The sequence below is a fragment of the Lactuca sativa genome, chromosome 2, assembly GCF_002870075.4.
Source record: "Lactuca sativa cultivar Salinas chromosome 2, Lsat_Salinas_v11, whole genome shotgun sequence".
Taxonomy (NCBI): domain Eukaryota; kingdom Viridiplantae; phylum Streptophyta; class Magnoliopsida; order Asterales; family Asteraceae; genus Lactuca; species Lactuca sativa.
Genome location: NC_056624.2, coordinates 101,684,408 through 101,756,496, shown reverse-complemented (window position 1 = coordinate 101,756,496; position 72,089 = coordinate 101,684,408). Strand labels below are relative to the sequence as shown.

Here is a 72,089-nt window from a genome sequence, read left to right as displayed (position 1 = left end):
AACAGTGTAAAGTGGTAAAATCTTGTGCATGCGGGTTATCAATCACATGCGATTGATATGATAACTGGCATGTTTAACTTGTATTCCCCCCTATAAAACATGTTAAAACATTTAAAAGGTTCATTCAGGGGTATGAACTCACCTGGTGTATGTAGGTCCGACGAAAGTGCCGTTTGGGCGTTCGGTGTCACACAAGGACTTGAACACACACAATGACCTATTTAACATATGATAACATATGTTCACATACAATTACTATATTTAATACTAATTAAACAAATATACGCGCTCAAAGGAGCGGAAAACACTTTGGCTAAGTGTTTGGGTGTCCCGGGTAGCGTTTAAGGGTGTGAATGGATAAGGAATGGAGTTTACTAACCAAGAATACCCCCTTAATACATAGTTTATGGCCCAGGGACTTCTCACCATGAGTTTACGGCCGTAAACTCATGGTGATGAGTTCTAGTGTGTTTAAGGCTTCTACTTGCATCATGGAATTATTCTAAGCACTTTTCCTCAAAGGCATGAGTGGTTTTAAGGCCTTTAAGGGCACTTTATAGGAGTTTACGGCCTAGGGACACTCCTATGGGAGTTTACGGCCGTAAACTCTCATTCTTTGAGTTTAGTGAAGTTTTGAGCCCCTATTACCTTTCTAGCAATTTCTAATGGAGTATGATGCTATTTTGGGGGATTAAAACTATCATTTGGATGTGTTTTGGGGAGTTTACGGCCTAGGTACTTGCTTGGGCCGTAAACTCCAAGTCACCCCATATTTCCTTGTGTTTAAGTCCTTGTGTCCATCCTAGTATTTTATAGAAATAGTCTAAGGCCATTTGGGGGGCAAAACCACATTTTTGGCACATTTAGGGGTGTTTACGGCCTTGGTATATACCTGGGCCGTAAACTCCCGTTTCCCCTTCATTTCATTGTGTTTAAACGGTCTAAACCCAAAATACCAAGTCCCTAATTTATGTGTGAAGCCTAAGGGTGGTTTGGGAGTGTTTTGGAGGCATTTTAACATGTTTAAGAGGGGTTTACGGCCTAAGCTTGTGCTTGGGCCGTAAACTCTCTTTTATGCCCTAAATCCATGAGTTTTAATGTTTAAACACTCCTAGGCAAATACCTCAATTTATTTCCAAGCCATTAGGGACAAGTTTGGGTCATTTTGGCCTCATTTTGGGTGTTTACAGCCTAAGGAGGAGCTTAGGCCATAAACTCCTTTTCCTTTGCTTCTAGGTCTGATTTTTGGGCTATAATCACAAATCATAATGTTTAGAATAAGCTAGGGTAAGCGGACTTACAATTTGGAAGCGTTTGGTTGCGGATTCGGGGCGAAAACGGGTCTAGAGAGAGAGAGTATAGAGAGAGAGTGTAAAAAGTCTCCAATGGACTCCACTCACCCTTATATAGGGTTTTGAGTCGGGGCTTAGTGGAATTCTACCCAATACTGCCATTAAACGGGGCTTTTGGTCGCACCCGATTTAGTGGTCGTAATAATAAAACTTAACATTTCCAATTAAATGGAAATATGTGTTATGTGTTTTATTTCCTTTTATCACGACTTAACGGCATTTTAAATGTAAACAATTGGGATGTCTATTAAATTGACGAATTCTAATTAACGGAACTTTTATACAGTGGAATATTCCGTTAACGGTAATAGGGAAATGTAACGGAACAACTTGGGTTGTCACAATGTGAATATATGTTTTTGCAAATAGATGACATTTTGTCTTAGTATATAGTCACACATCAGAAAACAAATGCATTTTCACCTACAAAAGTATGGTAATTAATTAGTTGTTATATTGCATGTTGCTTCACTTTAGTAAAAGGTATATATACATATCGGTAAACAAAAGGGTTTTTACCTTCACAAATACAGTAGTTAACCATAATAAACAAAGTTATAACTATTACATTTAAACGTTTTCATAAACTATAATAGGTATGGTTTATGTTTCCATTAACACAAGAAACACATTTCGGAAGGTTTTATTCCCACAGAAAAGGTTTTACACTCATGCACACCACACGTAAACTTGTTAACTTAAATTGTGAGATATTCTTCTTAGTACTACTAGAGTACGGGTTAAAATTCCTGGTAGTGATAACCTGATTCTCTTGTAGGGAGAACGTGATAGTTGTGTATAGATCTATATTGGGGTTGACACCCCACACCTTGTTGCTAGCTATAGTAGGACCTACAGGTCTACGGGTGCAAGTGTCATATCAGTTTTCGACGCTTGAGAAACGTCGTGGCAGGTTCATTCAGTCATAGTATGGTTATAGCGACTCACATAGGAAGTTAACAACTCAGAAAGTTTACGGGAATTTTTATAAATCAAAAGGGGTTTTATGTCAATTTAAAATCACTTTCTATATCAATAAGTACAGATATTACTGCACACTTTCGGTCTTGGTATTTAAGACTACACATTATTCATTATGGGATTTTTCCTCAAATCTAAAAGGGATTTATGCCGATTTAAAACCACGGTTATATCATTAAGTATGGAAAATACTTGTTTATTCTTGGTCCTGGGATTTAGGACCACATAACTTTTATAAGCAAAAATATTGGATTTTTCTTGGTGACACACAACACATTACAAAGAACGGTTTCCAAACTCTTTATCTCAAAAACTTATAAACTCACCAACTTAATTGTTGAGACTTTTTCAAAACTACTTGTATTCTCAGGAAATCAACGAAATCAAGTAACCACAAGCTTTTGAGGATGGAACGCTACGACATTGAACAACTATTTTTATATCATGTCGTGATCAATCATTGAAATATGTAATACTTGAAACCATGTAATTCTTTTCTGATTATATTTATGATTGGTTGTATTTACTTTGAGCACTATTATACTTGTTGTGATACTATACATGAAGTCCTCCACCCCCGGACGTTTCCGCCATCCTTGGTTTGGGGGTGTGACAGATTGGTATCAGAGCATTGTTTATAGTGAACTAAGTATATCGAACCACATAAGATATACAACCTATAAAAACATTGGGACTAAGGTCTCTGATTTAACACTTTCCAAATAACTATAATTTTAGAAATAAATAGTTTCTTGTTAAAAGTATACATGCATGCATACATACTAAGGTCAACATCATTCTAGAACAAAACAAAAGTAATGATTGTTGAATGGAACAAGTAGGCTTGGGGATGTATAGTCAGGTCTGGGAAGGACATAGCCTGATCAACTATGTCTAACCCAGAAGTGATTAGCATATGCCCGAGAATGGTTTTGGCGTTGCAACAAGTCTAAAAACTTATCAACTCTATCTACAAACAAGCATTAAAAAGCATAATTCAAACATTAAAATACTACAAAACTATTTTGTAATACTATAACCAACTTATGTGAAAACTAAAGACCCCTATTAGTAGGTCCTTAACGACTGAGTGCGTACGCTAAGGTTATACATAACTGAAGATATTATAGACTCAGAATCTATGACTATTGCTCAACTTCATGTTCCTTGTTTGGTTGTGGATTTAGAGTAGAGTCGTTTATTCGAAGGTCTATTCTATCTCAGATTATGTGTAACTGGTATGCACTAAGTGATTATAGACATGACTGATAAGGATCACCCCTATAAGTAATTAATTATAGAGTTAGACGCCTAGTAATGATCTCCTCCACTCCTAGTCTCGCACGTACAACATAGTAAGATCCTACTTACCGGGCGACCCCTACTTTCCCAATGTGAACCCGAGAAATGGTGAATGGTTATGAGAATAATCAGAACCGGAACCGGAGGTAATCAATCCTCCATGCATAGCAAGGGTTCCCGCGAACCATTTCGACTACATCGAACCTGTGCCCCGTTGGGTAACCGTGATCGAGGGTTGAAGTCGACAACAATGACAGTAACCACCATGTGGAGATCAACGAGGGTGCTATGACCTCAACCACGGGGGACCGACTGACAGAGCCTTCCCGGAGAAGACCCGGCGGATTGCGAATATCGGGGATTAACACAGGGAGACTGCAAACCGAGTTCGAAAATTAAGCACTACTACAGACCCCGCCGTCTCACGTACCCGAGACTCGGAAAGAGACTACTATTTCAGAGACCAACTCTCTTTTTAGGACATTATCGCCGCTCGGACATAGGCAAGAGAGTAACAGGGTAGACACACAACATTCAAAGAGAGGATGATTGTAGCGAAGCGTCGATTGGAAAAGCTTCATGGTGCATCGACTTTGTCTTAGGCATCACAAGGGACGGATCGTCGTGAGTAAGTTCATACCGCTCACAAGACCTTGTAAATTAAGTTCATGAGTATGCGTTGGTGCTACTATATTCTAGGTGAAAGCATGACACTGTGATTTAAGCGGTCATACTAATCAAGAGATTTAGTTGCTATCAAAACTTTTCCTTACAATAATCTGGTGTAGGCCTACATCTAGGTCAAAACTTTCTCTGAAACCAAAATTTCTAGAATCATATTAACAAAATGGGTTTACGGCAGATCCATCAGACTCAAGGGTCTATTAAGTCTTAATCATACCACTAAGCATACATCAATTGGTCATAATAGGGACCTAGCTTGGGTCAAATTACAAGATTTCACTTGGATACAGAACTACTAAAACACATGAGTTTACCATATAAAGACCCTCATTATGAACTGTTTACAGAACACCCTTAACAACCGAAATACGTTACAAATTGAACTAAGATCGATAAACTTAGTTAGAAAACTCGCAACGTATAGCCATTCTAAAGACTCGTTACCGTCTCTCCCCTTAAACCTTATGATTGAGGGGATGCTTTCTTCGTAGACCTATAGGGTGCAATCATACCAGCACTAATGCATCGGATCCCATCAAAACTCCTTAGCTAAGTATGTTTCGACAAACATGATCCTAAGATGAGTAAATCTTAACGCCTGTACAAAACCTACTTCAACCCACTACCATAACTCTGTCTCAGGAACATTAGCAGAAACACTAAGAATAGTACAACAATGTGAAAAAATTTATATATGTGAATATAAATCGTAAGAATGCACTTGAAATAATTGTTCCCACTCACGAAGTCGCTTTTCATTGTGAAACAGAGTTATGTCTTCACCAAGAGGCAACCAACCGACTAGCAAGGCGCCAACCCTGCAGATAGACTCTGCTACTTTTCAAGTTGCAGTCACGGCAGCTGTGATAGTCGTCGTGGCGCAACTCAATGCTAACAACACCAGCAGAGATGGAAGCGGTACCAACAATACATATTGTGGTAACAATCAGGAACACCAACAGGTGTCTACCAACGAAGGCGCCTCAGGCCACAAACCTACGAACAAGAAGCGAAAGTTTTGGGACGAAAATAAGTGTAACCTACCTCAAAAATTTGTTGGAAGAAAGCAATCCGTAGCTGCACCTGCCATTACAACACCAGTCACGACACATGCCTCGACACTAGCCACAAGGTCTGTCACCCAAATGCCGGCCAAACCATATAAGGGATCACTCCCAAAGTGTATCAAGTGTGGCTTCCATCATAATGGGTTTGCCGGGAGATGCACTGTAAAAACTGCAACAAGAACGGGCATACCGTCTGTTTCTGTAAGGCCCCGACTCAACACATCAGTTCCACCACCAATACCAATGTAAGTCCAGTGTGCTTCCTATGTGGTAAAACATGACACTTCAAAAGAGACTGTCCAACTGAGAGGAATGACGGGGGAGCCGGAGGAGTGTGACAAACAAACCAACAAGGGTAATAGGGAACCATATTAGGACTTTTGTAATGTTTCCAACGACAAAAACGTTTAAGTACCATATGTTTGTAATGAATTTAGTATGCTTGATAAAATCACCGTCTTTCTAAAAGTAGTTAAAAAACTCTCTCGTTCAAATCAAACCAAAGACACTCATATATGACCTTGGGATCATTACCTGTAAGTTGTGATGACTTTCTACATACATCAGGGTTAATTATAATCAAAATACTAAAGTCTTGAAACAAATAATTCCATCCTGACTTCTATTCCATGTTTAGTAGTAGAAATTGAGTGGGGCCACCCACTCAACGATTTCACCAACATCAAATTACATACGACGTTCATATACCGCTCGATCATGGAGTGACCGTCAGGGGTCATGATATCAAGTGTCATTACTAGCTATCGGAACACACCCACTACCAGTGCTAGGCACTATGGTATGAATCATCTACAATAATAATAATAATATCGAACAAAACGGAACACACTGAAAAGAAACACAAGATACTCTATCACTCTAATGAGCACTTCTTACGAATACAACTTAACACATGTTTTACCTAAAGAGATATTGTTGTCACCATTCAATTTCGATTGGTATAGTCCTCATCTTCCCGGTTTAACGACTACGAAAGGACCCTTCACATGACCCACCGAATATCAAAACCTTCGCCTCCTATAAACACATCCAGCATGGACCTTCAGGTTATCTCTCACTGTGAAAACCCCAAAACACTCACCAGAGGAGTGTTATACCTTCCGAAACCTTATCACAAGTATTTCTAGGAGACCCTTCGGGAATGTCACGCATACAGCAGACAAGGTTCAAGCACAGAAGCTTGGGACGGATACGGTTATTCTACCACTACTATGTGTATACGAAAGGATAATGTATAATTAAGATTCTACGGACATTGGATGTGTGCTTCTGCCCTATTTCCTGTTCCTTGTCTGGTTGTGGACTTGGGGCAGAGTTGCCCATCCAACTGTCTTGCCAACCTTAAGTACATACGACCTATATGCTCAAGTTAATGATAGATGGACCAGATACGAGGCTTGCCATGAACTTCGGGTCAAGGTTGCCCGGGAGGACGAGTGAACGTCCTACCATCCGAACAAGTCTAGTCGCGTAAACCAACCCCTCATGCTTCCTACGAACTAAGCAATCGAGGAACACTACAGCAGGCCCTATGCAACGCTCCGAGGAGAAGTTATTACTTATGACTTGAGACAGCTAAAGATGTACGAGGTCAACTAGGTAACGCATGACCTCGAACTAGGAGCGGTAGTGTTCGCCCTAAAGGTCTAAAGGCACCATCCCTACGACACGAAGCATAAAATCTTCACCGATCATAAGAACCTAGAAGGCACGGATGGCGAGGCATGTTATCCCATGAACCGGATCTGGACACCAAGGTTGATGGATTCAGAAATAATGTCACGAACGAAGCAAACAAAAACTCGCTACTCCCTTCATCCAGGCTCGGGCAAGATGTGTCTGGACCTCAAAAAGTAACATCAGTGGACGAATAGGAAAGATGACATCGCTACATATACGGGCAAGTATTTGACTTGTGCCAATGTCAAGGTAGAATAAAGGAAGTCTTCGCGTCTCCTACAACAACTAGTGATACCTGAAAGGAAGTGGGAACGGCTAACCGTGGGCTTCATAACCAAGTTACCCAAGTCAATGGATGGTCTCGATACCATTTAGGTAACCGTCCGCAGACTGGCCAAATCCTCACACTCCCTACTAATCAAAGAAACCGATAGGATGGAGGAATCGACTAAAACGTACATCAAAGAGATTATGCGACCGCAGGGTCTGTTAATATATGTTATCTCTGACAGAGATAGTAGGTTCGTTTCGCGACTCTAGCAAACCTTACAGGGAACTAGGCTAGACTTAAGTATGGCCTACCACCAGCAAGCTGACGGGCAGAACAGAAAAGATTGTTCAAACCTTGGTCGACATGATAATAGCTTGGGCAACTGACTCCGATAAAGCGTAGGAAGCTAAACCCAAGGTACATCAGACCATTTGAAATCCTTGCCAGGATTAGCCCAGTAGCGTACAAACTCTGATTAACACAAGAACTAAATCAAGTACACCATACCTTTCACATACCGAACCTAAAAAAGTCCCTGTCCAGCGAGACTCTTGTGATACCTCTCGTGATACCACTCGACAAAAAAAATTGAAGTTAACGAGAGTCTCCACTTCGTGGAAGAACCATTTAAAATCACGGATCGGGAGATCAAAAGAACCAAGCAAATTCGTATCCCCATTATGAAGGTCCGTTGGAATGCTAAACGAGGACCTGAGTTCACCTGGGTACGCGAAGACCAAATGAAGCAAAAATACCCGCATATTTTCCCAAACTCTTGAAGTCCTAGTCAGAATGTAAATTTCGGGACGAAATTCCCACTAACGGGGGGATGATGTAACAACCGTCAAATTCTGGTCAAGTCAAAGTCAACTAAAGTCAACAAGTCAAACTCGTCGACTCAACTAACCCTTGGGTACTAGGGCTTACGTTAGGTAATTACTATACAAGCTATTCCAATGAGAAATCATCAATGGAAAAGTTCGTATATCTAGATTTCATTAACCTAAAACTGCGTTAAGTAATGAACCAAACCGATAAAACAATGTTACATACTCATCGGGAGTGTGTAAGATTCTTAAACATGGCTTAACGGGGTTTACAGACCTTTCGTTGCAAAGCCGGACACTCACAAATGTTACACACGAAACCTCTCTCAATCGTTTTCGCTCTATCTCTCTCTATTTAGAATCTCTCCCAAATCTCTCTAAGTATGTTAAATCTCTCCCAAATCTCTCTAAGTATGTGAAATCTCTCCCAAATCTCTCTAAGTATGTGAAATCTCTCATAAATTTCTCTCTGTATGAGAAATCTCTCCAAGAATGTGAAATCTCTCCCAAATCTCTCTTTGTATGAGAAATCTCTCCAAGTATGTGAAATCTCTCCCAAATCTCTCTCTGTATGAGAAATCTCTCCAAGTATGTGAAATCTCTCCCAAATCTCTCTCAACTTCTTAAAATCGCTCGGGGCATCCCGGCTCTTAATTTAGTCGAAAACTGCTCGAAAATGGAAGTTTACGCGAAAAACGGCCTTAAGGATTCGAAACCCCTCTTAGGAGCCGAAACTCCTCTTAGGACCCGAACCTCTTAGGAACCGAACCTCTTAGAGCCGAACCTCCTGAGAACCGAAACCCTCTCAACCAAAATGGACCGAGCACTCGGTCTATTTCGGTCCCCTGATCATTTTGAACCGAGACTCTGCCCTTCCCACCTTCAGCCCTAGAAGGCTTCATCTTCGGTCCGAGAACCTGACTCTCGGTCCCTTCTGATGAGCATGTCTGCGAGACCTCTCGGTTCCCATGCATCCGAGCCTCACCTTCGATCCAAGAGGCGACCCGCGCAGCCGAACCCTCCTCTCTCGGTTTCTTCTCCTGCTCTCGGTTCCAAGCTCCTAAGAAGCCGAACCTTCGCATCCTCGGCCCAAATTTCGGAATTTGGCAGTTTTTGCCCGGTTTTCAATATTTTTAGTGTTTTGAGCCCGTTTTTCGAGATTTTAACGCAGAATTTTCACCCAAACTCGTATTTTAACATAATAAACCCCAAATATTCATATTTTAATTATATTTTGAGGGAAAATGCTTGCCTAAGAATAAATCTAGTATGTAAGATTTATGGGTGAAGTGTTGAGTTTGCCTTAGTGTATGACACAAGCAACCTTCCCATACCTTCATAATACAACCCCTAGTCACTATTCACCCATACCTAGTCAATCATTGTCCTTTTCCCACTCTTTTTCAGCCATAATGTTGAAAAAAATTTGGAAACCCCTCCTCTCTCCTCACATTACTCCAGTTTTCCACCATGTGACAACTTCATTTTCTCTCACTCCCTCTCTCTAAGATTTCGAGATTCAAGGCTTGTTTCCAAGCTTTTCTTCTACATTTGGTAAGTATCTTCCTCCTACACTTAGATATTCTACTATCTTTCATCTAACTCATAGATTGCTTACACAAACATCGTCATATTTGTGTTAGATCTTCAAATCTTCAAGCTGATGGGTTTAAGCCATAAAAACATCCTATGTGCTCATGCAAACCCTAATGCTTGGATCTAGGTTTCTCTATTGTACATGCAATTCATCCAAGACTTTAAACCCTAGTTCTAGCATACAATTAATCATATTAACATAAGAATGGGGTTTAGATCTTACCTTGATTGTTATGTAGCAATAACAATCTCAAATCCTCCTTGTAATGGCTTTAGAAAGCTTAGAGTCATAAGTGTCACTCCTCTAATGGCTCACAAACACCAAGAGCAAGAGGATGAAGAATAAGGAGAGAGGAGGCTGCCCAAAAACGTCCAGAAACCCTAGTGGAACTCTTCTCCACGTTTTTGGTGCTTAAGGGTGCTATATATACATGTAGGCTATTAGGGTTTTCAACTAGGAAACCCTAATCTGACTGCTTAAGCCCTAAGCAGCCCATGGACCCTTTTAGAATATCCCTCGGACGATTTCTAATGGGTTTCCCTATAGAATTCGTCCAACCTATTATTCCAAGGTGATCCATAGCCCAAATGTAATTATCTTATAATTACAGTTCCATTCCCTTAAGTTTAATTAATCTCTTTTAGCCACAAAATTAATTATCAATTAATTCTTCACTAATATTAATTAAACAATATGATTTCTCCTTTAATATATTATTCTCATAATATACTAATAAATCATAATTAATCCTTTCTCTCCATAATTCATCCTATCAAGTTGCTTTGGTGAAGGCAACCCAAAAGGACCATGCACCATCAGGTCAAGTACATACCAAAATAGTTATGGACTTAAACACTAATCCAACAGTCTCCCACTTGGATAAGTCTAATAACTATTCTGCGTATCACTTCAGATCCTGATTTGCAATCATAGCTTTCAAAAGCCGCTGTCATGTAACATCCGGAAATTTCAGGTATTATATTTATTCTTTTTATTTTGAGTTTTGAGGAAGAACTCGGCGAGTTGGTGCGCAGACTCGCCGAGTAGAGACGCGATTTCTCATCCGGATTAATGACTTGACTCGATGAGTCGCAATGGTGAACTCGGCGAGTCAGCGTTGTTTAATGAAACCCTAATTTCTCGGGTTTGGGGCCTATTTAAAGGGCCTTATGGCCGTCATTTGTGCTCACCAGCCCCCAGAGCGAAACCCTAGTGCATATTGAGCGTGTGGAGTGAGAGAAGGAGCCATTATCAACCATTGGAGGTGTTGTTTAGCAACGGAAGGGGAGTTTTAGCCAAGAGGAAGCAATAGGATCCACTTCCTGAAGATCTAAGGTCCAGAACATCACGTTTGAGGTACTATTTTCGATCCCTTTTCTATTAAGGTGATGTTCATGTTGATTTAGGGCTTATTGAGCCCCTTTGTGGCTAGATCTAATGCTCCCTTGGTCCCTTAAGCGAGTTAGGTTATGGATCTAGACCCTTGGAGGTCCAGAGTGTCCCTTTGTCCAAGCTTTTTATGAATCCATGGAGGTTTTGGTTTGGGATCTTTGTGCTTGAGGTCAAAACACCATTTATGAGTCATTAGGTGTGTTATGAGAGCCAAGACATGAACTTTACGTGATAAATAAGCTTGGAAGGACTGGATCTATGAGTTAGTGGAACAGATCTGACCTCAGAAGGTCGTTTGGGGTTATGCATGGAACGCACTCGCCGAGTCCATTGCCAGACTCGACGAGTTGGTGCGGGTTGTTCAGTGATTTCGAACCAAGGGTTGAGTAACCGAGTCGGGTGAGTAACTAAGTGAGTCGGAAGGGACGCAGAGGAATCGGGTCCCCGTAGAGACTCGGCGAGTCCACGCCAGACTCGGCGAGTTGAGTTGACCGTTGACCAGAGTTGACCGATGTTGACTTGATAGGGTTAGTCAACCTTAGTTAGGAAAGTGTTAATTAGAGATGTATTATGTTATAGGAGGTCTATAGCTCGGGAGATCGAGCACTAGTGATTTCAGGGATTTACGAGTTACCGAGATACGCGAGGTGAGTCTTGTCACTATACATTACCTGGAGTAGGTAAATAGAGTTATGTGGTGCAGTGTTTGTATGCTATATATATGTGTTATGTGTTGCACTGCATTCTTCTATGTGATTTATGTTGTGCATGTTTATTAGAGTTAGAACCTGAGGGTTCATAGAGTTTGGGTGCACGGACCCACAGAGTTATAGCCTCAAGTGGCTAATATGTGTTATATGTGGTATTTTGGGGAACTCACTAAGCTTCGTGCTTACAGTGTTTTGTGTTATGTGTTTCAGGTACTAGTGAGGATCGCGGGAAGGCGCCGACTTGATTAGTACACACACGGGATTTTATGATACGAGATCTTGGGATATTGTTATATGTTATACATTGAGTTTCAAACAATGATGTTTTTATGGTTTACAAATGAATTATGTTTTTATAAATGCGAAAAATTGTTTTGGAAATTTTACGGTGTTACAAGTTGGTATCAGAGCCTTGTTTTGAGGGATTCGAGTACACCTTCGGGCGTATTTGAACTTAAACTAAGGATTTGAGAAATATTTTCAAAAAGAGTAAAAGATTTTTGGAAAACGCAGAGCAGAGTCGTGTGTACGATCAGTCAACGCCCGAACGGTGATTTCCCAAGATACCCTTATATTATATGTTATGATATTGATATGATGTATTCTTATGCTAGAGTAGGCTAGGTACTCCTATTAGGACTTGAGTGCCCTGATTGTGATGCCTTAGCCTAGGGAGAGGTGAGCTGCTATGTGATGCTTGAGAGTGAATAGGTAGCAGCGAGGAGCTTATGAGAGATCTGTTAGAGAGCGGATTATGTATAGTAGAGTACTTGAGATTTGGGATCCGAAGAGGAGGACTTGGGGTGTATACTGATACGGTGCGGACAGTAGTATTGGGCCCGTACTACTGAAAACACCGGGTCGGTGTACAAACCAAGTAAGAATCTTTGGGATGCCAGAGATCAAGGAGGGATGAGTATCGAGTGCGAGTATACTCGAGTGAATTTCTAATATATCGTATGTTGTATTTCAGAGGTAGATCATGGTGAGGACGCGTCTTACGCCAGAGAGCAGTGGGGCTAGTGATGAGGAGATCCGCCGGATCATCCATGAGGAGGTGGCTGCGGCCATCAGGGCATAGATACCAGAGATGTTCGGGTCTATTAAGACCACTTTGATTGAGACTTTTGACGAGCGTTATGCTGCTCTTTCTGAGGCTGCTGTTGCAGCGGCTACCGCAACCGTTGCTGCTGCAAGGCTGCAAGGTGGTGATGTGTTGTTGTTCTGAGAGTTCAGCAACACGAAGCCACCAGAGTTTGATGGGACACAGGATCCAATTGCAGCGATGAGATGGGTGTCTGATATTGAGGGTTGTTTCTACACATGCTCGTGCCCGGAGCACTTGAGGGTTCGATTTGCGCTGAACCAGCTTCGCCTAGGGGCGAAGGACTGGTGGAAGTTCACGACAGCACACTATTCTACAGCAGAGCTTGCTGCGATGAACTGGGAGAGGTTCACCACCATGTTTCGTGATGAGTACGTCCCTCCGGTGGAACGGGATCGGTTGGCACAAGAGTTTTTGACCCTCAAGCAGGGTACAGAGTCTGTTACGGTTATCACCAGGATGTTTCATGAGAGGGCGACGTTCTGCCCTGAGCACGTGTCATCTGAGCAGGCACGTATGAGCTGTTATTTGAGCATTTTGCGGAGGGATATTCGGGATTTAGTGGCGAACTCCTCGTACCGGACATTTGCCGAGCTTCAGGAAAATGCACGGAAAACGGAGATCGAGCTAGAGACTCAGGCGAAGGAGGAGGCAGAGTCTCAGGGGAGGGATCGGCGACCGGCACAGTCTCAGCCGGTAGCCAAGCAGGCTAAGCCCACTGATCCCAGAGCAGGGAGCCAGAAGGGCCGCACTTGTGGGAAGTGCGGAAAGGGTCATGATGGAGTTTGTAGAGCTGGATCTTGCTACAAGTGTGGCAAGGAGGGGCATATGACCAAGGACTGCCCCAAGGGGTTTGCAGTGTGTTTTCACTGCAACCAGACCAGACACCGGAAGGCAGAGTGTCCGCAGTTGCGAGGATCAGCTCAGGGAGCACCTCAGGGATCTGCCCCTGCCGCCATCAGAGCTACCGAGAGTCGGCCAGTGAAGGCCGAGGCGCCGAGGGCACGAGGGAGAGCCTTTCAGTTGACCGCGGAAGAGGTCCGCGCAGCACCCGATGTCATGGCTGGTATGTATTCTTTCGTGTATTTATTTTATGTTAAGATATTATGCTTATATTATGCTATGCGTAGGTACTTTTCTTGTGAATTTTGTACCTTCCTTGATGTTATTTGACTCGGGTGCGAGTCGGTCTTTTGTATCTTTGGCTTTTAGTCAACATATCAGTATTAGCCATGAGGCGTTGAGTCGGCCTCTGAGAGTTTCCATAGCTGACGAGAGGGTGATATGTGCCACAAAGGTGATCCGTGGGTGTATATTCGAGATTTTCGGTGTTGAGTTCCCGATTGATTTGGTTCCTATTGTGATGGGTGATGTCTGTGTCATTGTGGGCATGGACTGGTTGAGCAGATTCGGTGCAGTTATCGACTGCGAGCGGCAGCTGGTGACCATACGAGACCCTAGTGGGGGAGTTCTTTCGGTGTACGGCGAGGGTACACATTCTGGGTCAGCGTTTCGTTCGGCCGCTAGGGTGAGGCAGTGTCTACAGTAGGGCTGTAAGGGCTTTGTGGCGTATGTGATGGATACGCGGGTTGATTCAAAGAGGCCGAGGTCAGTTGAGGAGGTTCCGATAGCGCGTGAGTTCCCAGATGTGTTTCTAAAGGAGTTGCCGGGTGTGCCTCCCGTGAGGCAAGTGGAGTTCAGTATCGATTTGGTTCCGGGGGCTACGCGTATCGCCAAGGTGCCTTATTGCCTTGCACCTCCAGAGATGCAAGAGTTGTCCTCGCAGCTTCAGGAGCTGCTGGGAAAGGGATTTATTCGGCCGAGCAGCTCGCCGTGGGGAACGCCTATCCTTTTTGTCAAAAAGAAGGATGGTTCACACCGGATGTGCATTAATTACCGGGAGTTGAACAAGTTGACGGTCAAGAACCGTTACCCGTTGTCGAGGATCGATGATTTGTTCGATCAGTTGCAGGGAGCATCTTGGTTCTCCAAGATCGATTTGAGGTCTGGATATCATCAAGTGAGGGTGCGAGATGAGGACATCCAGAAGACAGCGTTCAGGACGCATTATGGGAATTATGAGTTTGTGGTGATGCCTTTCGGGCTCACCAATGCCCCGGCAGTGTTCATGGATCTCATGAACCGAGTGTGCAGGCCGATGCTAGATCGGTCGGTGATTGTATTCATCGACGACATTTTGGTATATTCGAGATCTAGAGAGCAGTATGAGGAGCATTTGAGGGAGGTCCTCGGAGTTCTGAGATCGGAGAAGCTTTATGCCAAATTTTCCAAGTGTGATTTCTGGTTGCGAGAGGTCCAGTTCCTAGGGCATCTCGTTAACCAGAAAGGGATATTGGTCGACCCGGCCAAAGTGGAGGCAGTGATGAGTTGGGAGGTGCCAAGGTCACCCTCCGAGATCAAGAGTTTCTTAGGGTTGGCAGATTATTATCGGAGATTTATCAGGGATTTCTCTAAGATCGCGGTGCCACTCACCAGGTTGACCCGGAAGGGTGTCGCTTTTTCATGGGGCCCCGAGCAGCAGGCCTCCTTTGAGATGCTTCGCCAAAGTATGCGAAGCCCCGGTGTTAGCCCTCCCGGAGGGGATGGAGGACTTTGTGGTATACTGTGATGTGTCGATCTTGGGTTTGGGAGCGGTGCTGATGCAGAGAGGGCATGTGATAGCATACGCATCGAGGCAGCTGAAGCCTCATGAGACGAGGTATCCCACCCATGATCTAGAGTTGGGGGCAGTGGTGTTCGCCCTCAAAATTTGGCGTCACTATTTGTATGGGGTTCGGTGTACGATATACACTGACCATAAGAGCCTGAAGTATTTGATGGATCAGCCTAACCTAAATATGCGGCAGAGGAGGTGGTTGGATGTGGTCAAGGATTATGATTGTGTGATCTTGTACCATCCGGGAAAGGCTAATGTGGTAGCCGACGCCCTGAGTCGCAGGGTGGAGAGCACCCCATTGCGAGATGTATGTTTGCGATTAACTGTGATGGCTCCGGTGTTGGACACCATTCGTGGAGCACAGGCTGAGGCTGTGAGATCGGAGAACCAGAAGAGAGAGCGAGTTGTTGGATTGGTATCGGAGTTCGTTAACGACGGTCGGGGGCTTATGACATTTCAGGGGCGTATATGGGTACCATTTGTGGGAGGGACGCGTACCATTTTGATGGAAGAGGCTAATCAGTCGAAATTCTCGATCCATCCTGGGGCCACTAAGATGTATTTAGACCTGAGGAGAGAGTATTGGTGGCCCTGTATGAAAAGGGATGTTGCGTGGTTTGTTGAGAGGTGCTTAAACTGCCATAGGGTTAAGGCCGAGCACCAGAGACCGCATGGTAAGTTGCAGCCGTTGGAGATTCCCGAATGGAAGTGGGAATAGATTACCATGGATTTTATCACCAAATTGCCAAGGACTGCTAGGGGAGTCGATGCAATTTGGGTGATTATGGACAGGTTGACAAAGAGCGCTCACTTCCTTGCTATCAGTGAGAGTTCTTCCACAGAGAAATTAGCAGAGATGTACGTGAGGGAAGTGGTATCACGGCATGGAGTGTCGATTTCGATTGTTTCAGACCGAGATGTGCGTTTCACTTCCAGATTCTGGAAGAAGTTTCACGAGGAGTTGGGTACTAGGCTGCATTTTAGTACCGCATATCACCCCCAGACTGACGGACAGAGTGAGCAGACGATTCAGACGCTCGAGGACATGCTCCGGGCATGTGTGTTGGACTTCGGGGGGAGTTGGGACACATATTTGCCCTTGGCAGAGTTTTCCTACAACAACCATCATTCGAGCATTGGTATGCCACCCTTTGAGCTGTTGTATGGGAGGAGGTGTCGGACCCCCATTTGTTGGGGAGAGGTCGGGCAGCGTGTTATGGGTAGTACGGAGATTGTGCTACAGACGACATAGTAGATACAGCGGGTCAGGCAGAGATTGTTGACCGCTCAAAGCCGCCAGCAGAGTTATGCGGATAGGCGGTGATCCGAGCTCGAGTTCCAGGTTGGTGATTATGTTCTCCTGAAGGTATCTCCTTGGAAAGGAGTGATTCGATTCAGGAAGAGGGGCAAGCTAGGGCCCCGGTTTATTGGACCATTCAGAGTGATCGCGAGGGTGGGCAAGGTAGTGTATCGCTTGGAGCTACCTGCGGAATTGGAGCGGACTCATAATACCTTCCATGTGTCTCATTTGAGGAAGTGTATAGCTGACGAGACGGCGGTAGTGCCGTTAGAGGACATTCAGGTGGATGCAAGCCTGAATTACATGGAGAGACCAGTTGCGATTGTGGATCGGAAGATCAAGGTTCTGAGGAACAAGGAGGTGCCTCTGGTACAGGTTCAGTGGCAACATCGGAAAGGATCCGATTTGACTTTGGAACTGGAGCGTGAGATGCGGGTGCAGCATCCGGAGCTATTTCAGGGTTGAGACTTTGAGGGCGAAGTCGGATTCAAGTGGGGGAGAATTGTAACATCCGGAAATTTTAGGTATTATATTTATTCTTTTTATTTTGAGTTTTGAGGAAGAACTCGGCGAGTTGGTGCGCAGACTCGCTGAGTAGAGACGCGATTTCTCATCCGGATTAATGACCTGACTCGACGAGTCACAATGGTGAACTCGACGAGTCAGCGTTGTTTAATGAAACCCTAATTTCTCGGGTTTGGGGCCTATTTAAAGGGCCTTATGGCCGTCATTTGTGCTCACCAGCCCCCAAAGCGAAACCCTAGTGCATATTGAGCGTGTGGAGTGAGAGAAGGAGCCATTATCAACCATTGGAGGTGTTGTTTAGCAAGGGAAGGGGAGTTTTAGCCAAGAGGAAGCAAGAGGATCCACTTCCTGAAGATCTAAGGTCCAGAACATCACGTTTGAGATACTATTTTAGATCCCTTTTCTGTTAAGGTGATGTTCATGTTGATTTAGGGCTTATTGAGCCCTTTTCTGGCTAGATCTAGTGCTCCCTTGGTCCCTTAAGCGAGTTAGGTTATGGATCTGGACCCTTGGAGGTCCAGAGTGTCCCTTTGTCCAAGCTTTTTATGAATCCATGGAGGTTTTGGTTTGGGATCTTTGTGCTTGAGGTCAAAACACCATTTATGAGTCATTAGGTGTGTTATGAGCGCCAAGACATGAACTTTACGTGATAAATAAGCTTGGAAGGACTGGATCTATGAGTTAGTGGAACAGATCTGACCTTAGAAGGTCCTTTGGGGTTGTGCATGGAACGCACTCGCCGAGTCCATTGCCAGACTCGACGAGTTGGTGCGGTTTGTTTAGTGATTTCGAACCAGGGGTTGAGGAACCGAGTCAGGTGAGTGACTCGGTGAGTCGGAAGCGACTCAGAGGAATCGGGTCCCCGTAGAGACTCGGCGAGTCCACGCCAGACTTAGCGAGTTGAGTTGACCGTTGACCAGAGTTGACCGATGTTGACTTGATAGGGTTAGTTAACCTTAGTTGGGAAAGTGTTAATTAGAGATGTATTGTGTTATAGGAGGACTATAGCTCGGGAGATCGAGCACTAGTGATTTCAGGGATTTACGAGTTGTCGAGATACGCGAGGTGAGTCTTCTCACTATACATTACCTGGAGTAGGTAAATAGAGTTATGTGGTGCAGTGTTTGTATCCTATATATATGTGTTATGTGTTGCACTGCATTCTTCTATGTGATTTATGTTGTGCATGTTTATCAGAGTTAGAACCTGAGGGTTCACAGAGTTTGGGTGCACGGACCCACAGAGTTATAGCCTCGAGTGGCTAATATGTGTTATATGTGGTATTTTGGGGAACTCACTAAGCTTTGTGCTTACAGTGTTTTGTGTTATGTGTTTCAGGTACTAGTAGGCATTGCGGGAAGGCGTCGGCTTGATCAGTACACACACGGGATTTTATGATACGAGATCTTGGGATATTGTTATATGCTATACATTGAGTTTCAAACAATGATGTTTTTATGGTTAACAAATGAATTATGTTTTTATAAATGCGAAAAATTGTTTTGGAAATTTTACGATGTTACATGTCAACTCTGATCTTATCAGATACGAGTGTCCTTTAGATAAAGGATCATATATTCCTCCATTCTAGATATCGTATAGACGTGAGACATGGATTTCAATCATTCTCTCTATACTGTTTCCCGATTTCTGATTTATGACGACCGACAACAGACTACATTTGAACACATCAAATTAGTCCCGGCTTGGCGAAGCGCTTAGTGCCATCACTAAATCATCGAGGGGCCCACAGATATCGCTTTCATCCCACTTTGGATAAAAGGAATGGATAAACTTTGATTCAATGCTTGCTTACACTCACTTACCGAATCACACACAACAATAAGTTTTATGACACCAAGTTACTGGTGTGTTTACTTATCATCAATGTGCAACCGACTCGCAAGATACAACTCACACATCTCGGTTTCAAGAATATAAGATGTTATCGTCTCACCAATCACTCGTGATAAAATCCATGAAGTGATCAAAGTGAGCGTGGGTTTAATCCAATGCTCAAACTCATATTCATAAGCACTCATGAATGTTGCAGCAACATTTGCTTATGTCTAATACACTTTAGACAATCCACACACCAATTCACGACAGTCTTCATTCATACCTACTTCCAACATATGAACAACTGTGGTCCATTCGAATAATTCGATTGTTCTGAACCAATTTAATTATCCAGGAAGTCAAAACATGCAAAGTGAAACACAAGAATAATAGTAATCCCATATGGCCCCAAACTCTGGGCATAAATAAAACATTTTATTTAATCACCATATTGATTACTCATTATTTGTTGTTTCGGGTAATCAACTTCTTACTTGAATTATAACTACACTTGTCCCATTCTCTCAGCATGCACACAATGTTTATCTATGGTCCTTACTTTGTGAAATAGATAAATGAACACATTTCCAATCATACTCATTTCACAACTCCCAATCCTTATCATAAGTATAAGAATATCAAATTCTTGTTACTTATGCTAGATTCTAACACCTTATGCAATGATTCTTTCGTAAAGTCATAGCTCAAAATCATCAAGACTTGGCCAATCTCTATCAGAAACAATTCTATAGTTATGATGTCTCTCACTTAAAGTACATTCCTTTGAACATCCTTCTTGCATAAAAGTTTCTAATCTAGACATAGATTCTCAATATCCAACTCCCAATATGGAAACATTTCCATATTTGCCATATGACAACTCATTCTTAATAGAATCTTATTTATTCATAATAATGTCGATATGATCCATCCAATATCATACTTCCAACTACTCACAAGCGACCAATCCTCAGCGAGCTTTGGATCGTCCTTTGATACTTGTTTAATTATTTTAGTCAAAACCGATTCTTGTCCCTTTTCCCTCAAAATGCGCTAGACATTTGGAAAATTTTAGAATGGTCAAATATTATAGCATTTGCAATCGATCCTATACTCAAAGTGTATGGAACTCAATGCATAATGTCTTACATAAAGATCTTATACTTTATCAATCTTCTGTCATAATATTTTTTGTGCCACGTTCTCACAATTCGAACTATGAAGAGGGATGCCATAATCATAATCGAAATTTGAGAACACACTATGTATCCTTGACTAAATTTATTAACATTCCACAACCTAAGCCTTTAGATTTGAAATGAAGCATAATATTCTCTCCCTTAATTATAGCAAAACAATTATTCAACCCTTACGACTTTGCAAAGTATAACTCTTGTTTTCTATAATTAATATTGCTAACTTGCAATACTTGTCTTAATAATCATACAAGCACAACTTGTATGCTCCCACTATCATGATAATTATTATTATATAAGCATAACACTTATGCTCCCACTAGATTTGACATGTATTCAGAAAACAACTAAACTTCCAGAAAACAATACCTATTGAATTTCTTAAGTTCGTATTTCTAATACCTAATGCTTTGATAATCTTTTATCTAAGCTTCTTAATCTTATACACCTTTGCCTTAGATAGCTCATATGTGTGTCTAAACAATTAAGACTAATTGCCAAATCTCATAATTCAGATTATGGAAAGGGATACCGTAACCATAATCGAATTTGAGAATACAATTTCACAATCACTATCTTCTTAAACTCTCTCTTAGTGAAAGCATTTCCTCACAGTCATCTTCATGAACGAGAGAATCTTATGACACTTAGATTTTAATGGTGTATGTGTTCCTATCCATGCGAATTTCTCAAAACCAAAGTTTGTGACAAATCCAAACTCATATGGACCGAACCTTCTCAATCTTGATCTCTTGCCTTATGGTAACACGGGTGCCCACCATATCTTCCAAGTATTTAAGCAGCTCACCCTTTCATATCAACGTACTTTTCATTGATCAAGGTGCTTGCCTTTTATGCGTTCAAATGAGAACTCATAGAACTCACATGCATAATTAACTCAACTGGAACGGCACAGAAAAAAGATAGTGTCAACACGATAGGTTGTAAACCTCAAGTCGCATGCTAGTGATGATCGATAAGGTTTATTCTTGATTAGTTCTTGAAAATTTTCAAGACCATTAAGACTCCCACTGACACCTTGACATATAAGATTCTCTTGTCAATAAACATTTCTTGACAAACAAATATTCAAGAGTTAGTGTAGCTTTTATCAAGACAAAACACTTCACGAAATTGGTTCTAGTTGGTCTTTGTCTTATCCAAGACATCACAACTTTCAAATTTCAAATGTACAAGAATAAGAAAACCTTTTCAAATTCCACATTTGATGAATGTTATAAACCCTCTTAAGACTTGTCACTCAACTCACAATCTTAGCTCTAAGACTTGTTTTTGGAACGAAGTATGATTGACTTCTTGATTTAACCATTTCTTCAATTCTTGATTCCTCTTCTTAGACACACAATTGCACTAAGACTCACTTAGAGGATCAATTGAGATATGGTTCTTAATCATTAAGACCTATCATAAAACATAATAAAAGGTACTCTCCCTTCTTCGTAGAATAGATAAACTTTTATCTTTCTGCCTACTTGATTCTTTTTATTCGTTCTGCTATTGATTGAAACTCTCTCAATCAACTCAGAATTACACTTAATCTTATAGGTATAATCATATTTACTTAACCTTAGTAAATCATGAAGAATATCTTTGTTACTCTTGTGGTGGACTTGATCAACACACTACCTTGTATACTTGATCTCCTAGTACTTCACTTGACTCTTTGTCAATGAATTAGTCTAATTTCCAAATATGAAATTTCTCATTCATCATGCAACCAAGTTGTATGATTCCAAGTTTCTGTCCAATTGAAACTTGGGCGATGAGAAACTTTCCCTATTTGGTAAATTCTTGACATTTCCACAAATAACATTATTAAGAATCAAATCCATTATTGCTGATAATAGAAACATTCAAACATCAATTTTTCATACATGCCATTGCAAGGATAAATAAATAATATAAAATCAAATTTTATCTTATTGCGGAAACATTTGTCCTTACAATGCAATTCAATTAAAAACCTATGTTAACACATATTTCTTAGCAATCTATTCTAACTCCAAGTAGTAGCTCAAAATTTAATCTTCAAACAATGCGATCGAAAACCATTTCTTCACGATTAGATTCCACTTACTTCTTCCCTTAAGCTTCCTCTATTTTCTATGATCCTACAAAACACCAAATGTAATCTTATCACATCATGTATTAAGAATCTAGAATAGGAACTTAAAAGAGTTAGTTAATGGATTTTACCTAAAATAGAGTCATACATTTTGACTCTCCCATCTCTTAGATCTCTTAGGTAGACTGGGCAGCTTCGTCTCCAATGCCCCTTCTATTGGCAATAAAAGCAAATGGACTCTTTTGGAACAGCACATGGAGCTACTTTCGACTTTGCCTTTCTCTTATGATCAAACTCTTCAATCATGGCATGCCTTTCGTTGCCATTGCCTATATCCATAGAGGTCTGGAAGACAGATCCACCAATCAACTTTGCTTTTCCAGTGCGCCAAATCATTATTGATTCAGTAGCAATAAGCATATAGGTGAGATCAATGAGGGTTACGTCGTGGTTCATCATATAGTACTCTCTTACGAACTCACTATATGAGTCAGGAAGTGACTGAAGAACCCAGTCAACAGCCAGCTCCTCACAGACAACGGATCCCAACATTCTTAACCTACAAATGTGTGACTTCATCTCCAGGAAGTGTGCACACACTGACTTTCCTTCTTCATGTCTACTTGCCAAAAGGGCTTGAGTGAGCTTGAACTTTTCAAGCCTTCGAACTTGTGGGTTAGGGAGAATAATTGGAGGAGGTGGAGGAAGTGAAGCATGATCTCTTATTCCTCGATCAAATCGTGGAATATCATCTTCATGTGGAAGGCTTGTTCCACGGGATTTGGGAAGACCATAGTTGTCATACTTTGACATCTACAAAACGGGAGAAAAAAATTCAAGTTAGTTGATTAGAATCCTCGATGTGACACCCAAATGAAACATCGAGGCTAGGATCCAACACAATAGTCTACAACCTAGAAGAGGGATGCCGTAATCTAGTTGCAGAATATATGAAGGTTGGTAAATGACGATTTACCAATTTCCACCATGAAAAATGAAAAGTAAACTTAAGCTTTAAATCTATTGAAAATTCCTAGATCTGTTGAGATTCATTGACTGGGATGCCGAGGATCACAAAACAGGGTGTGAATAACCATGCAAACTTACATGGTGCCCTCGATGTTACAATCACCTATTCGATGTGTCGGTTAACCACACACGCTCCACCGAACTATGACAAACAATGAGTCACCCTTTTCTACCTTTGCTTAGAACCATTTAGTGTGTCGGTTAACCACACACGCTCCTCTAACATCTTCGCAAGGGCACAAAGTGTAATTTCATAGAATTGCATCAATTCATTTTTGCCTAAAGTAACTAAGATTGGGAATTTTGTAAAAGCATTTAGTTACTTTTGTACTTCATTATACTTATAATGGAAGGTTTCTGTCCTATCGTACCCGTTCGGCTAACGACCCTCCACTAGTCAAGAGTGCGGTGGGTAAGAGTGGATACCCATTTAATCGCCATTTTATAGGCAATTTCCTTAAACACCCCTTATAAACCAGCTTGGTGAATGAGGCTTACTAACGGTAAGACTGACTTTTACTCATACATATATATAATATTAGACTTTTAATGTTATATATAGTATAGGGTGTATTTTACACTTTTAAAATACTAGGTGGTCAAATTTAATAATTATACTTTTAATTTAATTAAATTGTAAACCATAACTTTATGGATTTATTAAATCTCTTTTAATTATACACTTTAATTAATTAATAAAACCATAAGGGTGTGATTTGAACTTTTCAAAACAATACTAGGGTTTTAGAATTTAACATTTCTAAATTAAACTTTTAATCAACTTTTAAATTCCAAAACTTGAGGGCAAGTTTTGAAACATTTCAAAACATTAGGGTTTAACTTATTTAAATTTCAAAACAAAACTTTTAAGTTCAAATTTAAATTATAAAACCTAAAGGGATTAATTTGAAACTTTTCCAAACTTTATCAAGAATATTCTAGATCACATAATTCAAATAAGGCAATTAATAATTAATTGGTGGTTATCTGATTAGATCTAGTTCAAATTCTTGCAAGATAATGATCAAATAATTCAAATAATTTAACATTTATCAAATAAGGTAACAATTATCTAATTAGATGACCAAAATCTTTTATTTTGACAAAGATAATCATAAGGAATCAATAAAATTCGTATTTTATTAATTTTAAACAATTATGGCAATTATCCTAAGTCAAAATAGGTAAAAATCCCAAAATCTGCTCTAACTGACACTCGAACTCGCCGTGTTCCTCTATGGACTCGCCGAGTTGGAGCTATTCGCCGAGTCCACATTGGAACTCGCCGAGTTCATCAGTCAGGGAGCCAAAAAATCGATTTCACAACGAGAATGAATGTACTAGGCATCAATACAATAGAAACCAACCAGTCTCTGATACCACTGATGGGTTTAAGCCATAAAAGCATCCTATGTGCTCATGCAAACCCTAATGCTTGGATCTAGGTTTCTCTATTGTACATGCAATTCATCCAAGACTTTAAACCCTAGTTCTAGCATACAATTAATCATATTAACATAAGAATGGGGTTTAGATCTTACTTTGATTGTTATGTAGCAATAACAATCTCCAATCCTCCTTGTAATGGCTTTAGAAAGCTTAGAGTCACAAGTGTCACTCCTCTAATGGCTCACAAACACCAAGAGCAAGAGGATGAAGAATAAGGAGAGAGGAGGCTGCCCAATAAACGTCCAGAAACCCTAGTGGAACTCTTCTCCACGTTTTTGGGGCTTAAGGGTGCTATATATACATGTAGGCTATTAGGGTTTTCAACTAGGAAATCCTAATCTGACTGCTTAAGCCCTAAGCAGCCCATGGACCCTTTTAGAATATCCCTTGGACGATTTCTAATGGGTTTCCCCATAGAATTCGTCCAACCTATTATTCCAAGGTGATCCATAGCCCAAATGTAATTATCTTATAATTACAGTTCCAGTCCCTTAAGTTTAGTTAATCTCTTTTAGCCACAAAATTAATTATCAATTAATTCTTGACTAATATTAATTAAACAATATGATTTCTCCTTTAATATATTATTCTCATAATATACTAATAAATCATAATCAATCCTTTCTCTCCATAATTCATCCTATCAAGTTGCTTTGGTGAAGGCAACCCAAAAGGACCATGCACCATCGGGTCAAGTACATACCAAAATAGTTATGGACTTAGACATTAATCCAACACAAGCACCTCGCAAGTGTTCTTGAGTTGAACATTTCTTTTCTCCATCATCCATCTACTAAAATCACTCAAGGTGAGTTCATACCCCTATCTTTTCATGTTTTTTTCTTAAGTTTTAAGGGGGGGAATACAAGTTAAAACACCAAGAACATAACTAAAATCATCCAACAGCTTTCATCATAAACGTTTAACTCTATTCACAGACTGTTTTGGCCAACTTAAACACTTTATTTTTCAAAACTGTATTAGGTGGAAGTGTTTCAGGTTTATACCTTTAAAATGACTACTTGCACACCTCCATACGATTTTTCTACAATTTATGGTGATTTTTACAAAACTGCCTATCATTTCAAGAGCAAATCCAGACCAGTCTATGATTATGGACTTTTTCACACAAGTTGGGGGTCGTTAAAAACTATAATAAAATTTATGAACAAACTAGAGTCATTTCCCAAACTCTCAGAATTTACGGATTTTAATTTGGACCTTTGATGATTTTTCTATAAATTTTCTAAGAACAGTGAAAGAAAATGTTAACAACAGAAAAATGCTATCAATTTCATTTCACCTTGTAACATGTTGAGCAAGGTGTATATCATTATGTGAATATATGTTTTTGCAAATAGATGACATTTTATCTTAGTATATAGTCACACATCAGAAAACAAATGCATTTTTACCTACAAAAGTATGGTAATTAATTAGTTGTTATATTGCATGTTGCTTCACTTTAGTAAAATGTATATATACATATCGGTAAACAAAAGGGTTTTTACCTTCACAAATACAGTAGTTAACCATAATAAACAAAGTTATAACTATTACATTTAAACATTTTCATAAACTATAATAGGTATGGTTTATGTTTCCATTAACACAAGAAACACATTTTGGAAGGTTTTATTCCCACAGAAAAAGGTTTTACACTCACGTACACCACACGTAAACTTGTTAACTTAAATTGTGAGATATTCTTCTCAGTACTCCTAGAGTACGGGTTAAAATTCCTGGTAGTTATAATCAGAGTCTCTTGTAGGGAGAACGTGATAGTTGTGTATAGATCTATATTGGGTTTGACACCCCACACCTTGCTGCTAGCTACAGTAGGACCTACAGGTCTACGGGTGACAAGTGTCATATCAGTTTTCAACGCCTGAGAAACGTCGTGGCAGGTTCATTCAGTCATAGTATGGTTATAGCGACTCACATAGGAAGTTAACAACTCATAAAGTTAACGGGAATTTTTATAAATCAAAAGGGGTTTTATGTCAATTTAAAATCACTTTCTATATCAATAAGTACAGATATTACTGTACACTTTCGGTCTTGGTATTTAAGACTACACGTCATTCATTACGGGATTTTTCCTCAAATCTAAAAGGGTTTTATGCGATTTAAAACCACGATTATATCATGAAGTATGGAAAATACTTGTTTATTCTTGGTCCTGGGATTTAGGACCACATAACTTTTATAAGGAAAATATTGGATTTTTCTTGGTGACACACAACACATTACAAAGAACGGTTTCTAAACTCTTTATCTCAAAAACTTATGAACTCACCAACTTAATTGTTGACACTTTTTCAAAACTACTTGTATTCTCAGGAAATCAACGAAACCAAGTAACCACAAGCTTTTGAGGATGGAACGCTACGGTGTTGAACAACTATTTTTATATCATGTCGTGATCAATCATTGAAATATGTAATACTTGAAACCATGTAATTCTTTTCTGATTATATTTATGATTGGTTGTATTTACTTTAAGCACTATTATACTCGTTGTTGTGATACTATACATGAAGTCCTCCACCCCCGGACGTTTCCGACATCCTTGGTTTGGGGGTGTGACAGATTCAATAAAAATTCATCTATCATATTCTCAATTCAGATCTTCGAGTACTTCCAAATGAAGCAAAACTTGAACAGAAAAAACGATTATAAAATTTACCAAAAAAGTCAATTTTAATAGTAAAATCCCAAAACTAACCGAAATGCCCCTGGTCTCTTTGATAACGATTTTGGTTGACTGAGATCACAAGGTTGAATTCAATCCAACATTCAGCACATATGCAACATCAAATTAAATCCCAACAGCACCAAGTAAATACATTAGAAACGATAAACACAGAATTCCCAAATACCCTGTAATCAAGAACACATAAATCAATTTTTCTGACCAAAATACTAAAAAAACATATTTCAAAATAATCACAATTTAAACGGCAACTTTCCATTAGACCATAGCAACGTATTATTATGATAAATTGCCTAAAATATCCCTTAAGCAGCTTCAGTAATAAAGTCATAAAATTATTGAAAAATAGGTTGCTATGGTTACAATGGTACAATAGAAAAAAGTGGACTTTCTACCTCTTCTTGAATGCCTCTTCCATATGCTTACTTGTGGATATCATTTCCCTTCTCAAATGCTTCCCATGTGTCTATTTTCAGTTGGTTGAATTCCAATGGCTGTCCACGTACTCTTTGTTGTTATCTCCACCACTTGAAAAAAATCCCAAGATTAGAGTTTACACAATTCACGATGCATGAAGACAAAAAAGTATGTTCCTAACTTTTTTCATATTGTGAGAAAGCGACCCAGGATTTGAAAGCAACAAATTGGTTAAAGTAATTATAAAGATGATGGGTGCAAATGGAAGTAATTAATTACCTCCCATGTTGAATCTATTGATGAAGCTGCACCGATTTACTGGCTCCAGCAGATTAGCAAGCACTTTGGGTGGATGGATCAGCAACACAAATACTAAACAAATGCAGTTATAATAATTTCAGTTTGTATACTTGTCATTGTTATGTTAATGCGGTCTGTTGTGTTGCGAAAAATAAATACATTAAATAATTTGGTAATGAAAGAGTTTTATCACTTAACAGAATGTTTTAAATGATTTCGTTCTACCCCACAACTTAGAACTCACCAATACGAAGATAGTCTTTGAAGTTTCGTTCACCATTAGCATACATACTTCCTGATTGGGTCTTTGGCGAACTTGCCAGCATGGTCAATCTTGGATTGCTTGTTGGAGTTTTTTCGACAGAAGAAGAAAAAATGAACTGTAAAAAATAAATTTTATTAATATAATAACAGTGTCCAGGGGAAATGTGGTCTTGAATCTGAAAAAAAAAATTGGTTTTATCGATATAAAAAGTGTGCAGGGGCAATATGGTCCTAAAAATGCAAAAAATTATCTTTTTAATATTAAGACAGTGTGTAGGGGCAATATCGTCCTAAAACTATAAAAATAACTTTTATTAATATAAAAACATTGTTCAGGAGCAATATCGTCCTAAAACTGTAAAAATTGAATTTTATTAATATAAACATCACGTACTTTATATGTTTCTCAACTACATTTAACCTTGGGTTGATCTGTAAGAAGGAAGATCTGATGTACCAAGTTGCAAACTTCTTCCAGGCTGCGCATGAGCTGAACTTATCAGCTCTAGTTTAGAGCTTTGTCTAATGGATAAATAATTACAGATTTTTGGAAAATTAGAACCTGAATTTTGTGAATATTTGATGAAGACTGCAGATATTAGTGGCTCCAAAAGATCAACAAGCACTTTATCTGCTTTGAAACGGAAAATAAAATAATAATTATTTTATTACTTAATGAATCAATGTCAAAAAATACTACAAAAGGATATGTTATTGAATATTAAAATATTAATACCTTGAAAGGATGAAGAACTAAAGAATTTGGGCTTCTAAAGAGTCAAGGAAAAAAATGTTAGTAAATAATTCTTTATGGTTTATAATCCATTTGGAATCACAAACCGTGAAATCTTATCTTACCCACAACCTCATTTGAATTTACTTTCACAATATACATCAAAGGCTTCAAGAATCACAGGTAGAACAGCTGTAAAAACTTTTATGATCATTTGTTAAAGAAGGAAGCAATATGTGTTATCTACACATGCTTATGGTAGTCTTAACATAACTTGTGACACCTGCATCAATAGTTGTACATTCAAGATTCATGAAAAAAAAGGTTTTCTTTTTCTTGGGAATCTTATTGTTTAATTACTTGATTTGAAGAGAAACTAAACCAAGCATCCCAAGAAGAGCCTCCATGCCAAAGAGCATCTTTCATGGAGAAAACTGAGTGATCTTCTTCGACGCCTTCTGCTTTCCCTCCTCCTTCATGTTCGTTTTCATTGAAATTAGATGAAATTAATCCTCTACTTGTTTCTGACCCGAAATTTTCTTCGATTTCTGTGACATCCCCATTTTCACTGCCAGAAAATACCGATTTTGTTTATGCTTTATAAAAATCAGAGTACCTCTTTTAATAAAAATGTTGCGGAATTTGTTCCCAGAAAAACATGATAATTGCGTTATCATAGCATTTCTAGAGAAATGTATTTTTATTCACTTTTAAAACATTTAGGGTGTCATCGTCAATACATAAACATAAGCATAAACAGAACTTACATTTATTTACACTAGTGATCTACATCTCTTTTAAATCTCTCAGTGTAATGTAACTTCATATCGACACCTGTGATGCAAATAAGTTGGAGTGGGTCAGGTTGGGAAACCTGGTGAGTACATAGGGTTTTCAACCCACAATAATATAATTATTATATTTAAACATTAAACAATCAACCCAATTACCCATTCCCATTATCTTCTTAAGGATTTACCCTAAGGATCAGCTATTTCTTGTTCATTCATTCCTAAGGATCATCCTAAGGAAAAAAACATGAGCTCGATTGCTGCCAATGACACAGTGGTCAAGCGCAGCTGCTAATATTATCACTTAGGCGCAACTGCCAGAATTGGGACATTTTCTATGAGGCGCTTCTGTCGGTACTTACCTTTAAACGCCAATGTCATGGTCATAAGGCTCCCTATTAGGCGCAGTTGCCGATACTATCCTTAGAGCGCAGCTGCTAGGACGTTTACCATAGATCTAAAACATCTACGGGTTGTGGCGCAGCTGCCAGTGCTCATCTATAGGGTACTAGGTCCATTGCTGCCAATGTTTACCTATAGGGCACTAGGTCCATACTACTAATGTTCCTCTATTTCAAATTTTATCCCTCATCATTCATCTACCCATGTTTTACCCAACATATTTTGTAGATATAAAATACTTTATACAGTTTACATTGTTTAAAACATGTATAAAAATCTTTCACCAGCATAGACAACAAGTATTCAGACAACATGCACACATAGCACGTAACTTATATTAAATACTTAATATCTATGTGTAAGATGAAAGGGACTATGCACTCACCTGAAAGGTGGTGACTCAGCACTCGTACAACACTTTGATACTCTCAAAACAATTTTCCTTCGATAAAACCTAGTATCAATATCACTAGGGTTTAGTCTAACGATAACTGCGACAAATTAATAGTCTGACTATTAATACTATTATATAAGCGTTAAACGATACTTATATAACTCATAATAATAGCCCAAATAATTATTTTAAGGACCTAATAACATTACTATAATTATTTGAAAGCTATATTAAAAATTGCGTAAGCATAGCTCACTTACAGCAGATTTTAAAGAAAACTCGGCTTTGCTCGGAGCAGCGTTTCGAAACCAAAAGACCCTTTTTCTCGGGACTCCGGGAGCCTCGGGGCTTCCCTCGGGTACTAGGGGGTTTACCTAGGGTTTATGTGACATCCCTATTTTTACGGCCAGAAAAGACCGATTTTGTTTATGTTTTATAAAAATAAGAGTACCTATTTTAATAAAAATGTTGCGGAATTTGTTCCCAGTGTAAAACATGATAAATACGTTATCAAAACATTTCCAAAGAAAAGTATTTTTATTCATTTTAAAACATTTGGGATGTCATCGTCAATACAGAAACATAAGCATAAACAGAACTTACATTCATTATCACTAGTGATTTATAGCTCCTTAATCTCTCAGTGTAATGTGACTTCATATCATCACCTGTGATATAAATAAACTGAGTGGGTCAGATTGGGAAACCTGGTGAATACATAGAGTTTTCAACCCACAATAATATAATTATTATGTTTAAACAATCAAACAATCAACCCAAATTCCCATCCCTATTATCTTCTTTATTCTTAAGGATCTACCCTAAGCATCACTATTTCTCGTTCATTCATTCCTAAGGATTATCCTAAGGAATAGGTACGAATTTCATCGTTGTCAATGACACATCTGTCAAGCACAGCTGCTAGTTTTGTCACTTAGGCGCGGCTGCCAAAATTATGACATTCTCTACCAGGCGCGTCTACCAGTAGTGTCCTTTAGGCGCTACTGTCATTGTTATAATTTTCTCTATTAGGCGTAGCTGCCAATACTATCCTTAGAGCGCAGCTGCTAGGATGTTTATCATAGATCAATAACATCTACAGGTTGTGGCACAGCTGCCAGTGCTCATATATAGGGTACTAGGTCCATTGTTGCTAATGTTCACCTATAGGGCACTAGGTCCATACCACTAATATTCCTCTATTTCAACTTTCACCCCTTGTCCTTCATCTACCCATGTTTTACCCAACATATTTTGTAGATATAAAAATACATATATAGTTTAAAACATTTAAAACATGTATAAAAATCTCTTACCCAGCATAGACAGCAAGTATTCAGACAACATGCACACATAGCACGTAACTTATATTAAATACTTAATATCTATGTGTAAGATGAAAGGGACTATGCACTCACTTAAAAAGGTGGTGATTCCGAACTCAGACAGCGGTTCGCTTCTTAAAAATAATTTCCTTTGACGAAACAACGCGTTTTATAGAAAACCAGGCTTTGCTTGGAGCAGTGTTCCCGAGCCGAAAAACTCTTCTCCTCGGATCCGTCGAGCACTCCGGGGCTTCAGCCTCGTGCTAGGGAGGTTCCCTAGGCTTTTCGGGGGGTTTCGGGGCTAGAGAGAGGTTCTAGAGAGAGAGTAGAGAGAAGAAAGAATGGGACAAATGTGAAGAAAATGAGGGTGGGAGGGGTTCTAGTTATAGGATGAAAAACAGTCGAACTTGGTGCCACATGTCACCATCTAGTGGCAAGACTTGGGGAGAAAGCAGTGGCCAAGATTGTGCCACATCACCCATTTTCGCACAGTACACTGTCGACTTCTAAAATCCATAACTTTAACATACGAGCTCCGTTTTTGACGTTCTTTATATCCACGCGTAGGTAAAAATATGATATATATAACTTTCATTTTGACTCTGTTGGCTAATTCTCGACCGGTCTTAAATTTAACAGTACGAGGAGATATATTGTTAAATGTCCGCGTAAAATTCCTAACTTCTACATACGGACTCTGTTTTCGTCTGCCTTTTTACCGTTGAGTTCCTATTAATGATATCTTCAATTCTCATTTAGGTCGCATAGGCCAAAAACCGCTCGATCTAAAATTCGAGTTTCGGGTCGTGCACTGCTATGTCAAACCTTAGAAAATCCATAACTTCCTCATACGAAGTCAGATTTGGGTGTTCTTTTTTTGTATGTTCTCGGTTTAATGTATACTAAAAATTTTGTTTAGATCACTAAGACTAAAAAGTCATCTACCGTAAATTAACTATTTAAGTCTCCCGGAGCCGTGCCGATTTTGCCGTAAAACTTCGACGGGCCATTACTTCTTCGTTACAACTCGGATTTTGGCGTTCTTACTATGTACGGAACCCTTGTAACATATACTACAACTTGTTTAAGATTAATCCTTCTAAATAATCTTCCATCAAAAACTCATTTTTGATGATCATTGTCTCTAAATTGACTAGCCCGAAGTTGCGGGCGTTACAGTTTAAGGGGGTTTGGAACTCTAGAGAGAGAAAGATCTTAGAGAGAGAATGAATTTTGGTGTGAAAAACTCGGAAAGGCTCGCACCCTATTTATAGGCCGGAGGACCTCAGATTACGCTGGGCGTACCGAGGCTACGTTGGGCGTACTCCTCGGATACGGCCACCAGCTCGGATCCAGCTGTCTTCGTACGTCAGATGGATAAGGGCGAGGGTACGCGGGGCGTACTGACTTCAGACATAGGGCGTATGCGAGGGCTACGTTTCATCCATCCGAAGCGAGGCGTGATCAGCAAGCGACGGTCCAGATCATGCCACGTCATCAATCGAGCAACAAGTTTCGCAAATTCGAGTCTATACTTTTAAAAATTTGTATCTTTCGCATACGAGCTCTGTTTTCGACGTTCTTTATATCCACACGAAGGCGAGAACGTACTCTACAACTTTCGTTTAGACTCCATCGGCTAAATTTGACTTTATTTTAAATTTTATATTTTTAACAGGCCGGGACAGGATTGGTCCGTTAAAAATCCATAACTTCTTCATCCGACATCTGTTTTCGTCCATATTTTTATCGTTACGCTACTATTAACGAGATATTCGATTCTCGTTTAGGTTGTGTCGGCTAAAAACCGCTCGATCTAATATTCGAATTTTAGGTTGTACACTGCTAAACTGAAACATCGAAAAATCATAACTTCCTCATACGAAGTTAGATTTGGTCATTCTTTTTATGGATGCTCTCGTTTTAACGTATTCTAAGACTTTCGTTTAGATCGCTATGGCTGAATATCGCTCCATCGTAAATTCACTATTTACGTTTCCCGGTGTCGTGCTGGTTCCATCGCGAAACTTCGACGGGTCATAACTTCTTCGTTATAACTCGGATTTCAGCGTTCTTTATATGTACGGAAACCTTGTGAAATATTCTTCAACTTGGATGAGATTATTTATTCTAAATAATCTTTTGTCGAAAAGTCATTTTCGACCCCTATTATCTCTAAATTGACTAGCCCGGATCTACGAGCGTTACAATTATCTCCCCCTTAGGATGATTACGTCTCGGAATCATCAACGAAATAGGGCTCACATGATGACTCCATACGTTATCTATTCATCCTATGTCATAACCGTAACTTTGATGTTTCTTCGAACGAGTATCTAACTCTTAGACTTCCTGACTGCAGGCGGTGCTCGATCTTGCACTTGCTCCCTATCTCACGTTAGACTCCAAATTATGACCTTCAAGTCACAATCTTGATCCTCACTGGATACGAACTTAATATAATTTCTTTTATTACTACAATGGATCGATGTGTCTTATTCTAATGACCTATCATCATATGTTGCAACGCTTAGACTTCAGTCTTTTAGAGTCTTCCAGAAGATGCTATACCTTCCTTCATGTTCTAATCACATCTTAAATGGTAGCATTTCTAGCTACAAGCAACCGTCGCGATACCTCTACCGATCACTTCGATTATCTTTTACTTCAATCCTATGGCTTAAGTCAGATGTTACATCGAACTTGGTTCTCTAAACCACGTAACATACTTATTGTAGTTGGACTCAATTCAATATGACCACTAGGGTTGGAATAGCAATCATCTTCTTAGTCTTTACCAAAACAATGGTAACAACATATTTGAATAAAACGGTATCAGTTACTAGCTTCTTGGTAACCTTGTGACTTTCCCTGATCCAAGCGTGAGTCTTGTGCTTCCGATAGTATATGCATCTACTACCTTTCACACCTACTCATACTCGTCCCAAGTATTATCTCGCAGTTTTCAAGTCACCATACAAGAAAATCAAATAACAGTTTAACACATCAGATAACAAAATGGAGGTTTTATATTATTGCTTGAAGCGATTACATAGGTGTTCAAGTTCAACCTATACTATGCCTCTAATAGGCTACACCACGAGGTACTATCTACACGACTACTTCATAACTCGATCTTTGGATGTCAAGCCTTCACTCCTGAATCCTCGCATTGTCATCTGCTTCGTCAAGGATCATTTGAAATGCTCTCACCTTTGGCTTTGGCGGCACATTTGGCTTTGTAGCCCCCTCTCTCTTTGGGCAGTCTTTCTTGAAGTGCCCTTCCTCGTTACATCTGTAACACACCCTTTTGTTGAATGTACACTCGTTGGCATAGTGCCCATGCTTCCCACACTCGAAACAAGTCACCTCCTCATCGCATTTTCCAGTGTGTTTCTTTTTGCACTTTTTGCAACATCTTTCTTCACTTCCCCCTCCTCTAAACTTCCTTGTATTGTAATTTCTCTTCTCAACGGGCCTTGCTGATCCTTCGAATTTCCTCTTTTTGCCAACCTCAACCTTGCTGGCAGCTCTTCCCTTAAACATATCCTCCACAGATTTGGCAGCCCAGATAGCTGCTTCCAGAGTAGGTGCCTGACGTACTAGCACCGCGTATTCCCATAGAAGTCCTTTTGCGTACTTGTCGATTTTCGTCAGCTCATCCGGAACAAGACGCAAGGCGAACTCCATCTTTTCTGTGAAGTTGTTGGTGTATTCATCATTAGACATGCTTCCTTTCTTCAAGGTAAGGAATTGGTTTTCTAACTCGAGCAGATTTTGGGCTGAGCAGTACTTACGTTTGAACTGCACCAAAAACTCTGCCCACGTCAGTTGCAGGGGCTCATTGGGGGTTAGAGTCTTCCCCAAAGTGTTCCACCAACGAACCACACCTCCTTTGAACTGGCGTACCGCAAACGTGGTTTGTAGTTTGCCTCCGCAACCACACGTCATGAAAGCTAACTCCATCTCCGAGATCCAATCCATGACCCCGATCAGATCTTCCTTTCCGGTGAAAGTCGATGGCTTGCAAGTTAGAAAATCTTTGTACTTGCATCCATTCCTCTCGACTCCTTCATCTTTATTGTTCCTCCTAATCACCAGTGGATCAGCTTAACCAACGGTCCTGCTGTCGTTCCCTTCCTCAGACTGCCCGTCATTTAGCTCAGGTTGTTCAATAGGAATTGTAAGTTCCTCTTGAGTTTGTTGAAGTAAACGCCTTGTTTCCTCCATTTGACGATCCAACATCATCTGGATCAATGCTTGCACTCCATCCATCATGATTGGCTCGAGTGCAACTTCTACTATGACTGGTATTTGCTGTATCACTGGGGGCTTATCTTGGTTCCCATTTGCATTCACATTTCCGCTACGGGTCCTTGCCATCTTCATCTATACACCGAATAAGGTGAATCTAGATCTTTATTTAGGATTGATGTTTAAATAATCCTTATCACTGCGAAATGTTTATATGCTAGTTCTAATATCGTAGTAGAACGCTTAGAATCCTAAACACATAAGGTTTCCAGATCCGGTCAGCAATAGACCATAGATCCGAACAAATAACAGTATATCAAGCACAAGCATATTGCACATAAAAGCATGTTAGGCATTTTCCCTAAATAAGCTAGTGCTTGTGTCTATTCAGGTGTATTACCTAAGACACTCCTCACAATCATTGCTTAGCATTCTAAGTTTAAGTCTAAAAATAAATCCATATTCCTAGTTCGCTTAAACTAATGCTCTGATACCAATTGTGACATCCCCATTTTCACGGCCAAAAAATACCGAATTTGTTTATGCTTTATAAAAATCAGAGTACCTCTTTTAATAAAAATGTTGCAGAATTTGTTCCCAGAAAAACATGATAATTGCATTATCATAGCATTTCTAGAGAAATGTATTTTTATTCACTTTTAAAACATTTAGGATGTCATCGTCAATACAGAAACATAAGCATAAACAGAACTTACATTCATTTACACTAGTGATCTACATCTCTTTTAAATCTCTCAGTGTAATGTAACTTCATATCGACACATGTGATGCAAATAAGCTGGAGTGGGTCAGGTTGGAAAACCTGGTGAGTACATAGGGTTTTCAACCCACAATAATATAATTATTATATTTAAACATTAAACAATCAACCCAATTACCCATTCCCATTATCTTCTTAAGGATTTACCCTAAGGATCAGCTATTTCTCGTTCATTCATTCCTAAGGATCATCCTAAGGAAAACAACATGAGGTCCATTGCTGCCAATGACACAGTGGTCAAGCGCAGCTGCTAATATTATCACTTAGGCGCAACTGCTAGAATTGGGACATTTTCTATGAGGCGCTCATGCCGGTATTGACCTTTAAACGCTAATGTCATGGTTATAAGGCTCCCTATTAGGCGCAGCTGCCGATACTGTCCTTAGAGCACAGTTGCTAGGACGTTTATCGTAGATCTAAAACAACTACGGGTTGTGGCGCAGCTGCCAGTGCTCATCTATAGGGTACTAGGTCCATTGCTGCTAATGTTTACCTATAGGGCACTAGGTCCATACTACTAATGTTCCTCTATTTCAGCTTTTTATCCCTCATCATTCATCTACCCATGTTTTACCCAACATATTTTGTAGATATAAAATACTTTATACAGTTTACATCATTTAAAACATGTATAAAAATCTTTCACTGGCATAGACAACAAGTATTCAGACAATATGCACACATAGCACGTAATTTATATTAAAATACTTCATATCTATATGTAAGATGAAAGGGACTATGCACACACCTGAAAGGTGGTGACTCAGCACTCGGACAACACTTTGATACTCTCAAAACAATTTTCCTTCGATAAAACCTAGTATCAATACCACTAGGGTTTAGTCTAACGATAACCGCAACAAATTAATAGTCTGATTATTATTACTATTATATAAGCGTTAAATGATACTTATATAACTCATAATAATAGCCCAAATAATTATTTTAAGGACCTAATAACATTACTATAATTATTTGAAAGCTATATTAAAAATTGCGTAAGCATAGCTCACTTACAGCGGGTTTTAAAGAAAACCGGGCTTTGCTCGGCGCAGCTTTTCGAAACCGAAAGACCCTTTTTCTCGGGACTCTGGGAGCCTCAGGGCTTCTGGGGAGCGGTTCTCCCTTGCGGGATTTACTGGTGGGGCGGGATGGTCTGGCTGCGCCTCGCTGACAGGTGCCATGGTAGTGTCCTCGTCGGTGTCTTGTTCTTCCACCATGTCGTCCTCAGCATCATCGAACTCATAGTCAGTGTCTGTAAACTCGTCAGGTCCCACAACGTGTGCTCCCCCTGATCTCCTTCCAGCTCATCTTCGATCATCCCGTGGGCTACTAGGACCTGGTGAAACTGAAGGACCTGGTGTTCTCCTTCCATGTAGACTGAGAAGAGGCATGCGAATAACTATCATTACTCCTATGACGCTTCTATTATTGTATAGATTAAGTTGTTGTTCTCTTTTTGGTGATAAAGGGGTATGTTTTTAGGTCTTCCTACCATCTCGATTTCCTCGAGACACGTGATAGTTTTACCTTGGAGGAAATGTAGTTGATCAGGCTACATCCTCTCCTTGATACAACCATGAACAGTCCCGGCTTACCCGAGATTATAGCATTATCTTGTTTGTTTGGTATTATATTATGTCTCCTAATTCACACAGGCAAAGATGTTTTATAGTTGTGTTTTTATTTGTTTTGTTTTGTTCAGAGTTGGGTTAGTCCCTTTTTGGTTTATAGTTGCATATCAATGTGTGGTTAGATATGCTAGTTCACTAAAAACAATGCTCTGATACCAACCAGTCACACCCTCGAACCAGATGGCGGAAACGTTTGAGGGCTCGCGTGACTTTAATTGAATATCATCACAATGAATGTACATGAATCATAATATAAACGTCACCATCCATCAATATATTACAACTGGAATTGTTCACATCAAGTACATTGTTTTAACATTACACATTCATAACATAAATTGTTTGAGTGCTTTTAACAACATAACATCTAACATTACTTCATATTACTCTTCCGCTTACCTGTTACCTGAGAATACAAGTTATTTTGGAAAAAACGTCAACATATGAAATGTTGGTGAGTGCATAAGCAATGTTGTGATAAAATGATTTGTATAGTTTGTAAAACCCAGAAAATCCGATATTTTCTGAAAAGACTTTTGTTTATCAAAGTGTGAAGATCCATAAGTTGATGCATGAGTGATTTCAAAAACATATATATCAAGGGTATTTTGTATTATAGTTATAAAATTTCAAGCGAGTAGTATTGAATCCCCCGGAAAACCCGATGTTTTCCAATGTTGAAATGTATTCGTAATTACTGATTTTTGTATTGTCTTAACGAATGAATATTGATTAATCCACATTGTATATCATCCTAATTTCGTCTAATTTGAATTCCCGTAAGCCTTAGCGAACGAAGAGAAGGGGAGCATTATGTCCCACCACTATCGTAAGTACCTTAGGTTGTCGTGGATGCGAAAGACACGATGGTCCAACTCGCATTTGATTACTGTGACCTTACTAGATTTTCTAACGGGACATTTTGGCTCGCTAGCGCATAAAAGCTATTGAAAGTCCTTTTATAAAATATTGGGTCATTGAAGGCCCAATAACATATAAGCGTTATCCCTTTGGGCCCAAGGATCATGTTGGTGGGCTTGCAAGGCCCAACAAGCATGATTTGAAACTCATAAGCCCAAATTTTGTAGGTTTACATATCGAAGGTATCGCATTTCGTTTGGAGAGTTTGATTTTAACATTAGTTATATTGTATCGATTCGAGACCGAATCGATTCGCGTATCACAATATTTGGAGTCAAACGTGTATTCGTCTTTTAATTTGTCGGTAGTCGTAGTTTTGTATTTTGACTTAATGAAATAGTTTGTCTAAATATAAGTTTGACCTTTTCATTTCTTTTCTTTTATAAAAGTAACAATTTAAGTCCTTTAAATAGAAGAATTTCATTTTTAGTCCTTAAAACATTTTCTTGACACTTTTGTATCATAAACTTGTTGAAAAGACGGTTTTAACCCAAAATTTATTTTGTTAACAGCTTTAGCCTTCATGAATGGAGTTTCTCGGTTAGAACCCCATATTTCGCAACTTTTACAGTTTTGGCCCAAAATATAAAAAGTTTACATTTTTGATCTTTTTTGGAATTGAAAAGCATTTTTGACCTTTGAAATAGTTTTATTGCACTTCTTATCCCCTGTTTTGTAGAATATTTCATTTCATCCCCTTTAAACATCATTTTTCGCAATTATGGGCTTATTGGGCCGAAAAGCCCAAATTTAGCCCGTTAAGCTAAATTTTTGCATTTCATGTCCTTTGAAAATTCTAATATTCTGAAAAATGATTATTGAAACTGTTTTGACCCTTTTGACCCTCAAGAAACCGTGACTTGACAGTTTTTAACCAAAGTTTTGTATTTTTGACAATTTAAGCCCTAAAATGGGTTTTATGTTAGAATATGTTCCTCATAACCTTATAAGCTATTTTTCTTGACTTGTTTAATGTAAAATAACTTAGATTATGTTTTTTTTTTCCTTTCTCATGTCATATATCTCGAGTTAACACCCCTTATGGTTACATATTTATCACAAAAACACATAAAATCACACACATACATGCATAAAATCACACATAGCATACACATACACATAGATCTACACATTTTCTTGTATTCTCCCCCATAAAACATATGAAAACCGAAAAAATATGGGTATGAAGCTCACCTTGAGTTGTAGTTTCGGTTTTGGAGAGAGAAAAGAAGAAAATTTCGATCCTAGTAAGTCCTCTTGGTAGATCCCAAGTTTAGTGGCTTATTGGATGTAAGATCACAAGTTTGAATAGATTTAGAAGAGATTTTTGATGAAATGAAGTAGCTAGATTATGGATCCAAGCAATATCTTACCTTAGATGATGTATTTGTGGGAATATCTTCTTGAATGCTCCCTTAATCTTGAAAATTTGATGAATGAGTGTAAGGATGTTCTAGTGAGAGTTTGAGAAGATGGAAATGAATTTTGTGAGTGTGTGTGTGTGTTGTGTTCGGCCGAGAGAAGAAAAGAGAGGAGAGAAGAAAGAGTGAGTGAGGTGATAGTTGTATAGAAGCATGAGATTTTGCATGGAACCCAACAAATAATAGTGAGGTGGCCACGAGAAGTCAACTCTCTCTTTCCTTTGTGGTTTGGGCTGAGAATGAAGAGGGGAAAAGGAAAGAATTGGGCCTTGAGTGCTTAGCCCATATTATGACTCACTTTAGATGATGTTTGGCCCAAATAAATCAAAGTATAACTTTTATGACTCATTAGGGCTTAATTAGGTTGGTTGTGACCCATTAAGGCCCAAAATATTATGTTTCATGTATATGGGTCCAATTAGAGCCCATTAGAGAGTTCTAGATTCAAGATGGATAAATTGGAAGTTTAATAGTCCATTAGGCCCAATAAGGAAATCCGAGTCCAAAATGGACTTAAACTGGGATTTCAAAGGTTTCCAATTCTTTGTTGACCATTTGTAGTGCTAGAATGAAGTATTGATGAAGTTTTGTTGTTATAGAATAAGCATCATGCATGCTTTCATGTTATTGATTCATAGTTGTTATAAGTGTTGTAGTTACAAGGCCTCAAAATTCCTAGTTGTGACATCATCCCCCCGTTAGAGGGAATTTTGTCCCGAAATTCTTTTGAAAGCTAGATTTAAGAATGCGAGAATAGATGAGGGTACTTCTGCTTCATTTGATCTTCGCGTTCCCATGTGAATTCTGGTCCGCGTCTCGCGTTCTATCGAACTTTCACAATTGGAATGCGGCTCGGCTTGGTACGCTTTACCTCTCGGTCCATGATTTCAACTGGCTCCTCGATGAACAGAAGGTTCTCATTGATTTCGATTTCCTCCAATGGAATGACGAGAGTCTCGTTGGATAAGCACTTTTTCAAGTTGGAAACGTGGAACACAGGGTGTACACTACTGAGCTCAGCGGGTAGCTGCAGTCTGTAAGCCACTGGACCGATTCGGGCAAGAATCTCGAAGGTTCCAATGTATCGAGGGTTCAGTTTTCCCCGCTTCCCAAAACGAATCACTCCTTTCCAAGGAGAGACTTTTAGTAACACCATATCTCGGACTTCGAATTCCAAGGGCTTTCGTCGTTTATCAGCGTAGCTCTTTTGTCTATCTCGTGACGATTGCAGTCATGCTCTGATCTTAATTATCTTCTCGGTCGTCTCACGTATGATTTCCGGTCCCGTTAAGGCGTCGTTCGGCGTTTTCCCTCTCGCTAATTGGGTGTCTCCTACTTCAGCCCAGCATAATGGTGATCTATATTTACGCCCGTATAATGCTTCTTAAGGAGCAACTTTGATACTCGAGTGATAACTGTTGTTATATGAGAACTCGATCAAAGGCAAGTGGGTATCCCATGATTTTCCAAACTCTATCACACACGCTCGGAGCATATCTTCTAGTGTTTGAATGGTTTGCTCACTTTGACCATCCGTTTGTGGGTGGTAGGCAGTGCTCATGTCAAGTTGTGTTCCCATAGTTTTCTGAAGCGATTGCCAAAAGTGTGAAGTAAATCTACTATCTCTATCTAAGATGATAGATACCGGTACTCCGTGGAGTCTCACGATTTCTTTGATGTAGATTCTTGTCAGGCGCTCCATCTTGTACGATTCTTTTATTGGTATGAAATGGGTGGATTTCGTTAATCTATCAACTATTACCTAGATCGTGTCCAAATCGTCTGTCGACTTGGGTAGTTTGGTCACAAAATCCATGGTAATCCTTTCCCATTTCCACTCGGGAATTACTAGCTGCTGTAGTAATCCAGAGGGCTTCTGATATTCCACCTTTACTTTAGCACAAGTGAGGCACTTGCTCACGTAAGTGGCAATCTCTGCCTTCATATTGGGCCACCAATAATGTTGCTTAACATCAAAGTACATTTTGTCTGAACCCGAATGGATGGAGTATCGCGTCTTGTGGGCTTCGTTCATGACTACCTCTTTGAATCCCCCAAGTTTAGGGACCCATATGCGGTTCATGAAGTAATATGTTCCATCTTCCTTCACCTCCAGGTTCTTCTCCATTCCACGCAGCGCTTCACTTGTTTTGTTTTCCGCCTTCATGGCATCTGAATGGGTTGTCCTGATTTGCGAGGTCAGGGGTGGGATTGGATGGTTATTTAGAGAGTTTTCACACGACGATTTGAGTATTCTTTTCGACTCAAGGCATCAGCCACCACGTTAGCCTTTCCTGGATGGTACTTGATTTCGCATTCATAGTTGTTTAGCAGTTCGATCCATCTTCGTTGCCTCATGTTTAGCTCCTTTTGATTCAAGATTTGCTGAAGACTCTTGTGGTCAGTGAAGATAGTGCACTTGGTACCGTAAAGGTAGTGTCTCCAAATCTTCTGGGCGAAGACCACTGCTCCTAGCTCCAGATCGTGGGTCGTGTAATTTACTTCGTGAGTCTTTAGTTTCCGGGACGCGTAAGCTATCACTTTTCCACGCTGCATGATTACACAGCCTAAACCCTAATTTGACACATCGCAGTAGACTATAAAGTCTTCCGTTCCTTTGGGTAGCGATAGCACCGACGCACTGCAGAGTGCTTGCTTCAGAGATCGAAACGCGGCTTCCTGCTTGTCCGTCCATACGAAGGGTACGCCCTTTTGTGTAAGCATGGTAAGCGGTTTGGCCGTCTTAGAGAAGTTCTGGATGAATCTCCTGTAATAGCCTGCGAGACCCAAAAATTGGCAAATTTCTGTGGGTGTTGTTGGAATTGCCCATCCTTCGATGGCTTGTATTTTAGAAGGATCCACATGAATTCCTTCCTGACTAACAACATGGCCCAAAAAATTCACATTTCGGAGCCAAAACTCGCACTTAGAGAGTTTTGCGTACAACTTTTCGGTTCGCAGAGTTTCCAGGATTTGTCGAAGATGTTGGCCGTGTTCTTCTTCGTTTCGGGAATATACGAGGATATCATCGATGAAAACGATAACAAAGTTATCAAGAAAAGGTCGGCAGATTCGATTCATTAGATCCATGAATGCGGCAGGAGCATTCGTTAGATCGAAGGGCATTACAACAAATTCGTAATGTTCGTAATGAGTTCAGAAGGCGGTTTTTGGAATATCCTCCTCCCGGACCTTGAGTTGGTGGTATCCAGATCGCAGATCTATATTTGAGAAGTGACTAGCTCCTTGGAGTTGGTCGAATAGGTTGTCGATTCATGGAAGTGGATATCGGTTTTTGACAGTGAGCTTGTTAAGTTCTCTGTAGTCGATACACATCCTGAAGGTACCGTCTTTCTTTTTAACGAAGAGAACCGGAGCTCCCCAAGGTGAGAAACTAGGTCAGATGAATCCTTTATCCAAAAGCTCGCTGAGTTGACTGGACAACTCTTGCATCTCCGCAGGAGCCAACCTGTAGGGCGATTTGGCGATGGGGGTAGCTCCTGGTACAAGGTCAATTCGAAACTCGACTTTTCTTTCTGGTGGTATCCCCGAAAGTTCATCAGGAAAGACATCTGGGAATTCACAAGCTACTGGAATGTCTTGAATGTTGATCTCTTTCTTGGATTTGTCTACTATGTGAGCCAGGAATGTCAAGTCCCTCTTTCGTAGGTACTTTTACGCTTTAATGCACGAGATAAGACGAAGGTTCGTGCTGGGTTTGTCCCCATAAATAACTAGCGTTTCGTGATTTGGGAGATGAAGGCGAACGGCCTTCTCGTGACACATAATTTCAGCATGGTGGGGGCTTAACCAATCCATGCCGATAATCACATCAAAACTCCTAATGGATACAGGCATTAAGTTTATTTGAAAGACGTGGTGATTTAAGGCTAGGGTACATCCGATATAGATTTCCCCAGTGGATTCTGTCTTCCCATTAGCCATTTCCACCGTGAAGGTTTCATTAAGCTTCAGGGGGTGTTGATTTAATAAGTGTTTGAATTTATTGCTCACAAAACTCTGTTCTGCTCCGGTATCAAATAGGATGCATGCGTAAGTGTGGTTTAGGAGAAACGTACCAGTAACAACAGCGGGATCCTGAATTGCTTCTCCCTGACCCATAGCTAGCATCCTTCATGTTCCTGCGTTCCCAGGGTTGGTGGTGTTGGGGCAATTCTGACGGATATGCCCTATCCTTCCACATCCATAGCAAGTGGGGCTTGATCCTGTGTTATTGCTGCTGTTGTTGGTGTTGTTGTTGTTGTTGTTGTTGTTGTTGTTGCGGTTGCTGTTGTTGTTGTTGTTGTTGTTGTTTCCTTGTGGTTAATTCTGGGGAGGACGGGTCCTGCAATACTTTGCCGTGTGACCCTTCCGATTGCAACTGGTGCAATGCATTTCCCTGCATTCGCCATTATGGTGGTAGTTGCACCTGTTGCACATTGGGAGATTCCCAGAATACTGTTTGGGAGTGCTTGGATTAGCTGAGGCTGGAGCATGTGGTGTGAAGGGTACTTGAGTGGTCGCAACATTAACCGTCACTGTTTGTAAGGCCCAACAAGCGTTATCCCTTTGGGCCCAAGGATCATGTTGGTGGGCTTGCAAGGCCCAACAAGCATGATTTGAAACTCATAAGCCCAAAGTTTGTAGGTTACAGATCGAAGGTATCGCGTTTCGTTTGGAGAGTTTGATTTTAACGTTAGTTATATTGTATCGATTCGAGACCGAATCGATTCATGTATCACGATATTTGGAGTCAAACGTGTATTCGTCTTTTAATTTGTCGGTAGTCGTAGTTTTGTATTTTGACTTAATGAAATAGTTTTTCTAAATATAAGTTTGACCTTTTCATTTCTTTTCTTTTATAAAAGTAACAATTTAAGTCCTTTAAATAGAAGAATTTCATTTTTCGTCCTTAAAACATTTTCTTGACACTTTTGTATCATAAACTTGTTGAAAAGACAGTTTTAACCCAAAATTTATTTTGTTAATAGCTTTAGCCCTTCCAGAATGGAGTTTCTCGGTTAGAACCCCATATTTCGCAACTTTTACAGTTTTGGCCCAAAATATAAAAAGTTTACATTTTTGATCTTTTTTGGAATTGAAAAGCATTTTTGACCTTTGAAATAGTTTTATTGCACTTCTTATCCCCTGTTTTGTAGAATATTTCATTTCATCCCCTTTAAACATCATTTTTCGCAATTATGGGCTTATTGGGCCGAAAAGCCCAAATTTAGCCCGTTAAGCTAAATTTTTGCATTTCATGTCCTTTGAAAATTCTAATATTCTGAAAAATGATTATTGAAACTGTTTTGACCCTTTTGACCCTCAAGAAACCGTGACTTGTGAGTTTTTAACCAAAGTTTTGTATTTTTGACAATTTAAGGCCTAAAATGGGTTTTATGTTAGAATATGTTCCTCATAACCTTATAAGCTATTTTTCTTGACTTGTTTAATGTAAAATAACTTAGATTATGTTTTTTTTATTTCTCATGTCATAGATCTCGAGTTAACACCCCTTATGGTTACATATTTATCACAAAAACACATAAAATCACACACATACATGCATAAAATCACACATAGCATACACATACACATAGATCTATACATTTTCTTGTATTCTCCCCCATAAAACATATGAAAACCGAAAAAAGATGGGTATGAAGCTCACCTTGAGTTGTAGTTTCGGTTTTGGAGAGAGAAAAGAAGAAAATTTCGATTCTAGCAAGTCCTCTTGGTAGATCCCGAGTTTAGTGGCTTATTGGATGTGAGATCACAAGTTTGAATAGATTTAGAAAAGTTTTTGATGAAATGAAGTAGCTAGATTATGGATCCAAGCAATATCTTACCTTAGATGATGTATTTGTGGGAAGATCTTCTTGAAAGCTCCCTTAATCTTGAAAATTTAATGAATGAGTGTAAGGATGTTCTAGTGAGAGTTTGAGAGGATGGAAATGAATTTTGTGAGTGTGTGTGTTGTGTTCGGCCGAGAGAAGAAAAGAGAGGAGAGAAGAGAGAGTGAGTGAGGTGATGGTTGTATAGAAGCATGAGATTTTGCATGGAAACCCAACAAATAATAGTGAGGTGGCCATGAGAAGTCAACTCTCTCTTTCCTTTGTGGTTTGGGCCAAGAATGGAGAGGGGAAAAGGAAAGAATTGGGCCTTGAGTGCTTAGCCCATATTATGACTCACTTTAGATGATGTTTGGCCCAAATAAATCAAAGTATAACTTTTATGACTCATTAGGGCTAAATTAGGTTGGTTGTGACCCATTAAGGCCCAAAATATTATGTTTCATGTATATGGGTCCAATTAGAGCCCATTAGAGAGTTCTAGATTCAAGATGGATAAATTGGAAGTTTTTTAGTCCATTAGGCCCAATAAGGAAATCCTAGTCCAAAATGGACTTATACCGGGATTTCAAAGGTTTCCAATTCTTTGTTGACCATTTGTAGTGCTAGAATGAAGTATTTGATGAAGTTTTGTTGTTATAGAATAAGCATCATGCATGCTTTCTTGTTATTGATTCATAGTTGTTATAAGTGTTGTAGTTACAAGGCCTCAAAATTCCTAGTTGTGACAGACGGGTCATAACTTCTTCGTTATAACTCGGATTTTGGCGTTCTTTATATGTATGGAAATCTTGTGACATATTCTTCAACTTGGTTGAGATTATTTATTCTAAATAATCTTTTGTCAAAAAGTCGTTTTCGACCCCTATTATCTCTAAATTGACTAGCTCAGATCTACGGGCGTTACAATTTCAGATAATAAACCTGCTTTTATTCTTTATTCTAAATGAATTTATCAGCACATGTAATGACAACTAAATAAGGATTAACAAAAAACGCATGAATTCCTAGATCCATAAATCAATGCCCATGAAAAAATATAAAAGATTATATTTTTATAAGAACAAAAAACAAAATAAAGGAGTCGGATTCATTATGCAGTATCTACAGCGGATCAGAGCAAATAGGGTTTGGTTTGTAATAGAAACAAAGAAAAAAAAGAAAGGAAGAGGATTTTGAGGGTGATAGTGGATGGTATAGCTGTATCAGTATGCTCCATTGCTCCTTCTCATACTCTTTCTTTATAAGACAATCATAAGCCGTCAACAACGACTCCAAATCATGCTAATATAGTCAAATCCAGATTATACATCACCAAGCAACAACAATTAGGTGACAAAAAAGGTTACCTCACAAAAATAGGAAGACATAAGAAGTATGAATACATATTGTTGTTGGGAATCTCCACCACCGGCATAGTTCCTTCATCGTTCCTGGCACAGTTGCTTCATCGTTCCTGGCAAGTAGGTCAAATCCATGAAGTCAAAAAAAAAATCACATACGAAGCAAAGCAGAAAGGCGAAAATGACAGTAAAGTAAATGAAGGGCAAACAAATTGGAAACCTAAAGTAAACAAAGACATAGCAAAACACTAAAACCTTACCAAGAATCAACAGTGGAGTTAACCGATGACAATCAACCACTTCTGCATTTTCGGTGGGGAAGATAGAGTACGATGCATCTTGAATCTTTGTAATCGACTTCCGAAATTAGGGATAAAAGCAGTAGCCACCGACGGCGAGGACGGAGGAGGTGTGGAAACAATTCACAAGCCGACACCATCGATAGTAGCAGAAATATGAAAATCAAACAACCAATCAGTCATGGCTAGCGTCCGCATCACCACCACATCGATGTAGAAGAGAGTAAGAATTTGAAGATTTCGATCGTCGAATGAGGCGGTGCAGGAATAAGCAAAACGGCAAAGAAGAATAAGCCTCAGAGTACGTCTCAATCAGATATGGGAGTAAACCAAAGATGGCGGCAACAGATGCAGTCGACGATTGAAAATGGTGGAACGCATGTAGATCAGTGGCGGATGAGGCGTGATTCCAGAAGGGGTGTCTCGTATGTATTGGGGATAACGTTATCCGAGGAAAGAAGAAAAAGAACAGAAGGTATGGATAAGGAACGGTGGAACGTAGAAACCTGAAGGATCGATTACCTACGGGTGTGGGGATAAAATGACCGGAAAACACAGTTATCTAGGATTGAGATAAGGATAATAGAAACACAACACATGGGATGAAGTTTCAGACAAACAACAACAAATACCCAAAACCCAAAATAAACACATAAATGACCATTCTTGCCAAAAAGTACACCAGTTTACTATTCAAATTGGTGCTCTTTTTTAATATATATATATATATATCATGACATAAATAAATAGCAAAATAAAAAATAGTACCATGATACAAAACATCATACAAATACTACCACCACGGTAGGAAATATTATAAGAAATATTCTTTTAAAGATTATAACGTAAATAAATAAAAAGGAAAATACATGTAATAATTATTGAAAACTAAAATTACATATAAACGCTGATATAAAAGTTATTTAGTCTAAATCAAACATGAAAATAAAAATAATATTTAATTGTGTAAAAAAAATAGAAAAGTTGACGAGTTACAATGGACGACTATTGTATTTTTTTATATTTATTTTATTTGATTTGATTGATGGTAGCTTTGACTAGGGTAAATCGTTTCAACCATGGTATGTTTACAATCCCCCGAAGAAAAAGGGAGCAACTGCGGTTCCCGTTGACTCAAGGTCAGCTAAGAATTAAATTTCTCCATTAAATAATCCAATAGACACGGCATTCGAGCACAGAAATTCACATGGTTATGATTGTTATACCTATCCTTATATTTTTTCTTGCTTCAAAGCCTTTAATCGTCATTTTAAACAGAATGCAGCTCCTTCAAGTTTTGCATTTACTTATCTTGATCTCTTTAACAGCAACAGTAACAAAAGCCGAGAGAATCAGCAAAAAAGGATGCAATGATAGGTGTGGAGAGATATCGATTCCATACCCTTTCGGGATTGGAACAAATTGTTCTCTAAACAAATGGTACAATATTGATTGTAACTCCTCGACACCGTATCTGTCTGCACTCAACAACACGGAGTTCTTGAATGTAAATTCAGAGGACAGCTACAGATCTGGAGCGGTCACTGTTAAGGTCTCCATGACTTTTGATTGCATGAGGTCTGTCCAGCATAGCACTCCTGTCGTAAGCAACAACAGTCCCTTTTATATTTCCACTTCTGCTAACAAACTTTTCGTTGAGGGGTGTGGCATTAATGCTGACGTCATGGTGAAGAAGACTATTGTTGCCAGTTGCTCAACGATTTGTCGTAATGATACTGTCAGCGATAGAAACAACTGCTTTGGCATTGGTTGTTGTCAAGCCACGATTGATATGATTCATAGTACTGATATGAATTATGGTGGATGGTACTATAGTCGTCATCTGAATTTCAAGACGTTTAGGTTGAATGTAACAGGCTTGGAAGGGCCGGCTGGAGACGAGACATGTAGGTCTGCCTTCCTGATGGACAGTTCATACTTCAGAGCAGGCTTTCCAATTGACATGAACAGCACTTACGTTCCCATAACACTTTCGTGGTATTCAGATACCCTAGACGACAACAATACTTCTCCAGAATGCAAAAAGTGTCAACTTAAGGGAGGGTATTGTCAGCTAAATCTTGACGTGGACTCGGCTACAAGTTGTATTATTTATAAGGGGAGAAATTTGGGTGTCATTCTGGGTAAGCTATTCTCTAAACCACTATATGTGTTTAAATTCCTTTCTACTTACTCTCCCATCAAATTCGTGTAGGCATGGTTCAACAACTACTGACCCATTTATTTATTTATTATAGCTTATAAACAATAACCCCAACCATTCATCTGTTTAAGAAAAGGTTAAGTGCTGTTCCGCTGTTAAAAAAAATAAATAACGTGAATGTAAACAAAAAATAAAAATCACTTCACTAACCAAGGTTTGTTAAACACGTATTTTTAAATATCAACTACGTTTCACGTATTACTATTAAATAATTTCTATATTTTTCATGTTAAATTTCAAAATAATTAGTTCAGCATTTTGTTATGTATTATTTATTAAAGACTGATCACACATTTACATAAACTATGTATAGCCATGTAGGATGACATATTGGCTCAAATTCAAAGAAAAATAATAATTTGACGGTTAATGTTGCATTAGAATTTTGAAACAACCACACCTTAGATTACTTGCAGACAAAAAAAATTCAAATTTTACTACCTGAAAAAAAACAAAAAAGTCAAATTTTGCTACGTGTTTATGTGTATCAAGCCTTATATAGTTATGTTATTAACAATTAAGATTCATTGTATTTTACATTAATTTACGAATAAATACCAAACTAAGATTTATTTACGAAAAAATATAAATTACCAGTAAAAATGACAATTTAACATTTTTTTTCAAGTTTATCGATTTTATTACTTACCCGGGTCCACTGAAGTCTTATTATTTTACTATAATTTATCAATAAGTCTCAAACTAAAATTAAATGATGATTTGTCTTATTTTTCTTTGTAATATACATTTTACCAATTTCTATTTAACCTAGACATCTGGTCATAAATTAGTTAATAAGATGGATATTATGAATTATATAATGCTATGTTTATCGTAGAATTTGATATACATCTCATCAGCTCATTTATGATTATGAATTATATAAAGCTATGTTTATTGTAAAATTTGATATACATTTTGTTCCAAATTAAACATCATTTTTCCAATTTTATTTAATGTTGGCAGTTTTCCATTTGAAACCGTATAAATATATTCTTTTATTACATGTTAAACTGTATAAATATATTTTTTTCATTTGAAAACCATGTTTTTTATTTAAATACAAGGTGTTTATATATATATATATATATATATATATATATATATATATATATATATATATATATTTAAAGCATACTGTAATGCATAAATATGCATTAGTTATATCATGAGAACCAAACTAACTATAAGCTTCAAATAAGATGTCAAATTTTCACGGATTGCAAACCTAATATTTAGGTCATGATCGACTACATGCTTCCTAACCTCCAAATTTATTTTAAAGTTGTGTACTTAATTTAAAATTTGGTTTTTATATGACTAATACATATTTATATATAATATTATGGTTTGAATGTGTATATATATATATACATATATATATATATATATATATATATATATATATATATACACACACACACAAAAATATGGTTTTTAAATGAAAAAAAAATATATATTTATATGATTTTAAATGCAAATGGTCAATTGAAATAAAAAATTAAACTTAGTATCAAAATCGAAAAAAAATGAAAACTTAGTATCTTTTTGTGAGAAAAAAAATTAAATTTCAACACATCGACATATTATGTTAGCATACCACGTTATCAAAAAAAAAAAAAAAAAAACTGACACATCATCATACCAGGGTTAACCGGTTAAGTGGTTAGAATTATAGAAAATTAGAAAATATAGTGTAAAATTTGAAACCAAAAAAATACAATGTCAAATTAGAATTTTAATGTAACCTTAGTGTCTTTTATGTTGTTTATTTTAAAATGTATTATAAAATGTAAATTTCATGCTTAAATTCAAATTATTCAACGCATGTTTATTACTTTATATTTTGTAATATTTATTATTTTTTTAAACTTAACGAGTTTCATTTAAACTATAAAAGGGTATCAAGGTAATATAAAGTTAATTAATTATTAATCTTAATAAAATTGTTTTCCTTGAATTTATAATTCTTTATGATACATTTTATGTTTTTGGTTTGCTTTATAATAAAAAAAAAATCATTAACTTGAATAATAAAATAATTAGTAAAATGAAAAATAGCAAGGCAAACATTGAATTTAATATGTATTTATGATACATTATATGATTCTGATTCCTTAATTTACAATTATGAATAAATTCATTAATTTTGTGAAGTAATATAAAAAGCATAACAAAGCCAAGATAAAAGTTGCAGTAGGAAAAAATAAATAGATAAAAATGTATACACTAACCGGCAATCTTTGAAAGTTTATTTGACAATTATGTTTACACTCTATTATTGAGTAAAAAGATGTATACACTAACCGGCAATCTTTGAATGTTTATTTGACAATTATGTTTACACTCTATTATTGAGTGAATGTTCAAAATATTCCAAAAAGGTAATAACTGGTAGAAGATTATCGATATTTCAAGTTAGAGAAATTAAATATTTTTTTACCTGTTGTTTTTTTCTTTTTTCAAAGATGATTATATGTTTACACATTTAACATTCTAATCAAAGTTAAATTAAATTGATTGACATTTGTCATTATTTTAAATAGATAAGAAGATAGTTTGAACAATTAGAAGGATATTTTATTTCTCTTTTAAGTTAAAAATAGATATAAAACGTAGAAAATCAATAAAATATTTGCTATTATGGTAAAATGTAAACTATATTACACATATATCTATATAAAAAAAAAAAAAAAAACAAAACATAAGAACGAAAAAGTTTAAAACACCAAATATTTACTTTGTGAACACTCATTATCCTATAAATTTTTTTTGAATATCTAAATATTTTATTAAACCAATTAAAATCAACTAGGTAAAACCAACTAGCTACCAAAGGGCTTCTAGCCCAGCGGTATCAGGTGGTGTCCTCCCTTCTTGAGGTTGAGGGTTCAAGTCTTGTGGTGGACATAGGTGGAATTAGGTGTTAGTTTAGTAGTAGATTATAATATTTATATTTTCCGGTTCAAAAAAAAAGCCAACCCTCTAAAAGAGGATTTTAAACTCCATCTAACCGACACTTTTTTGTCTTACTAACAATTCAAAGAAACAAATATTCAACTACAATATCAAAAAAATCTACCTTCTATTGTAGGAAAAACACCAAACACAAAAATCATTCATGAACCATCATTGACCCATACCAACACACACAATAGCTTCTAACACTTTCTTTTTTAGAGCCCATACATGTAACTGCTTAGTCCATTCAAACTCAACATCTAGAGTTTCCAACAAAGGGACTTCAAAGTCTAACTAAGCAAAACCTTCTCCCAAACTAACACCGAAGTGAAACACATCCATAATACATGAATAATGACCTTCGGATATTCCAAACACATTGGACACAAAATATTGCAAAAATTTAACACCTCTACAACTATTCTATCAAATTTACATTATGAAGACTAAATAGTCTATATTGCTAATTGTTGAATGTTTTTAGGTACTTATGTTAATTATGGTATTATATGTTCTTCTTTTAGGTGTTAGTATAAGCATGGGATTGCTTTTCCTAATGGTGATGGGCTATGCATTATACAAAATAATCAAGAAAACTAAAGCTAAGAGAAGGAAACAAAGGTTTTTTAAGCGCAATGGTGGTCTTCTTCTTAAACAACAACAAGCAATTGATGTTGAGGAAACCATACTCTTCACCTCTAAAGAATTGGAGAAGGCTACTGACCGTTTTAATGAGAATAGAATTCTTGGTCGAGGAGGTCAGGGTACTGTATATAAAGGTATGTTAGCAGATGGACGGATCGTAGCAATCAAGAAATCAATGGTGGTTGATGAAAGTCAACTAGTAGAGTTCATCAATGAGGTAGTAATTCTTTCACAGGTCAACCATAGAAATGTGGTCAAACTTTTAGGATGTTGCCTAGAGACCGAGGTCCCACTACTTGTCTCTGAGTTTGTCTCGAATGGTACTTTATATGACCTTATTCAAAATGAAACCGATGAGTTTTCATTCTCTTTACATATGAGATTACAAATTGCTACCGAGATCGCAGGAGCACTTTCTTACTTACATTCAGCAACCTCCATTCCGATATACCATAGAGATATCAAGACAACTAATATACTTTTGGATGAAAAGTATCGAGCAAAAGTTTCTGATTTTGGTACTTCAAGGTTGGTATCAATAGATCAAACTCATTTAACTACATTAGTCAAAGGGACATTTGGTTACTTGGATCCAGAGTACTTTCAATCGAGCCAATTCACTGAAAAAAGTGATGTCTATAGTTTTGGAGTTGTTTTGTTGGAACTTTTGACAAGAGAAAAGCCAATATCCTTAACTAGATTCGGTGAAAATAGAAGTTTAGCTACACACTTTATGCTAGCTATGGAAGAAGGCCGTGCAATGTCTATTTTTGATGCAATGATTGTTAAGGAAGGTTTTAGGACCGAGTTGTTGTCTATAGCTAATTTGGCAATGCGATGCTTGAACTTCAATGGAAAAAATAGGCCAACTATGAAAGAAGTTTCCATTGAGTTAGAATGCATTAGATTGTCACATGTTTCCCTTATAGATAAAATTAATGTTGGCCTTGTGAAGCAATGTGAGGTGGTATCACCAATATATGGTAAGTCAACATCAACATCGATGACAATCAGTGACAATCGTAATTGATGAATCATGGTAAATCTTATGCTTTAATTCGGTTAAGCATTAGTTTCACCTACGATAATTGTGTCTTGATAAATAAGTTGTCTATAAAGATAGAAAAAACATGTCATAGGTTGTACTTGTTTCTCCTTCAATGATTTATATTTCATGCTTTTGGTATTACATATTCCTTTGTTTAAAATTTGATCGGTTTATAATATATAAATACTATCAACGTTATGTTATCTTATCATTAATCTTTAGAAGGTTTATTGGTAAACAAATTAAAATTTGCATCAACTAGTTAAAATTCTTGAAACAAACTTGCTGAGGACAATTGTGTTTTGATTTCATACCCATTAAACTTATTTAATATTTTAAGAAAATATTTTTTTTGATTTGAATCATTGTTTCACATATGTATACGATTATATATCAAATAAACAAATGTAGCTTACTGAAGCTAAATTTGGGTATGTTGCGAGTAGAAATGAAATTATTTGATCTAAATGAGCGTCATTATAGTGATTGCTAAAAAACAAAAGATAATACAAATAATAATAATAAAAAAGATATTTTCTTATACACTCGAAATTTAATAACAACCAGAAAGTATTCCCTCATTGTTTCGTGAGGAACGTTGACAAGGTTTTGCTTAAGAAATTAAAATGATTGTTTCTAAAAAGAAAACTTCACATGGACATTTTTTGTAAATTACAAAATTACAAGGATTAAGCCTACAAATATCCAAAAATTTTGTGGCAAAACTCCAAGATAGAAAAGTTTAGTGGCAAAAGTCCAAAACTCCAAAAAAAATATTGTTTAATAATAATTGCAGATATAGTCCCACATCTTCATTTTATTTTCCAAATATAATAAATCATTTTCCAAACAAATATATAGTTCCACATCTTCATTTTATCTACCAAATGTAGTAAATCATTTTCCAAACAAATATATTTTTCTTTAAACATGATGTACAAGCCTCATATGAATTTGGAATCTCATATTGGCAATCATGAAGATAAAACCCATTTGTTGCAAAGAAGAGGCCACGAAGTGTATTGAATTTTCATTTTCCTTACTTGCTCCAATCTCATGGTATGCATATACAAGCAAACTTATTTTCTTGTAAGCATCATAGACAAGCATCATACGCATATAAATTTCTTTTTCAATAAGTTAAACTTTTAATAGGGAAGCATACGAATTTAATGGTCACATGAAGCTCCCAATTTAGCATTAAGGTAACATATACGACGGGCACACCAATTTATCTTTAGCAAAGAATAATGTACAAGTTTGATATGCACATGCAATCTCTACTTTTCAATTAAATTAGATTTGTGATGATGGTACCATATTTACAGTGAACACACAATTCATTAATAATTGAAGGGGTGTAAATGGAAATCATGGAAAACTATCGTGGCTAAATGTGAATGACAATATTAGATTGTTCATAATAACTTTTGATTTAATATATAGTATAATATTGTTAGATGCCATTTTATGCATCTTTTAGGGTAGTTTTTATTAGAATTTAGCATCATATTTTGTAGATTTGCATGTCATTTGTTAGAATTACCGTACTGATCATGTTTTTTATGTCAATTGCAGATAGTTCGAGTGAATTAGTGTTTTGGGAGCAGCTGGATGGATATTTGGAGCATAATTAGAGTTAGAACTGAAGGATTATGTTGAGGAATACATGGAAGATGATTTGGTGATGAAACATTCGATCGAATTGATCACACGAAGAGAGATTCTACAATCTGAAGCTAAAAGATGTTGCTGCCAGCTTTGATCCCCTGTTAGTATTTTGATCATATCTCATGAACCGTAGCTCCGATTGACAAGATTCAAAATGTTCCGGAAACTAGACACAATTTCGGAATACTTTTATATTTATGAAAAAAAGGCCAAATATACGATTACATAGGCCAAAAACGCGATCGCAGGTATGAACACATGTTTCTCACGAAGCTTCCCAGTGTCAAAATAAGTCATCTGAAGTGAAAAATCCAAACCTGCGATCGCATACACATGTACCTACGATCGCATATAAGTCTAAAAAGTCTAAAAAAGCATTGTACATCATTAAATCGGTCTGATATGCATTTTTAAGGAAACATGCGATTGCATAGGTCCTACCTACAATCGCATATTATCATATTCTTGTTCCGGAAGTTTATGCCTTGAGTATAAATACAACCCTCATAATCAGATGCACGGAGGAGGCGATTCCTGATGACAAAAACCACTTCCAAAGGAAATTTCTAATATCTTTCAACGACTTTTGAAGATCTGAAGGTTGCCAATCATCTCACGCATTTAATTTATCTAGATTTATCAGTATATGTTTCTTTTTACTAGTTTGATTTCGTTTTTAGCCATGTCTGGCTAAACTTTAGTTTTTAGTTCTGCATACACTAGTACTTCTTATGTGATTAGTTTATAGATTTGTTTTTTTTTTCGTGTTTCTATCTAGATTTTTCTGTTTTGAGCTAAATGAATATTTGATTTTTAATTCCTGTTAGTCTGATCACCTAGCTAGGGTTTTATCATTCTAGTTAATCAATTATAGAATCCGTAATTGTTCTTGTCAACCGGTAAAAGTAACAAGTATCAGATTGGTTCCGTTTTGGGATTTAACTCTAGTATAAATAATAAAAATCATATATTTACGCTTCCAAGCTTGTGAGAAGTATTGGATATCGTTGGGAATTTTACGAATAACTTAATGCAATTTTTATGATTTAATTAAGAGCTTATTAAATTGAACAAAAATATGTTAGGGTTAACTAAAAAGCTTGTTTTGGTTAACTAAATAAGGTAAAAGAGATTATACTACAACTTGTTAGTTTTTCTCAGTACTAGCTTAGATCGAACACATCTCCAATAACCAGATATGTGCTAGGTACATGATTAGAAAAGTTGCAACAGAGCTGAAATCATTTTTATCGTTTAATTTAATATCATTGTATTTTTAGTTTGTAGTTTAAATTAAAACTCCCTTTTAATAATTTCTGATTTGACTAGAATGTGCCTGATGTAAAAAGGCATTGACTTTTAGGCTGTGTCGTTGAGGATTCAACCCTGCTTCTCTTTGCTATATTTTTTGTGTAACCAGTAGTGATATTTTATTTTGTTTAAATTGGGTGCGACTATCGGTTTAACAATTTAGGGCCGCTGCTTGGGACACAGTGCTTTCTAATAGTTTTATGCTCATAATTTTTTGTTTAGGTACACCTCTAGCTTTTGATCCATAAATCGAAAGAACCACAAGGAAACTGAAGAAGGAAGCAGCAAGAAAGAAACGACCAGCTGGTCTTTTTGGTTCATCATCATCCCTACCTCCAGAAACCTCCACACCACAAGGAACTCCCTTGTGGAATGAACCCGATTCATTTTTTTCCCGAAAATAGCCCATCTTCTCCTAAAAGATCTTTCTATCAATAGATAGGAATGAGTGTTCGATATAGGGGATAGAATCCATCTGCTCTTTCTCTCTCCATTTTTCTTCCCCTCTAACGCAGGCTGGACGGCGGCGGGCGCAGGAGGAAGTAAGCTAAGAGAAGACGCACTTCTCTTAGGTCCTTTTTATTTAGTGAAAGAAAGCGAACAACCCATATAAACATATTCCCCACCCTCTTCCGTTAAATCTGAAACCACAGACTCTTCAGAAAACCGAATTTGAAGAATCAGCTATGAGTGGTGACGAAGCAGAAAAGACTCTTAGAGAGTGAGCCACTCAAGAAGTCAATCAACAACCCCTTTGTATCACTTTTTCGGAATCCCATAACTTCGAACTCGAATCTAGGTTGATGCATCTTATTCCCAAATTTCGCAGTCTGGAAAACTAAGACCCACATTTATTCCTCAAGGAATTGCATGTGGTATGTTCAACAATGAAGACTCACGTTGTTACAGAAGATCAAATAAAGTTAATGGATTTCCCCTTTTTAGTTCAAGATTCAGCAAGAGAATGGCTATATGACCTCCCATCTGGTTCCATTACTACTTGGGTAGAACTCACAAAGATATTTTTAGAGAAATACTTTTCAGAAATGCGAGTTTCCAGTCTTAAAAGAGAAATCCTTAGAATCAAACAAGGAAAAAGAGAAGTTCTAAAGACTTACTAGGAAAGGTTGAAGAAGTTTTTGGTCCAGTGACCACAACATGAGATCAACAATTATCAACTTTATAGTTGCCTTTGTGAAGGTCTGACACCCATGGAGAGGCATGTAACGCCCGTAGATCCGGGCTAGTCAATTTAAAGATAATAGGGGTCGAAAAAGACTTTTCGACAAAAGATTATTTAGAATAAATAATCTTAACCAAGTTGTAGAATATGTCTCAAGGGTTCCGTACATATAAAGAACGTCGAAATCCGAGTTATAAAGAAGAAGTTATGGCCCGTCGAAGTTTTTCAGCAAAACCGGCACGGCACCGGGAGACGTAAATAGTGAATTTAAGATAGATGACTTTTTAGCCTTAGTTATCTAAACAAAAGTTGTAGTATACGTTAAACCAAGAACATACAAAAAAAAAGAACGCCCAAATCTGACTTCGTATGAGGAAGTTATGATTTTTCTAAGATTTAGCATAACAGTGCACGACCCGAAACTCGAATTTTAATTCGAGAGGGTTTTGGCTTACGCAACCTAAATGAGAGTTGAAGATCTCATTAATAGGAACTCAACGGTAAAAAGAAAGACGAAAACGGAGTCCGTATGAAGGAGTTACGAATTCTTCGCGGTTATTTAACAATCTAATCTCCTCCTACAGTTAAATTTAAGATCGTTCGAGAACTAGCCGACGGAGTCAAAATGAAAGTTGTAGATCTCATTTTTACTTACGCGTGGAAAAAAGAACGTCGAAAACGGAGCTTGTATGTGAAAGTTATGAATTTTTCAAAATTGGCTTATTTCCACCCTATGTGCGATGCCACGTGTCAGCACCAGGCTCCGCCTGGCTGTAGCCAGGCTGGATCACGACGTGAATATCAAAAATTCACGACGTGAGTGACCCTCCAGCCTACTATAAATAGAGATTCCCCCCTCCATTCATTCTCACACCTCCCCTCACTTCCCTATCTCTCTAGAACTTCTCTCTAGCCCCGAAACCCCCTGAAACCCCCCGAAAAGCCCCAGAGCGCCCGGCGGCTGCAAGAAGAAGAGCCTTTTGGCTTGGGAACGCTGCTCTAGCGAAGCCTGGTTTTGAGAAAAACCCATTGTAAGTGAGCTATGCCTACCCTATCTCTAGTATAGCTTATGTTTCAATATAGTAACATTATTAGGATCTTAAAATAATTATTTCGGCTATTATTATGAGTTATATATGAGTGTTGCTTAACGCTTATATAATAGTAATAATGGCTAGACTATTAATTAGTCTCGGTAAATATTAGACTAAACTCTAGTGGTAATGACACTAGGTTTTGTCTGAGGGAAATTGTTTTAACAGTAACGAAGTGTTGTCTGAGTACCGAGTCATCACCTTATCAGGTGAGTGCATAGTTACTTTCATGTTACACATAGATATGAAGTATTTTATATAAAATACGTGCTGTGTGTGCATATTATCTGAATACTTGTTGTCTATGCTAGATGAACGTTTTTATACATGTTTTAAATTATTTAAACTGTATACGTATTTTATATATACAAATATGTTGGGCATGACATGGGTAGACGAATGATGAGAGATAAAAGATGATGTGAGTAAACATTGGCAGCTATAAACTCAGTGCCTATTGGACAAACACGGGTAGCTATGGACTTAGTACCTATTAGGAATTGGTAGCTATGGACTTAGTACCTACTAGATAAACACTGGTAGCTGTGGACTTAGTACCTGTTAGGAATTGGTAGCTATGGACTTAGTACTTATTAAATAAACACTGGTAACTATGGATTAAGTACCCAATGAATAAACTATAGCAGCTATGGACTTAGTGTTTTACGAACAAGCGTTGGCAGCTATGGATTTAGTGCCAGTACTATAACCCTCGAAGCAAGGGACCTCGGAATAAACAAAAGCATGATAAATGACTCATAGGATAGATCCTTAAGAGTAAAGAACATAATGGGGATGGGTAATTGGGTTGATTGTTTGATTGTTTAAACATAATAATTATATTATTGTGTGTTGAAAACCCTATGTACTCACGAGGTTTCCCAACCTGACCCACTCAGTTTATTTATATCACAGGTGTTGATATGAAGTCACATTACACTGAGAGATTAAAGAGATGTAGATCACTAGTGTAAATAAATGTCAGTTCTGTTTATGCTTATGTTTCTGTATTGACAATGACATCTCAAACGTTTTAAAATGAATAAAATACGTTTCTTCGAAAATGTTTTGATAAAGTATTTATCATGTTTTTCTAGGAACAAATTCCGCAACACTTTTATTTAAAATGTTACTCTGATTTTCAAACAAGCGTAAACAAAATCGGTCTTTTCTGGCCGAGAAAATGGGGATGTCACAAGGCACCTGATAAATGCTTCTACGGTGGTTCCTTGGGTGATGTGACGCCAACTAAAAGTCGAGAGTTGATCAAAAAGCTGGTGATAGAGTTTAAGCATTCCATAAAGGAAGATGAGTGGTATGCAGATCAATGACGAGGTGTCAAGGAAGTCAGCAACGCTCATCTAGAGTCTCAGATATCTAAACTAACAAAGGTTGTTCTGCTCCCGACGAAAGAAGAAATAGCCGCAAAGAAACCATGTGGTATCTGCTTGAACATGGAATACCCAAAAGATATGTGTTTGTTACTGCAAAAGGATATTGCTCCAGTCAAAGTTGTTGAAGGCTATCAGAATAATTACCAGAATAATTTTTAGTAGAGCTTTCAACAACAAATATTTCAGAATCAGAATACGCATAAGCAACCCAGTAGTTCCAGCGTGACCTTAGAAGATATAGTAAAGAGTATTTCCACGAGCACCCAAGCATTCCAAAAAGAAACCAGAGCTAGCATCAAGAATCTAGAATAGCAGGTGTCTCAACTTGCCACTTTCTTGGGTCGTCTAGAATCTCAAGGCAAGTTACTGGGCACACAGAAAACAATCTGAAGCACAATGTGAGTGCTATTTCCTTGAGAATTTGAAAAAGTTTGGAGGGTCAAGCACATCTGAACCAGAGGAATCTGAGGAAGAATTTGAAGAAGTTCTGATAGAATAAAGAGATTTTAAAGAACCAGAAAAAGAAGCTAAGGAATATATAGAGGTGTTGGATGAAGAAGAATTTGAAAAGCTACAAGAAAAAGAAACTCCAACACCAGTGAAGTCAAATCTAAAATAATACAAGCATTTACCTCCATTTCCATCAAGACTAAAGAATACGAAGCGCGGAAGAGAGGATGAAGACATTATGGAAATATTTTGCAAGGTTGAGGTAAATCTTCAACTTTTAGATATTATCAAACACATCCCTCGATATGCTAAATTTCTGAAAGATTTATGTATGTCAAATAAAAATGAAATTTCATAAGACTATAAAAGTTGGCGAAAATATTTCTTTAATTCTGCAAAAAGGATTGTCTCCAAAGTGCAAGGATTTGAGAATTTTCTCGATTCCTAGTAAATTTGGGAACCTTACTTTTTCAAAATCCAAGTTTGATTTAGGAGCTTCACTCAATGTCCTTTCCTGTTTATTTTTTGAAAAATTAAAAATGGGAACTTTACAAAAGACTGGGACAATTATACAGTTGGCTGATCACTCGACGGTACATCCAAAAGATGTACTGGAGGATGTTCTTGACCAAGTGGATAATGTGATCTTTCCCTCTGACTTTTACATTTTCGACATGGGAAGTTTGGACACTTCAAATACCAACTCTATTATTTTTAGAAGGTGTCACACCTCGAAACCGAAGGCGGAAACGTTCCGGGGCGGAGGACGTTGTAACAACCGAAATTTCGAAACAATTAAAACTTTTCAAAAACAACCCATATTCGATAACGTTGTTACAAAAAGGTTTTCAATACATTATTTAACAGTGTATTTCCCAGGTCCATTTGATAAAACACCAACGCGAGGAACGGTACGATCACGCCTTTTCCTTGCCACAGACTCCTGAGAACCTGAAAACATAAAAACCACAATTGTAAGCCCGAAAGCTTAGTGAGATACCCCCAAAATACCAACCACATATACGCCCTTCCAGGCCACAACCCTCCGGTCCAAAACATATCGCCTTCCGGCCCATAGCGTAATGCCTTTCGGCCCATAACACATTGCCTTCCGGCCCTTAACATATCGCCTTCCGGCCCGCAACATAAAAAGCATACATATCATGACAGAACATAGAACAACCATGCATACCGGGTTACACTCCAGACCAGATAACCATGCACATAACATATAATCATATAACAGTTCATAGTTAGCAACTCGATCAACAGATCACATAACATATCATTACCCTAACCAAGATACCAGCCTAGCCGATCACTAGCATAACATCACCCTACGACTCAGCCAACATAATAATTACGCACATACGCCTTTCCAGGCCATGACCTTCCGGTCCACATCGCATTGCCTTCCGGCCCACAACATGTAATGCCTTCCGGCCCATAACGTAACGCCTTCCGGCCCATATCCCGCAATATCATACAACAGACAATTACCCGGATTTCCATCCGATAAAAGGGTCGGCCTTGGTGCCTTAAACCCTATAGATATAGTGAGGATAACTCACCTTGAAACTGCCGACTGAACAGATAACTCAAGCTGCTCCGATCACTGATACGATCTCCACCACTGGATAGCCACCAATGCATTGAACTCAAAACCATAATCAACAATTACCAAAGTACCCCTGGAAACCACTGGTTAACCCTTGGTTAATTACTAGGTCAAAGTCAACCCCTGACTGACCCTACTCGCCGAGTCAACCCTATGACTCGCCGAGTTCCCATACTCAAAAGTTCACTCAATCCGCGACCTAACTCGCCTAGTCACCCCGAGACTCGCCGAGTCCAACAACTCTGAGTCCACTCGCACACAACTCACCGAGTCATCCCTTGACTCGCCGGTTCTCAACTCAACCAGAAAATATTTGGACTCTTTGACAAGACTCGCCGAGTCCAAAAACAGACTCGTCGAGTCTAAGGCTATCATCAACCTACTCATCGAGTTGTTCATACAACTCGCCGAGTTTCAGGCCATCTTCAACCAACTCGCCGAGTTGTTCTTCCAACTCGTCGAGTCTCAGCTCATCTTCAAGCAACTCGTCGAGTCCACCCATGTGACTCGCCGAGTACCACCGGTTTGCATCCAAACAGAAGCGTTCCAGACCATGCAATTGATCCAAAACATAGATCTAGCCTCCTAGAACTCATCCATCACGTAAAGTGGCAAACTTTACGTGAATCCAAAGAGATCTATGCATTTTGCACATTAGGGCTAAGGTTTGGGACAAGATAGCTTCATCTAACACTCAACACAGGGATTTTCCTGCATTCCAACTCTCTTCCATACCAGATCTGAGGTAGCAACCTCAGATCTAACCTCTAGACTCCAATATCACCCAAGATAAGCTTCCCTCAAACCCCAAAATGAAGAGACAAGATAACAACAGCCTAAGAACGAGATATTACCTCAAAGGAACGCCCCAATCTGCAAGGAAACTCGAATCCAAGCAAAGCCCCTTGCTCCACACTTTCAAATTCCCAAACTTTCTTCAACAATTACTTCTCCAAGCTCCAACCCACTCAACAATGGTGCTTCTCCATCATTTTAGGTTTTCTGGGACCCAAGGGGGGTGATAAAGAGGCTGGGGAGGAATCATAATGCTCTTTATATAGGGCTCAACCCCGAGAATTAGGGTTTACTCCACTTAGCGCCTACTCGCCGAGTCCAACTCATTGACTCGCTGAGTCGGCTATTTAACACGCGACCAAGTCGCGACTCTACTCACCGAGTCACTCTTTCCCAAATTACACTTTTAGCCCCTCAACTCAACTCTTGCTATTTCGGGATGTTACAATTCTCCCCCACTTAAATTAGGCTTCGCCCTCGAAGCCTACAACAACTCAACTTTAAAGATACCGCCACAACGCGCCACCTGGCCTTAACCGGACCCGGTCCCTCAAAGCGTACACATCATAACTCGAATACACTCTCCCTTCCTTTACGGTGTCCAGACCACCATCTCGAACCGGGCACCGACTGTACCCTCTGATAATCACACTCAATAACCGAGAATTACCCAAGATGCATCACTGCCCCAAATCTCAATAATCACTCAACCCATAAGGGTTAGAAAACCATGAACCATCGGATCCCCGATCCGAATCCCACTCTCTCCAGTTTGGGACGACTGAGAGACCCATTCTCAATCTCAGAGCAACTCTCACGAGTTCTCCCCTTGCAACCGCATACACATGCTGAACTAGCTCTAACACCCTCAGGTTGGGAAAACCTAATACACTGATAATATCCTCAAACATTCCCCAGGATAAGCCACTAATACATTCCCCATACCCTGATCAGAATCACACTGAGAGTTCAAGACTCTCTCCCTGCATCCTTTCCGAGCCTTTTGGCTCTACACCTACGGAATTCCCTCCGCAACCTCAGCAGGCATCCCAAACCGGATGAGCTTCTATTCCACTGCAGCAAACATGCTGCTCAAACCATATTCGAAGTACTCTATTCATAACTCTGCTCTGCCACTTTTACGTCCGTGAACTTGCACTCCCTCTCGGAGTTACACACTTCTTACCTCTCTCTTTTCCTTTACCAAGGAATCCACTCAGCCAGAATGTCACTCCGACAATTACCACGGTGCTCGCCCAACGCTACACCACCCTTTAGCGTGTCCGCTATCCATCCAACACACTCACTCTGACTCTCCTTGCAGGGACTCACAAGCCCATACACTACCTCAACTAAACAAGATCACTACCCGGGGCCAGACCTCCCAATGTAACCACACAACAACCTACACAATCCATATCCTCAAACTGATTCAACAATACCTGCAGGGTCTTCAGCATGACTAGACCGCCTCACCAGGCCTTCCGCCCATCCGGACCGCCTAACTAGCATTTGACATTCCGAGTTATCACCCCCGGAGATCCTCCCATGCATACCGTTCTAGCCCTCTAGGGGTTCCGAACTCTAGGTTCATCAAAATACTCGATCCCGGCCTGCTCCCAGGCCTCCACAACCAAATGCCCTAGGTTTGAATCCCGCCCCGTATGCCCGACACTCGCTCCTATCAGCCTATACTCTGGGCTGACAGAACACTGCTGAATCCCAACAGCTAAGCACCCTCAAGTACTCATCGATCTCCCGGAGAATTCTCCAATTCTTCCCCTACTTATAGCACTGACTACAACCACCGGTCGCCATCAACGACCTTCCAGAACAACCCTGCACAAGAAAACACTTACACACTGACTGCTTCCCATAAGCACAAACAACCCTCAACAAAACACATCTCCTCACTGATCAATACGCTCAAAAAAAGAATCCGATCTCCAATTATCCATTCCACGACTGCAGATGCTACCCGACATTCAACCCAGTGCCGCATCTCCACTAATAACCCTCACGAATGATAACCAACAATAGCACAAAACACCAAACTATAATTATACCAAACCCTCAAGGAACAACGGATACTAAGACGAAAACCCGAAACACAAATCCATAACCATGCCAAACCCTCAAGGAACAACGGATACCAAGACGAAAACCCGAAACACAAATCCATAACCATGCCAAACCCTCAAGGAACAATGGATACCAAGACGAAAACCCGAAACACGAATCCATAATCATGCCAAACCCTGAAGGAACAACGGATACCAAGACGAAAACCCGAAACACAAATCCATAATCATGCCAAACCCTCAAGGAACAACGGATACCAGCACAAACAACACACCATAATAATCGCAAGATAACAAGACATCAAGAAAGAACCATACCCGCAGCTGCATCCGGTACTGCTCTGACCTCCTCTGCCGCAAGCTGATAAGCACGACCCTGAGCCCTTGGGGGCTCCGCTCCATCCTCATCTCCTCCTGAAATCCTCAAGTGGCCGGTGCTGGAGCCTGCACCGGTCCTGCGGAAAGCTGTGGACAGTTGACCCTTATATGTCCAACCTGACGACAATGATAGCATATCCTCAAATCCCGAACCGGCGCTGACCGCCGACAATCCCTCGCATAGTGCCGCTCCTTTCCGCACTTACGTCATGCACCACCGGACCTGCAAACTCCGGTGTGACTCCTCCCACACTTCCCACAAGTGTGGCTGCTCAGATCCCCCACTCTGACATCAACGGTCTTGGACCGTTTCGGCACCGGCATCGACTGCACCGGAGCCTGCCTCAGCTCACGCAACTGCCACTCAATCTCTAACTCACGCCGCCTGTCGGCCTCCTGCAACTCCAACAAGGTCTCGCACCTCTGCGCAGACACAAAATGTCTGATATCCCCTCCCCTGAGCATACTCAGATATCGGGATATCTGAGCCTGCTCCGAAGCGAACTCAGGGCAAAACATCGCCCTCTCAGAGAACATCCTGGTGATCTCAGTCACCGAATCCGAATCCTGCTTCAACTCAAGGAACTCCTGAGCCAATCTTTCCCTCTCAGTCTGCGGAACATAGCGAGTGCTGAACATCTCTCTGAACTGATCCCATGAAACCGCAACCCTCTGCGCATCCGAGTATGACCCCGTGGTCAATCTCCACCAATCCTTCGCCCCGAGCCTCAACAGGTTCAGAGCAAACCTCACCCTCAGATCAGCAGGGCATGAACACGTGAAGAAACACCCCTCCACGCCTGATAACCACCTCATAGTAACAATCGGGTCCTGAAGTCCATCGATGGTGGGAGGCTTCGTATTATCGAAGTCCCGATACTGAAAATCCCTATCAGCTCCTCCCCCTGCCGCTGCTACAGCCACTGTAACCACCGCGGCAGCCGTCTTCATGAGAGCCGCATAGCACTCATCAAAATACTCCACCATGGTGGTCTTGATCGACCCAAACAGTTCCGGTAGCTCGCCCCGGAACAATGCAGCAACCTCATCATGCAGGCTCTCACGAATCCTCGCATCCAACTCATGCGTACTTATCTGACCGATAACCTCGGGCAGTACTGACCCGTCCGCAACTCCTCCTCCTGCCCCCGATCCTGACCCGGATCCGCTTCTAGCATGCCTTGAAATCTCCATACTAAAAATATACTAGAAAACCTCAGACTCTTCCCACTATCCCGGGAACCAACTCTCAACCCAACCCTAGAGATCATGGTTTCCCTGATACGTGTATGGGTCCTGTGATTTCAGTAGTACGGGCCCATACTACCTTCCACACCTACCCATATTTGTATGAAGTACTACCACAACACCCTAGCGACAAATGTTCATAGCAAGCGCTCGATCCTCACTCCTAGAGGAACATTGGAAATCTCAACAGAGGAAAACCATAGGCTAGTAGGCATCATAAAACAGGCAGCATTATCATGAAATCCTGAAGATCCCCAGCCTAACACTAGCATGTTGTTCTATCAAAGCTCAATAAAACAAATGTCATGAATGGTAATTTGGGGTTACTTACTGGCTCCGGCTGATCGTACCTCCACGTCCTCCTTTTACTTAATTAAAAAAACCATTTTATTTCCTCTTTTTAAAACCCTCCTCGATTTGAGACTGGAGTCACACGAGTGTTCCTCCAATTCGCTCAAACCAAGGCTCTGATACCAACTTGTAGCAATCGAAATTTCGAAACAATTAAAACTTTTCAAAAAAAAAAAACCCATATTCGATAACGTTGTTACAAAAAGGTTTTCAATACATTATTTAACAGTGTATTTCCCAGGTCCATTTCATAAAACACCAACGCGAGGAACGGTACGATCACGCCTTTGCCTTGCCACAGACTCCTGAGAACCTGAAAACATAAAAACCACAACTGTAAGCCCGAAAGCTTAGTGAGATACCCCCAAAATACCAACCACATATACGCCCTTCCAGGACACAACCCTCCGGTCCAAAATATATCGCCTTCCGGCCCATAGCGTAATGCCTTTCGGCCCATAACACATTGCCTTCCGGCCCCTAACATATCGCCTTCCGGCCCGCAACATAAAAAGCATACATATCATGACAGAACATAGAACAACCATGCATACCGGGTTACACTCCAGACCAGATAACCATGCACATAACATATAATCATATAACAGTTCACAGTTAGCAACTCGATCAACAGATCACATTATATATCATTACCCTAACCAAGATACCAGCCTAGCCGATCACTAGCATAACATCACCCTACGACTCAGCCAACATAATAATTACGCACATACGCCTTTCTAGGCCATGACCTTCCGGTCCACATCGCATTACCTTCTGGCCCACAACATGTAATGCCTTCCGGCCCATATCCCGCAATATCATACAACATACAATTACCCAAATTTCCATCCGATAAAAGGGTCAGCCTTGGTGCCTTAAACCCTATAGATATAGTGAGGATAACTCACCTTGAAACTACCTACTGAACAAATAACTCAAGCTGCTTCGATCACTGATACGATCTCCACCACTGGATAGCCACCAATGCACTGAACTCAAAACCATAATCAACAATTACCAAAGTACCCCTGGAAACCACTGGTTAACCCTTGGTCAATTACTAGCTCAAAGTCAACCCCTGACTGACCCTACTCGCCGAGTCAACCCTATGACTCGCCGAGTTCCCATACTCAAAACTTCACTCAATCCGCGACCTAACTCGCCTAGTCACCCCGAGACTCGCCGAGTCCAACAACTCTGAGTCCACTCGCACACAACTCACCGAGTCATCCCTTGACTCGCCGGTTCTCAACTCAAACAGAAAATATTTGGACTCTTCGACAAGACTCGCTGAGTCCAAAAACAGACTCGCCGAGTCTAAGGCTATCATCAACCTACTCGTCGAGTTGTTCATACAACTCGCCGAGTTTCAGGCCATCTTCAACCAACTCGCCGAGTTGTTCTTCCAACTCGTCGAGTCTCAGCTCATCTTCAAGCAACTCGTCGAGTCCACCCATGTGACTCGCCGAGTACCACCGGTTTGCATCCAAACAGAAGCGTTCCAGACCATGCAATTGATCCAAAACATAGATCTAGCCTCCTAGAACTCATCCATCACGTAAAGTGGCAAACTTTACGTGAATCCAAAGAGATCTATGCATTTTGCACATTAGGGCTAAGGTTTGGGACAAGATAGCTTCATCTAACACTCAACACAGGGATTTTCCTGCATTCCAACTCTCTTCCATACCAGATCTGAGGTAGCAACCTCAGATCTAACCTCTAGACTCCAATATCACCCAAGATAAGCTTCCCTCAAACCCCAAAATGAAGAGACAAGATAACAACAGCCTAAGAACGAGATATTACCTCAAAGGAACGCCCCAATCTGCAAGGAAACTCGAATCCAAGCAAAGCCCCTTGCTCCACACCTTCAAATTCCCAAACTTTCTTCAACAATTACTTCTCCAAGCTCCAACCCACTCAACAATGGTGCTTCTCCACGATTTTAGGGTTTCTGGGACCCAAGGGGGGTGATAAAGAGGCTGGGGAGGAATCATAATGCTCTTTATATAGGGCTCAACCCCGAGAATTAGGGTTTTCTCCACTCAGCGCCTACTCGCCGAGTCCAACTCATTAACTTGCCGAGTCCAACTCATCTACTCGCCGAGTCCATCCATGGACTCGCCGAGTCACTCTTTCCCAAATTACACTTTTAGCCCCTCAACTCAACTCTTGCTATTTCGGGATGTTACAGACGTCATGAAGTATCGCAACCAATGTACATAGTAAGCAAAGTAAACACAAAACATTACACTAAATAGATTCATTTTCATTGTTTGAAAAAAAAGTGTTACAAGTGTTATACATATAAGTATCATATGAACAAAAGCTAAGATGGGTCTTCTATACGCTCCGACTTCCAAAAGATCGCGGGGTACCTGTCTAATGTGGACCTGAGAATACAAGCAGTTTATCAGCATAAAGCTGGTGAGTTCATAAGCGGTTTGTTTTTATGAAAATGAACAAGTTTCCTTTGGTTTTCTGAAAAAGTTATGAATCCAAGAAAATCCTATATTTTCTTATAAGTAAAGTTTAGTTATCCATTAGTTACACGGTCTAGATAAGAACAGTTCAGTTATCCCAGGAAAAACCTTTATTTTCCTAAAAGTTTGTGTTAGGTTATCTAATCCAAATGTAATGTACAAGTATCTACCATACTTAAAATGTTTGTGTGAAGTTTCCTGATAGCCTGGT

At 39.1% G+C, this 72,089-nt stretch overlaps 1 protein-coding gene across 1 annotated transcript; it reads left to right on the top strand.

The window, feature by feature from the left end:
* Positions 1-50,060: 50,060 nt before the first annotated feature.
* Positions 50,061-56,023, top strand: LOC111886305 (wall-associated receptor kinase-like 1). The gene is made up of 2 exons (XM_023882542.3): positions 50,061-51,081; positions 54,647-56,023. Exons 1-2 carry the CDS (start codon positions 50,145-50,147, stop codon positions 55,795-55,797), a joined length of 2,088 nt encoding a protein of 695 aa, XP_023738310.1. The 5' UTR covers positions 50,061-50,144; the 3' UTR covers positions 55,798-56,023.
* The last annotated feature ends 16,066 nt before the right edge of the window (positions 56,024-72,089 follow it).

What these genes read in the sequence shown, in the direction of transcription:
- LOC111886305 (XM_023882542.3), top strand. Translation starts at nt 50,145, where the DNA reads ATGGTTATGATTGTTATACCTATCCTTATATTTTTTCTTGCTTCAAAG. An exon ending in AAATTTGGGTGTCATTCTGG is followed by an intron (nt 51,082 to 54,646) that starts GTAAGCTATTCT and finishes TTCTTCTTTTAG; the next exon opens with GTGTTAGTATAAGCATGGGA.